Source organism: Mirounga angustirostris, unplaced genomic scaffold (genome assembly GCF_029215605.1).
Source record: "Mirounga angustirostris isolate CCGP_5_RB_7025 unplaced genomic scaffold, mMirAng1.0.hap1 SCAF_15, whole genome shotgun sequence".
NCBI classification, from domain to species: domain Eukaryota; kingdom Metazoa; phylum Chordata; class Mammalia; order Carnivora; family Phocidae; genus Mirounga; species Mirounga angustirostris.
Window position 1 is genome coordinate 31,143,578 of NW_026991723.1, and position 72,089 is coordinate 31,215,666.

The 72,089-nt window shown below is 38.4% G+C and overlaps 1 protein-coding gene across 1 annotated transcript; it reads left to right on the forward strand.

Moving 5' to 3' along the window:
• The first annotated feature begins 25,105 nt into the window (after positions 1-25,105).
• Positions 25,106-58,376, forward strand: ZNF658 (zinc finger protein 658). The gene is made up of 5 exons (XM_064579950.1): positions 25,106-25,283; positions 27,497-27,555; positions 33,386-33,512; positions 33,809-33,904; positions 46,543-58,376. The coding sequence occupies exons 2-5, from the start codon at positions 27,541-27,543 to the stop codon at positions 49,497-49,499; spliced, it is 3,195 nt and encodes a 1,064-aa protein (XP_064436020.1). The 5' UTR covers positions 25,106-25,283; positions 27,497-27,540; the 3' UTR covers positions 49,500-58,376.
• Positions 58,377-72,089: the final 13,713 nt, after the last annotated feature.

The window sequence follows — 72,089 nt, forward strand, 5'->3', positions numbered from 1 at the left end:
TCTCTTTTTTAAATTAATATATTTGTAGAATACAATTAGTAATCTTCTCTTGAAAAGAAAATTGATCATCTTTCAGCTTTGGGGTTTAAGTGTTCCCACAAAAACAGGAGGCGCAGCACTTCCACAGAAAGCTAAATTATATGTGCAATGACAGTGCACCCTGATGCAGATAACTGAGAATTATCAATAGAAATCTGTTCACCCCAGTCAGTGCCTGCAGTAATGGTCCTGGCAACCCCAGTGGGTGACAGCTACAGCTCAGCTGGGGCTGGAGCAGGAAATGGCTCTTTGTATGAACAAAACAGGCTTAACTGTACTCCGCATTAAAAAAGTCTGCTGGGAAAATACTCATATTCACTGACAGGAGCTGGTGGGCATGTTTGCAGGATTACTAAGGCCTTTCCACACTCCCCAATGGTCCACACATCAAGAGAGTGTCTGGAGAAGAGGTTGGAGTATAGATTCTGGAGCCTCACAGGTCACATGGTCCTGCCACTCCCCAGTTGGGTGACTCAGGACAAGTCACTTACCCAACAATTCTGGCAGTTTCCACACCTGTATTATGGGGAAATTAATTCATGTTAAAAAGGATACTGGTCTGGCTATTTAGTAAAGCTGATCCCTCATTATTATTACCTCAGTCCCTGGCTCACTGTCATTAAACGACGGTTATTGATGGTGTGAATCAGAGCCCCCAGGTGTGTTACAGTGAAAAAGAGTTTAGTGTCACTGCAATAGTGCCTCTATCATTTCAGAACTCAGTCTCTATGAATGCCTTGAGGAGCAATGATGGAGTGCTCCCAAACTTGATGTGCAGAAGTCTTTATGCCCACAGTAAAGGCACATGAAAAGGGGAGGGTCCCCATGTGCATAAATTCAGATTATCCCCAAAGGAGACAGTGTGCTCTGAACTCTAATGCTTTTAGCAGTTAAGAGCTTTTCCAGAACCAAAGGATTCAGTAGGTCTGTAGGCCACTCTCTCCAGAAAGGATCTCTAAAGCTGTGATTGATTGCTCACCTTATCAGAAACAAAAGACACACAGATAGATGGTAGATGATGATCGATAGGTAATTATATGAACCATGCTACAATATACATAATACAATAATACATTGTGAGGTTTATTAAACATGTATAAAAATAAATACTAAAATAATAGATAAAAACAGAAAGCATTGTTTAATATTTCACTAATCATTCTGGCTGGATAACATCTCAGTGCACAATAGACACTTAGGATAAGATTAATTGTTCTTAATCCATATTTTAGGTCTTCCTGACTAATTTGGGTGGCTGAATTTTGTTAGGTCAGATTAGTTTGTCCTTGGTAATTACCAGAAAAATGACAAATAGAGTTTACAAGTAATTAGAATCTGCCAACTAAATATTCTCTCTGTTGTTCCCTATGCTTGTATTAATAGGACCTTCAATCTGCAGGTTCTTTGAAGGAATCTTTTTTAAGCTATTTGCCCATTTTATGAGAGTTATTTGGTCAAAACTAGATGATGTAATCAGTAAATCCACATAGAGGAGCACCTATAGTCTATACTATGTTACCATATGCTGAGAGTGAACCAGCAAGAAACCCCACCATCAGCTTTTCTGTGTTGGGGACAGCCCTCTATCAAGAACTATGCAAGGCCTAGGAATTTATTGAACTTGCAAACTAGCAGATAAGCTTATTACTGTTCCATGGATGCTGCAGAAGACACCACTTGGGTGAGAGACAACAGACTTCACTATTCATGACAAAAGCAATAGCAAGGGTTAAATGTCTCCAGCAGTTCCCCAAGTCCCTCAACTACCACAGGCATGATGCAGAGGGTCTACAATGGATGTCTGCACATGCCATAGGTTGCAATATAGTAGAGATATAGGGGAGCTGGGAAGATTCACCTTTTTACAGTGAACAGTAGTAAATCTCTTTTTCTGTGGGAAAATAGTATTTCACCTCTCAAGGTTGCTTGCTGTATGTACAGCCCTGAGAAATGCTTGCATAAAGAATAGTCAAGGCCTTGTATTCTTGTTATATCTAGACAGAATGTGCAGGGATGCTCAGGGTTCTTGGCAGATTGATTCTCCCAATACTTTTCTCTCAGGAGACTTCCTGAATCCCATGTAATAGAAAGCATCTGATAAGGACCATGGGCGGGAACCTGGCTGTTCTGCCTGTTAAAGATGAGTAAAGTATGCGTTCTTCTACTGAAATAAAGATGAATATTTAAAGGTAGGTTCTGATAGTTTCTTCCCACACCCAAATTGACTTTTTGTGTAATTCTTGGGGCACATATTTATCCCATTGGAGACCACTGCCTTGGAGGAATGATCTCAAAGTTTCTATTTATTTGACCAGTATACGAACAGAGCTCTTGGTGCACCAGAATTAAGACTTAATTAATACTTTTCTTTCTTTCTTTTTTTTTCAAATGAAGAATAAAAAATATCTAACATGATTTACATTTCTTCAAGAAAGACAACTTTAATATTATTCAAAGAAAGAACACTTAAAGCATTCATAATTTCAGAATTATATGCAGTTCTTTCTAATTGAACAAGTTAGTTTTAAGAGAAATTTATCATATTATCCTTACTGTTTTAATTGTCCTATGAACCTGGATGTCTGCTCGTTCTTGAACTGACATCTTGGAATTACTGTGTTCATAGTGCATAGCAAAGAAGTCCAGGAGACAGCTGCAAGTGTGTCCTGTGTCATGTTACTCATTCATTCTCTTCACTAATGCATTTTAAGGTCTTCAAAAGGTGCTTGCAAATTGATTGAGGAATGGGAGACCCTGAGGGGATAAAACCTACCAGTGTGAGAAGTGAGGCAGAGGTACTGCCTTTGGCAACTTCAGAAAGGAATGACCCAGAATCATTAATGGACACCACGTGCCGTATATTGGTTTGGAGGGACCTAGTGACTTAGAATTGAGGGTGGAGATCCTGACTGCAAATATCAAAGTAGATTTCAGAGAAAAGAATATTATAGAGGATATAGAGAGTCAATTATAATGATGAAAGGGTCAATTTACCAAGCAGACACAAACTGCTAAATTGTGTACATGCCTAATATCGTAGTTTCAAAATACCTCAAGAGGAAACGGATAGAATTTCAGGGAAAAATAGAAAAATCAACAATTATAGGGGTGCCTGGGTGGCTCAGTTGGTTGAGGGTCCGACTCTTGATTTCTGCTCAGGTCATGATCTTAGGGTCATGGGATCAAGCCCTACATTGGGCTCTGTGCTCAGTGGGGAGTCTGCTTGAAATTTTCTCCCTCTCCCTCTCACCTCGCCCCTCCCCCTCTTCATGCTCTCTCTCTCTCAAATAAATAAATAAATCTTAAAAAAAAAGTATGCAGAGTAAAGTAAGGTAAAAATATCAGTGTGGAGGGCCCCTGGGTGGCTCAGTCATTTAAGTGTCTGCCTTCTGCTCAGGTCATGATCCCAGAGTCCCAGGATCGAGCCCTGCATTGGGCTTCCTGCTCAGTGGGGAATCTGCTTCTCCCTCTGCCCCCTTCACTCCACTCATGCTCTCTCTCTCTCTCAAATAAATAAAACCTTAAAAAAATCAATGTGGAAATCAAAAAAATAGCAAACACCAAAAAATTACAAAACTTTAATAAAACCAACTCAACAACAGTAAAGCAAGTAATTTGATTGAAAAATGAGAAGTCTCAAATAGACATTTTCCAAAAAAAGATATACAAGTGACTAACAAATACATGAGAAGATGCTAAACTACTAATCACTGGGGAAATGCAAGTCAAAAACCACAGTAAGATGAGAAATAACAAGTGTTGGCAAGGATGTGGAGAAAGGGCACCCTCATACACTATTGGTGGGAATGTAAATTAGTACAGAGTTATGGAAAATAGTATGGAGGTTCCTCAAAAAGTTAAAAATAGAAATACAATAGAATTCAGTAATTCCACTGCTGGTTATTGGAAAACAAAAACATTTAACTCAAAAAGATATATACACCCTTATGTTTATTGCAACATTATTTACAATAGCCAATAAATGGAGGCAACCTAAGTGCCCATTAGTAGGTGAATGGATAAAGATGTGGTATATATACATAATGGAATATTATTCAGCCATAAAAAAGAATGAAATCTTGCCATTTTCGACAACATGGATGCACTGGGAGGGTATTATGTTAAGTGAAATAAGTCAGACAGAGAGATATAAATATCTTATGATTTCACTTATATGTGGAATCTAAAAAGCAAAATAAATCAGCAACTTACAAACAAAAAACAGAAACAGATTTATAAATACAGAGAACAAACTGATGTTTTGTCAGAGTGAAGGGGGCTTGGAGGAATGACAAAAAAGGTAAAGGAAATTAAAAAGTACAAACTTCCAGTTGTAAAATGAATAAGTCACTGGGATGAAAAGTACAGCATAAGGAATATAGTCAATAGCATGGTGACAGATGGTAACCACACTTATTGTGGTGGACATTGCATAATGTATAGATTGTCAAATCACTATGTAGTACACCTGAAAATAATATAACATTTTATGTCAACTACAGTTCAATAAAAAATAATTATTATGAAACTAAAATCTTATTCTTTGAGAAATTCTATAGTATTCACAACAATCTATTCTGGCTGATCAGGAATTTAATAAATGTTTGTGGAATAACTGATATAAACAAAACATCTTGGTCTCTATGTGTATATACATTTAGTTTTCTTCATGTAACTTGAAGATCTTAAAAATAGTAAAGTGGACAATGTCTGAATGATAGACCAGTGTTTTCTTGGGAACTGGTATTTATAATGGACACCTCTGGGATAATTCACAAAAGCTGCCTTTCTAAGAGTTCATAGAAAAAACAAGAACTTCACTTAAATTTTATATCAGTACAGTATCATTCTAGAAATAGATGGCCCATACAAAGTGGTTTTCTGAAGGACATGTAATAAAGGGGATGCTTAGAGAGCTGTGGGAGGGGTGAAGGGTCTAGCAAGAGATGGCAGCCAGAGACTAGTAACAGTAGGAAGAATATTCCACCTCCAGACCTGAAGGGGCAGAAGAGAAAACATATTAGTGAAGCTTAGCTAGAGCAAAGTTGTGGAACAGGGTAAATATAAAATATTTTTTAAATAATTACTTAAATCTCTTTAAAAGATTGTCGGCTGATATGGTATAATAACATGTCAAATGTGTGAGAATAGCACAAAAGCCAAGAAGGGAGAAACGGAAATATACAAATGTAAATATTCTATATTGTACAGTAAGTGATATAATGTCTCTTTTTTTTTAAGATTTTTTATTTATTTATTTGACAGAGAGAGACACAGCAAGAAAGGGAACACAAGCAGGGGGAGTGGGAGAGGAACAAGCAGGCTTCCTGCTGAGCAGGGAGCCCAATGCAGGGCTCAATCCCAGGACCCCGGGATCATGACCTGAGCCGAAGGCAGACGCTTAATGACTGAGCCACTCAGGCACCCCGATATAATGTCTCTTGAAAGTAAACTGTGGTAAGTTAAAGATGTATACTATAAACCTGAAACAAACAATCAACACAGCTAATAATCCAACAAAGGAGATTGAATGGAATAACAAACAAAACAAAACAAAAAAACCTCAACCTAACAGAAGGCAGAAAAAGACGAAACAATTGAAAACACATAATAAGGTGATATATTTAAACCTAATTACATAAATAATAAAACTAGATGTGAAAGTTCAACAATGTGATTAAATAATTGGTTATCTATACTCAAAAAATTTAACTTCAATCCATACCTCCTATCAAAAAATAATTAAAGCATTTCATTAAAAAAGGGGAAATCCTATCTTTTGTGACAACATGGATAAATCTGGGAGACATTACGCTAAATGAAATAATCCAGACAGTGAAAGACAGATACTGCATGGTATCAGTTACATGTGGAGTCCAAGGGAAAAAAAAAAGTCAAACTCAGAAGCAGAGTAGGAACATGGTTGCCAAGGTCTGGGGGGTGAAGGAAAAAGAAGAGGTTGGTAAAAGGGTACAAACTTTCAGGATTTAGTGTATGACATGGTGACTATAGTTGATAACATTGTATTGTACAACTGAAATTTACTAAGATAGTAGAATTTAAATATTCACACACACACACATACACACACAAAAGTAAATATGTGAAGTGATCAATGTGTTAATTAACTGAATGGGTGTAATCCCTCCACAATGTATACATATATCAAATCATGTTGTACCCTTTAAATATATTACAATTTCATTTGTTAATTAAACCTCAAAAACCTGGAAAAAATTAAAACACACTGTTGGTAAGAATTTCCCCTGGAAGAGGGAAAAAGACTGAACACACCAAGTGCTGGCAAAAATGTGGAGCAACTGTAACACTGGAGGGAAAGTAAAAATGATTTTGTAGTTCCATAACAAGGCAAACATACCATATGGCCAGCCATTCCAATCTTTGATACTTATGTAGAGAAATAAAGCATATGTCTGTACAAAGACTTGTCCAGGATATTTATAGAAGCTTTATATTTAATAACCAAAAACTAGAAACAATGCAAATGTCAACACATGCAATATATATGAGTCTAAATTTTGTTTTCTGAATGAAAGTTGACAAGATAGTATACCCTATTTAAATCTACTTATGTAAAATTCTAGAAAATAAAAACTAAAGTCTAGTAACAAAAGCAAATCAGGCATTGCCTGAGATTTAGGGGGAAATGGAGTGGGATAGCAAAGAGGGATTCCAAAGGACTATGAGGAAATTTTTAGGGTGATTGATATGTTCATTATCTTGGAAGTGATGATGATTTCATGGGTGTGATCATATGTCAACACTTACCAAACCTAAACTTAATGGATGTATAGTTTATTGTATGTCAATTATATCTCAATAATGTTGTTTAAATAAGGAATTTGTAAATGTCTTCCTTAGTGCAGTCCACTAAAATTAATGGGCACAAAGGCATAGAAATATTCTCCAAACCACACACTTACTCAGTGTCAACATTTCATAACTCAAGCCAAATGCTCTTCTTGTAATTCCAAACAATGTACTTGAAAGAATAACTTCACTGATAATTCAGTTGATAGATATCCCTAGAATAAAAGCTTTCCAGTATCACCAGAGCAAGGAAAATATTATGATGTCATAACTTCAATATGCAAATGTAAAAACAACACACTATACAGGTTAAGTCACTTTATTTTTTAAGTAAAATATCTCAGAGTACAGAAAATATTCTTGATAACATTTTATTTATAAGGTATATAATGTCACATGAGGGCAACTTGACTTTATTAACTTTCATGAAATAGTAATGCAGTATGATGTGTTTTACTTCTGGTGTTAGTTTTCTATTCCTCTATAACAAATTATTATAATTTTGTGGCTTAGAAAAATCCCCCATAATTTATGATCTCAGTTTCCATGAGTCAGGAGTCAATGCACAAGTTAACTGGTTCCTTGTCTTAGGGTTTGACTGGGCTAAAATCAAGATGTCAGCCAGAGGTACTATCTTATCTGAGTTTTAGGTACTCAGCTCACTGTAGAATTCAGTTCCTTGGGGCTGTAGGACTGCCTGCTGTTCCTTGCTACAGGGCTTTCTCCATAGCTTTATAGTTTGTTTTTTAAAGGTGAACAGAAAATTGTCGCTGCTGCTTCAAATTTTTCTTCAGGAAGGACCCAGTCCCTTTTAAGAGCTCACCAAATCAGATCAGGCCCACCCAGGATAATCTCCCTTTTTATTAACTAAGTCAACTCATTTCAGATTTTAATTACATCTTTAAATCCCTTCACCTTTATAATCTAATCACAGCTGTGAAATCCATCATCTTCACAGTCCTACCCATTCTCTAATATAAAGTATGTACCCCAGTGGGTAGGAATCTTGGGAATTACCTCAAAATTCAGAGTTCTATCCATCTCTTTAGATAAACTTCATTATGAAAAGTATATTTTTCTCAATGTTGCTACTAAAATTCAGGGTAATCATTACAGATTCTGAGAGAAGGGAGCACTTAAACATCAAAATTATACCAAATCCAGTTCTGGGAAATGCCTTCCCTCCTTTGTTCCCTTCCATCACAAGCTTGCCTTATATGTAGGTAAGCTTCACTGACAGTGGTGGCCCCAATATAGTATTCAGAAAAGGTGAGTGAACAAGACAGAATGCTGGAATATAGAAAGAAAATATCAAAACTTTTATTTATTTATTTATTTATTTATTTATTTATTTATTTATTTATTTATTTATTTATATTATGTTATGTTATATTATGTTAATCACCATACACTGCATCATTAGTTTTTGATGTAGTGTTCCATGATTCAGTGTTTGCGTATAACACCCAGTGCTCCATTCAGTACGTGCCTTCTTTAATACCCATCACCAGGCTAACCCATCTAGAACCCTCCCCTCTAGAACCCTGTTTGTTTCTCAGAGTCCATAGTCTCTCATGGTTTGTCTCCCGCTCCGATCTCCCCCCTTCATTTTTATTTTATCTCTTCCTTTTATTTTTGCTTTTTCTTTTTTTAATTTTTAATTTATTTATTTTTATTAACATATAATGTATTATTTGTTTCAGAGGTACAGGTCTGTGATTCATCAGTCTTACACAATTCACAGCACTCACCATAGCACAAACCTTCCCCAATGTCCATCACCCAGCCTCCCATCCCTCCCACCCACCACTCCAGCAACAGTCAGTTTGTTTCCTGAAATTAAGAATTCCTCGTATCAGTGAGATCATATGATACATGTCTTTCTCTGATTGACTTATTTCGCTTAGCATAATACCCTCTAGTTCCATCCATGTCGTTGCAAATGGCAAGATTTCACTTTTTGATGGCTGCATAATATTCCATTGTGTATATACACCACATCTTTATCCATTCATCTGTTGATGGACATCTAGGCTCTTTCCATAGTTTGGCTATTGTGGACATTGCTGCTATAAACATTGGGGTGCACCTGCCCTTTTGGATCACTATATTTGTATCTTTGGGATAAATACCCAGTAGTGCAATTGCTGGGTGTATTTTCAACTCTATTTTCAGCTCTATTTTCAACTTTTTTTTTTTTCAAGATTTTATTTATTTATTTGACAGAGAGAGACACAGTGAGAGAGGGAACACAAGCAGGGGGAGTGGGAAAGGGAGAAGCAGGCTTCCCGCGGAGCAGGGAGCCCGATGCGGGGCTCGATCCCAGGACCCTGGGATCATGACCTGAGCCGAAGGCAGACGCTTAATGACTGAGCCACCCAGGCGCCCTCTATTTTCAACTTTTTGAGGAAAATCCATACTGTTTTCCAGAGTGGCTGCACCAGCTTGCATTCCCACTAATGGTGTAGGAGTGTTCCCCCTTCTCCGCATCCTTGTCAACATCTGCCATTTCCTGTTTTGTTAATTTTAGCCATTCTGCCTGGTATGAGGTGATATCTCATTGAGGTTTTGATTTGGATTTCCCTGCTGCCGAGTGATGTTGAGCACTTTTTCATGTGTCTGTTGGCCATTTGAATGTCTTCTTTGCGGAAATGTCTGTTCATGACTTCTGCCCATTTCTGGGGCAGAAGATGGGATCATTTGTTCTTTGGGTGTTGAATTTGATAAGTTCTTTATAGATTTTGGATATTAGCCCTTTATCTGAATTGTCATTTGCAAATATCTTCTCCCATTCTGTTGGTTGTCTTTGGTTTTGTTGACTGTTTCCTTTGCTGAGCAAAAGTTTTTTATCTTGATGAAGTCCCAATAGTTCATTTTTGCCCTTGCTTCCCTTGCCTTTGGTGACATGTCTAGGAAGAAGTTGCTACAGCTAAGGTTGAAGAGGTTGCTGCCTGTGTTCTCCTTTAGGATTTTGATGGACTCCTGTCTCACATTTAGGTCTTTCAACCATTTTGAGTCTATTTTTATGTGTGGTGTAAGGAAATGGTCCAGTTTCATTCTTCTGCATGTGGCTGTCCAGTTTTCCAAGCACCATTTCTTGAAGAGACTGTCTTTTTTCCATTGGATAGTCTTTCCTGATTTATTGAAGATTAGTTGACCATAGAGTTGAGGATCCATTTCTGGGGTTTCTATTCTGTTCCATTGATCTATGTGTCTGTTTTTGTGCCAGTACCATACTGTCTTAATGATGACAGCTTTGTAATAGAGCTTGAAGTCAGGCTTTTGCTTTTCTTTTTCAACACTCCTCTGGGTATGCGGGGTCTTTTCTGGTTCCATACAAATTTTAGGATTATTTGTTCCATTTCTTTGAAAAAAGTTGATGGTATTTTGATAAGGATTGCATTAAATGTGTAGATTGCTCTAAGTAGCATAGACATTTTCATGAGCATGGAACGTTTTTCCATTTCTTTGTGTCTTCCTCAATTTCTTTCCTGAGAATTCTATAGTTTTCTGAGTACAGATTCTTTGCTTCTTTGGTTAAATTTATCCCTAGGTATCTTATGGTTTTGGGTGCAATTGTAAATGGGATCGACTCCTTAATTTCTCTTTCTTCTGTCTTGTTGGTGTATAGAAATGCAACTGATTTCTGTGCATTGATTTTATATCCTGCCACTTTACTGAATTCCTGTATGAGTTCTAGCAGTTTTGGGGGTGGAGTACTTTGGGTTTTCCACATAAAGTATCATATCATCTGCGAAGAGTGAGACTTTGACTTCTTTGCCAATTTGAAAGCCATTTATTTCTTTTTGTTGTCTGATTGCTGAGGGTAGGACTTCTAGTACTTTGTTGAATAGCAGTGGCAATAATGGACATCCCTGCCATGTTCCTGGCCTCAGGGGAAAAAGCTCTGAGTTTTTCCCCATTGAGAATGATATTCACTGTGGGTTTTTCATAGATGGCTTTTATGATATTGAGGTATGTACCCTCTATCCCGGTGCAGAGTTTTAATCAAGAGAGGATGTTATAGGGGCGCTTCAGTGGCTTAGACATTAAGCGTCTGCCTTTAGCTCAGGTCATGATCCCAGGGTCCTGGGATCGAGCCCCGCATCGGGCTCCCTGCTCTGCAGGAAGCCTGCTTCTCCCTCTTCTACTCCCCCTGCTTGTGTTCCCTCTCTCCCTCTCTCTGTCTCTCTCTGTCAAATAAATAAATAAAATCTTTTTTAAAAAAAGAAAGAAAGAAAGGATGCTATACTTTGTCAAATGATTTTCCTGCATCTATTAAGAGGATCATATGGTTCTTGTTCTTTCTTTTATTAATGTATTGTAGCACATTGATTGATTTGCAAATGTTGAACCAACCTTGTAGCCCAGGAATAAATACCACTTGGTCCTGGTGAATAATCTTTTTAATGTACTGTTGGATCCTATTGGCTAGTATTTTGGTGAGGATTTTTGTATCCATGTTCATTAGGGATATTGTTCTGTAATTCTCCTTTTTGATAGGGTCTTTGTCTGGTTTGGGGATCAAGGTAATGCTGGCTTTATAAAATGAGTTTGGAAGTTCTCCTTCCATTTCTATTTTTAGGAACAGTTTCAGAAGAATAGGTGTTAATTCTTGAAATATTTGGTAGAATTCCCCTGGGAAGCCATCTGGCCCTGGGCTCTTGTTTGTTGGGAGATTTTTGATTACTGCTCCAATTTCCTTGCTGGTTATGGGTCTGATCAGGTTTTCTATTTCTTCCTGGTTCAGTTTTGGTAGTTTATATGTCTCTAGGAATGCATCCATTTCTTCCAGATTGTCTAATTTGTTGGCATATAGTTGCTCACAATATGTTCTTATAATTGTTTGTATTTCTTTGGTGTTGGTTGTGATCTCTCCTCTTTCATTCATGATTTTGTTGATTTGGGTCATTTCTCTTTTCTTTTTGATAAGTCTGGCCGGTGGTTTATCAATCTTGTTAATTCTTTCAAAGAAACAGCTCCTTGTTTCATTGATCTGTTTTACTGTTCTTTTGGTTTCTATTTCATTGATTTCTGCTCTGATCTTTATTATTTCTCTTGTCCTGCTGGGTTTTAGGCTATATTTGCTGTTCTTTCTCCAGCTTCTTTAAGTGTACAGTTAGGTTGTGTATTTGAGACCTTTCTTGTTTCTTGAGAAAAGCTTGTATTGCTGTATACTTTCCTCTTAGGACCACCTTTACTGCATCCCAAAGATTTTGAACAGTTGTGTTGTCATTTTCATTTTTTTCCATGATTTTTTTTTCAATTCTTCTTTAATTTCCTGGTTAACCCATTCATTCTTTAGTAGGATGCTCTTTAGCCTCCATGTATTTGAGTTCTTTCCAACTTTCCTCTTGTGTTTGAGTTCGAGTTTCAAAGCATTGTGGTCTTAAAATATGTAGGGAATGATCCCAATCTTTTGGTACCAGTTGAGACCTGATTTGTGACCCAGGATGTGATGTATTCTGGAGAATGTTCCATGTGCCGTACAGAAGAATGTGTGTTCTGTTGCTTTGGGATGGAATGGTCTGAATATATCTGTGAGGTCCATCTGGTCCACTGTGTCTTTTAAAGCCCTTATTTCTTGTTGATCTTTTGTTTAGATGATCTGTCCATTCCAGTGAGGGGGTGTTAAAGTCCCCTACCATTACTGTATTATTGTCAATATGTTTCTTTGATTTTGTTATTAATTGGCTTATATAATTGGCTGCTCCCATATTAGGGGCATAAATATTTACAATTGTTAGATCTTCTTGTTGGATAGACTGTTTAAGTATGATGTAGTGTCTTTACTCATCTCTTATTAGAGTCTTTGGTTTAAAATAGAATTTGTTTGATATGAGGATTACCACCCCAGCTTTCTTTTGATGTCCATTAGCATGGTAAATGGTTCTCCACCCCTTCACTTTAAATCTGGAGGTGTCTTTGGATCTAAAATGAGTCTCTTGCAGACAGCACATCAATAGGTCTTTTTTTTTTTTTTTTTATCCAATCTGATACCCTCTGTCTTTTGACTGGGGCATTTAGCCCAATTACATTCAGGGTAACTATTGAAAGATATAAATTTAGTGCCATTGTATTGCTTGTTAGGTGACTGTTACTGTATATTGTCTCTGCCAGTCTGGTCTGTGTTACTTTAGGTTCTCTCTTTGCTTAGAGGACCCCTTTCAATATTTCTTGAAGGGCTGGTTGTGTGTTTGCAAATTCCTTTAGTTTTTGTTTGTCCTGGAAGCTTTTTATCTCTCCTTCTATTTTCAATGACATCCTAGATGGATATGGTATTCTTGGCTGCCTGTTTTTCTCATTTATTGCCCTGAATATATCATGCCAGTCCTTTCTGGCCTGCCAGGTCTCTGTGGATAGGTCTGCTGCCAATCTAATGTTTCTACCATTGTAGGTCACAGACCTCTTGTCCCGAGCTGCTTTCAGGATTTTCTCTTTGTCTCTGAGACTTGTAAGTTTTACTATTAGATGTTGGGGTGTTGACCTATTTTTATTGACTTTGAGAGGGGTTCTCTGTGCCTCCTGGATTTTGATGCTTCTTTCCTTCCCCAAATTAGGGAAGTTCTCCCTATAATTTGCTCCAATATACCTTCTGCCCCTCTTTCTCTTTCTTCTTCTTCTGGGATCCCCATTATTCTAATATTGTTACACCTTATGGTATCCTTTATCTCTCGAATTCTCCCCTCATGATCCAGTAGTATTTATCTCTCTTTTTCTCAGCTTCTTTATTCTCCATCGTTTGGTCTTCTATATCATTAATTCCCTCTTCTGCCAAATTTATCCTAGTGGTTAGAGCCTCCATTTTTTATTGCACCTCATTAATAGCCTTTTTGATTGTGACTTGGTTGGATTTTATTTCTCCAGAAAGGGATTTTCTGGTATCTTCTATGCTTTTTTCAAGCTCAGCTAGTACCTTTATAACCATCATTCTGAACTATAGTTCTGACAATTTACTAATGTCCATGTTGATTAGATCCCTGGCAGTCAATACTACCTCTTGTTCTTTTTTTTGAGGTGAGTTTTTCCATTTTGTCATTTTGTCCAGAGAAGAATAGATGAATGAGAAAACAAAATGCTAAAAGGGTAACAACGACCCCAGAAAAATATACACTAAGCAAATCAGAAGAGACCCGAAACCAGGGTGTGGGGGGGGGAAGAAAAAAAGAAAAAGAATATGATCAGGCTGATGAATAGAACAGAGCCACACACTAGATTTTGGGTGTATTTTGGTCTGTTAGAAGAAACTGCCTCCCAAAATTTTAAAGAAAAACTTATATAAATTCAAAAATAAGGGTAAATAAAATGAAGGGATGAAATATGACTGTAAAAATGAAAATTAAAAAAAGATTTTAAAAAAGGAATTGATAAGAAGTTGGTTGAAAAAAGGAAGAAGTAAAATTTTAAAAAAAATTTAAAAGGAGAGCATGTGATCAGGCAGGTGAATAGAACAAAGCCACACACTGGATTTAGGGTGTATTTTGGTCTGTTAGAAGAAATTGCATCCCAAAATTTTAAAGAAAGAAAAACCTATATATATTCATACAAAAATAAAGTTAAACACAATGAAGGGATAGAAAATGACTGTAAAAATGAAAATTAAAAAAGATTTTAATAAAGGAATTGATAAGTTGGTTGAAAAAGGAAAGAAGAAAAATTCAAAAATATGAGACAAAGTAGAAAAAGAAAAAAAATAAAGAAAATTTAAAAAATTAACTTTGAAAGATTAAAGAATCATGGGGGGAAAAGACATGAATTCTATGTGCTGTATTCCCCTAGTGCTGGAATTTTGCAGTTCTCATTGATCAGTAAACTTGGTGTTCGCTGGATGTTCTTGCTGATCTTCTGGGGAAGGGACCTGTTGCAGTGATTCTCAAATGCCTTTGCCTGAGGCAGAATTGCACTGCCCTTGCCAGGGGCCAGGCTAAGTAATCTGCTCGGGTTTGCTCTCAGTAGTTTTTGTTCCCTGAAGGCTTTCCATACAGCTTTAGAGGACAAGAATGAAAATGGTGGCCTCCTAATCTCTGGCCCCAGAGGAGCTGAGAGCTCAGGGCCCCACTCCTCAGTATGCCCTCAGAGAAAAGCAATCAATCACTCCTGTCTCCCTGGTCTTCGGCCACACTGTGCTCACCCCGCCTGTGACCAAGTGTTTCTATCTCTGGCATAGGACCCCGTTTGGAGTCTCCAAACCCAGTAGATTCCTGTGGCACACTCCTGTGCTGCTCCTGCTGGGGGAGGAAGGGGGGTCTCCCTGGATCTGCCCCTTTTTGGGCCCCTGCTCAAAGAGCAGTGGTCTGACGGTGCTGTGGATCATGGTTTATGACAACCCTGAGCTGAGAGGCCACTCCTCGGCTCACTCTTTGCAGCCAGCTTCCCTGCTGCAATACTTGGGAGCTCTGCCACACTCAGGCACCCTCAGTCTTTCTGTGACCTCAAGGGTCCTGAGACCACACTCTCCCAGAGAGGTTTCCACCCCCAGCTTAGCCACTGGACCAACGTCCCTCAGTGGAGCAGACTTCTAAAAGTTCTGATTTTGTTCTCCACTGCTCTATCACTTGCTTGTAGCCTGCTGATGGAGGTTCCCTCCCCCTACAGTCTATCTTCCCGTATATTGCCTCAGATTCACTTCTGTGCATGTCCTACCTTCCAGAAAGTGGTCGCTTTTCTGTTCATAGAGTTGCTGCTATTCTTTTCTTTGATCTGTTGAGTTCATAGATGTTCAGAATGGTTTGATAACTATCTAGCTGAATTCCTGGGGCCAGATGAAATTTAGGTCTCCTACTCTGCAATCTTGCTAGCCCTTTTTATCTCTTCCTTTTAAGGCATTTATATTTGTGTAATATTTATAACATAAAATTATAGAAAATTATTGTAGCCATGCAACTTACAAATAAATGAATACACATAATTGGAGATGTATGCTCAAAAACCGTCTTCTTATGGGAAGAGTAATGCAAATGATGGAGTACACTGATGGATCCAGATTCCACATCTTATTGATGGATTGATTGATTGATTGATTGATTGGCTGATTTATAAATTCAATTAGTTAACATATAGTGCAATATTGGTTTCTGAAATAGAATTCAGTGATTCATCACTTACATACAACACAGGTCTTTTTAAAGGAATACACCCAGAATCCACCATAACCATGGATCCTGGATTCCTTCACCAGGAAAATCACATGTGGGACTTTTATCAAGAGAGAGTGAGGTCACAAATAAAACCTGAAAGAGCTGTTTCATCAAACTCTGAAATTCAGTAGCTCCCTCAGCCCACTTCTGCATTACATTCCAGTTTGTGAATCATTTTCCTTCACTCTGCTGCAGAGACCACACAGATCAAAGGGACCTTAAATTAATTGCAATGGTTGTGTCAGATAAGACAGAAAGATCAGCTTCAGAAAGGAGATAGAACGGAGCAATTACAAAGCCTGTCATGGCTGCAGAGCTACAAGGGTAAAAAATCCTCAACAGGATTACAGGGCAGCCTCCTGTTTGAGATGTTGACCACCAACATGCATTAGACCTCTTGGAGCAGGTGCAGGGAGCAGCAATGTAGGCAGAACAGGTTGGATAGTGTGCAAAATTTGTAGGGAAAGCCAACCTACAGTTGTACATGTGGTAGTTATCAATAAAGATTAATATTACAGTGACCTAATATGTTCACATGAATTAATATTCAGGTTATAAATATCAGGGCTTGACTTCAGAAGCCATCAGGGGACATAGCTAGAAAAATGTTGCTATGACATTATTGCTTAAGCTCTCCTCTAGGATTTTTATGGTTTTAGGATTTACATTTATGTCTTTAGTCCATTTTGAGTTTATTTTTGGGTATGGTATAGAAAGTGGTCCAGTTCCATTCTTTTACATGTAGAGACCAGTTTTTCCAACACCATAGGTAGAAGATAATGTCCTTTTCCTATTGGATATCCTTTCCTATAATTTACTATAGTTTTTAAAGCATGTATTTTAAAGATTTCAGTAAAATTGATTATCTAATATAAAGTAGAAACATCTGTATTTGAGTCAGGAATGTCATAGTTTCCAAGTTTATTTTTCTTTATGTTTAATACTTTTATTGATGATGTAAATTGTGACACAGCTTGTATTCAGACCTTTCTATTTCATGAGTGTATATATCCAAACATTATTAAATGTTTAAACAAAAAAATATGAAGAAGCTTTTTTTTCCAATTACAAATTAATCATATAGAAAAAGTATACAAGATGTAATTCTGAGACAAGTAGGTGCCATTTCTTGGCATTTTAGTCTCTTCTGGTTACCTGTTAAAAAACTTTTAAAATTTACTTAAAGAAGACCAAGTAGCCAATCTTTCAGCCTCAATTCATGTTTTAGCTTATATTTGAAGACGAATCCCTTATTTTTGCTTTTGTCATTTTGTTGCATGGGTATTTTTCTGTTTGCTGGTTCTAGGGTATCATTCTTAATTCTAAGACATTATCATTAGCATAAAACAAGATGAAGTATTTAATCATTTCCCCCCTCCTAACAACCACAGAGCTATCTACACCAAAATATCAGAAATGATAAAACACTTTGTACTATTTTTTAAAAACATGGGAAGCTAAGAAAAGATACCCTGAGAATTACATTAACACTTGTGAAGTAAGCACAGAGCATCATTTGTAAAGTCTGATTAACTAAACTTTAAATGATATGTTCATATAACTTAACAGCAATTCAAAACACAATAAATAAAAATAAACTGATTTCTGACATGTAAAGAGCTTGGCAGTCATCACTTGCAACTTCACAATAAGAATAAAGCTGAACAAACTGAAATCCAACAACTCTTCTTATTCATCAGAGATTTGAGATCATAAGACAAACTATTGTCCTGGAAACTGAAGAAACGGGCAGTTATAGAGAATTACAACTTAACCAGGAACAGAAGCCCATAGCTTAAGTTAGTATATTTAAAGTATAATCGATGAATTTCTGGAGTCTCTGTGTGGACTAGGTTTTGATCTTAAAACGTGGAAGGAGCACACTCTTGAGGAAGTCCCTACACTTTCCATAGTTCTTCTTGAAATAACCCCACCAGTTTTTTACTATGAGTATCAGAGAAAAATCCTGTAGTGCTTCCCACAAGCAAAGAAGAAAACCATTTTCAAAAAATTAGGTTTCTTCCCCTTAACAAGAGCTTTCTTCCCCTTAACAAGGCCTGCCCTCAAGGAAATTATTTTACCATAGCCTAACATAAGAGGATTTTACCAAAACCCAACCAGTCTCAGGAAGGAAACACCAAAGTCCAGCCCTCCTTAGATTTTGACAAAAGAAGGAAAATACATAATTCAGGCCCACTAAAAGACTAAAACTTAATTATAGGTCTGCAAAAGGCTTGCTCTCCTCCCATGCATTATCACCACATTAATAGTGCTCCAGAATAATAGCAGGGGATTATAGCTGAAAGAATTGAAAGCCTCAGACCATATTTATGGTGTGTATGGATAACCAAAGACAACAGGGAAGACTAAAACAAGGACAGTAGAGGAAATTTTAGCCTCTAACATCACAGCTACAGCAAATAGTAAACACAGGCTAACTCTTAGCCAGATAAATATAAAAGCTTACACTAAAAACCAATCCACCTAAGCATCTTTCACCTACTATAAAAATAATAATTACATATATTTTTACTGTTAAAAAATTACAGGCAAAAACAGTCTGAAGAAACAAAGTAACCATCTGAACTAGACTCAAAATTGACAGAGATTTTGGAATTATCAGACTTTGAGTTTGGTTAATATACTAATGACTTTAATGGAAGAAATGGATAACATGCAAGAACAGATGGGTAAGGTAAGCAGAGACATGGAAACTCTAAGAATGAATCAAGAGAAAATGTTAGAAATCAAAAATACTGTAACAGAAATGAAGAATGTGTTGATGAGCTCAATAGACTAGACAAATAAGTGAAGTTGATCATAGGCCAATAGAAACTTCCAGAAGTTAAATGTAAAGACATTAATGAATAAAAACAATGGAATAAAATATACAAGAACTGTGGAATAATTACAAAAGGTATAACATACACATAATGAGGATTTTTTTTTAAAGATTTTATTTATTTATTTGAGAGAGAGAGAATGAGAGAGAGCAAGCACATGAGAGGGGGGAGGGTCAGAGGGAGAAGCAGACTCCCTGCCGAGCAGGGAGCCCGATGCGGGACTCGATCCAGGGACTCTAGGATCATGACCTGAGCCGAAGGCAGTCGCTTATCAACTGAGCCACCCAGGCGCCCCCATAATGAGGATATTAAAGGTAGAAGCAAGAGAGAACACAAATACTTGAAGTAATAATGGCTCAGAATTCTCTAAATAACAGACACTATAGATCTGAAAAGCTCAGAAAACATCAATTATGAAACATTCAGAGAATGTACACCTAGGCATATCATATTCAAACTTCAGAAAATCAGAGGCAAAGAAAATATCTTGAAAGAAGTCAGTGGTAGTGATAGTGGATGTGAAACCTTAGATATAGAGAAACAGGACAAGAATTACTTTGGACTTCTATTCAGAAACCATTTAAGCAAGAATAAAGTGATGTGAAATATTTAATGTTGAAAAAAAAACCTCACCAACATATAGATTTTGTGTATGATATACAACTTTATGCCTAAAAATTTGATAACCTAGATAAAATGAACCAATTTCTTAAGAGATGCATTCATTAAACACACAAAGATAAATATATAATCTTAATAGGCCAATATCTATTACATAAATTTAATAAATAATTAATAATCTTTCCAAAAAATGCTCCAGGCCAATATGGTTTCACTGGTGAATTCTACAAAAAAATTAAGGTGGAAATGATACCAATTCTATACAATTCATTCATAAAATACAGAAGAGAAAACAATTCCTAACTTGTTCTCTGAGGCCAACATTAGCCAACTCAAGTCAGGCAGACATTATAATTCAGAAAAAGTACAGAATACGTGAATGTAAATGCATTACCCCTTAACAAAATACTAGCAAATTGAGTCCAAAAATGTATAAAAGCAATTATGTACCATAACCAAGTGGGATTTATCCCTAGTATGCAAGGCCATTTCAATATTGAAAATCAATTAATGAAATCAATGATATCAACAGGCTAAAAGAAGAAAAGCATACAATCATATCAATAGAAACATAAAATGCATTTGACAAAACCCAACATGGATTCACACACAAAAAACTCTCTCAGGAAATAAGGTATAGAGGCAACTTCTCAACTTAATAAAGAACATCTATAGAAAACTGGCAGCTAACTTCCCACTTAATGCTGAAACTAAATGATTTTTCCCAAGATAAAGAACACGAGAAAGATGTCCCCTTTCATTACTCCCACTCAACATAGTACTGGAAATCCCAGCTCATGCATCAGAATGAATGAATGAATGAATGAATGAATAAATAAATAAATAAATAAATAAATAAATAAATAGCATATAATTGGGAAGGAAGAAATAAAGTATCTTTGTTCACAGATGTTATTATTTTCTGCGTCCAATAAAAAACATCTGGAACTAAAAAGTGAATATAGCAAGATTGTAGGATGAAGTTGTTATTACATAAAACTCAATTATCTTCTTAAACCAGCAATGCACAACTGGAATTTGAAATGAAAAACACAGGGGTGCCTGGGTAACTCGGTCAGTTAAGTGTCTGACTCTTGATTTCAGCTCAGGGTCATGAGATTGAGCCCCACGTTGGGCTCCACTTGAGATTCTCTCTTTCCCTCTCCCTCTGCCCTTCTACAGCGCCCCCCCAAAACAAAAAACAAAAACACACATACTGTTTACAACAAAATACTTAGGAATAAATTTAACAAAATATGTACAAAATCTATATGAGGAAACTATGAAATAAATCAAAGAACTAAATAGATGGAGACATTCCATATTAATGAATATAATTCTCAATATTGTTAAGATGTCATTTCCTGGGCGCCTGGGTGGCTCAGTCGGTTGGGCGACTGCCTTCAGCTCAGGTCATGATCCTGGAGTCCCGGGATCGAGTCCCGCATCAGGCTCCCTGCTCGGCGGGGAGTCTGCTTCTCCCTCTGACCCTCCTCCCTCTCGTGCTCTCTGTCTCTCATTCTCTCTCTCGCAAATAAATAAATAAAATCTTAAAAAAAAAAAAGATGTCATTTCCAACTAATTTGATCAATAGATTCACTCAGTCTCAATCAAAATCACAGAAAGTTATTTTGTAGATACCATCAAATTGATTCTAAAATTTATATGGAAATGCAAAATGTCCAGAATAGTCAACCCAATATTGAAGAACTAAGTCAGAAGACTGACACTATCTAATGCCAAAAATTGCTACAATGCTACAGTGATCAAACCAGTGTGGTGTTGGAGAAAGAATCAACCAAAAAATTAATGGAATAGCATACAGAGCCCGGAAATAGACTCACACAAATATTGTCAACTGATTCTTGACCATGGAGCAAAGATAATTCAATGAAGAAAAGATAGTTTTTTCAACAATGGCAATAGAACATTTGGACATCCACATGCAAAATACATTATGTATGTGTATATATACACACACATACACAGACCTAACACATCTCACAAACAACTCAAAATGGATCATAATTCTAAAAACAAAATGCAAAACTTTATATAAAACTTCTATATTATAAAATGAAAGAAGATCTAGGTGACTTTGAGTTTGGTTATGAATTTTTAGGTAACATCAAAGCACAATCCATGAATGAACAAATTGTTCAGTTTGGCATCATTAAAATTAAAAACTTCTGCTATGTGAAAGAATGTCAGGAGAATGAAAAGATAAGCCACAGACTGAGAGAAAATATTGCAAAGATCATATCTAGTAAAGGAGTTTTATCTAAAATAAACCAGAACTCTTAAAACTCAACAATAAGAAAATGAACAACCCAATAAAAAAATGGATGAAAGAGTTGAACAGATACCTCACAAAATAAGATATACTTATGACAAATAGGCATATGAAAAGAAGCCCAGCATCACATGTTATTACAGAATTGCAAATTATGAGATACCACTACACACCTATGCGAATGGCCAAAATCCAATGCACCAACTACACCTAATGCTGGTGAGGATTTGGAGCAAGGGAACCTGTCAGTCATTGCTGATAAGAATGCAAAATGATACATTCACTTTTGGAAGACAGTTTGGCAGTTTCTTATAAATTTAAACACGGTTTCCACTATACAATCCAACAATTGCTCTCCTTGCTATTTACTCAATTGATTTCAAATCTTATGTTACATACAAAAGCCTACACACACACACACACACACACACACATTTTATTTTGTGATTGTAAACACTTGAAAGCAACCAAGATGCTTTTCGATAGAAGAGTGTATAAACAAACTGTGTTCATCCACATAATGGAATTTTATTCAGCAATAAAAAAGAAATGAGGTATTAAGCCATAAAAAGACAGGGAGAAAGCTTAAATGCATATTCTAACTGAAAGAAGCCAGTCTAAAAAGACTACTTACTATATGATTTTAACTATATGACATTCTGGAAAAGGCAAAACTATTGAGACAATAAAAAGATAAATGGATGCTAGGAGTAGATACCACCTCACACCAGTCAGAATGGCTAAAATTAACAAGTCAGGAAACGACAGATGTTGGTGGGGATGCAGAGAAAGGGGAACCCTCCTACACTGTTGGTGGGAATGCAAGTTGGTGCAACCACTCTGGAAAACAGTATGGAGGTTCCTCAAAAAGTTGAAAATAGAGCTACCATATGATCCAGCAATTGCACTACTGGGTATTTACCCCAAAGATACAAAAGTAGGGATCTGAAAGGGTACGTGCACCCCGATGTTTATAGCAGCAATGTCCACAACAGCCAAACTGTGGAAAGAGCCAAGATGTCCATCGACAGATGAATGGATAAAGAAGAAGTGGTATATATATACAATGGAATATTAGGCAGCCATCAAAAGGAATGAGATCTTGCCATTTGCAACAACGTGGATGGAACTGGAGGGTATTATGTTGAGCGAAATAAGTCAAACAAAGAAAGACATGTATCATATGATCTCACTGATATGAGGAATTCTTAATCTCAGGAAACAAACTGAGGGTTGCTGGAGTGGGGGATGGGGTGGGAGGGATGGGGTGACTGGGTGATAGACACTGGGGAGGGTATGTGCTCTGGTAAGCGCTGTGAATTGTGCAAGACTGTTGAATCTCAGATCTGTACCTCTGAAACAAATAATGCAATATATGTTAAGAAAAAAAAAAAAAGAAGAAGAAGGTAGCAGGAGGGGAAGAAAGAAGCGGAGGAAATCAGAGGGGTAGACGAACCATGAGGGACGATGGACTCTGAAAAACAAACTGAGGGTTCTAGAGGGGAGGGGGGTGGGAGGATGGGTTAGCCTGGTGGTGGGTATTGAGGAGGGCACATTCTGCATGGAGCACTGGGTGTTATGCACAAACAATGAATCATGGAACACTACATCTAAAACTAATGATGTAATGTATGGGGATTAACATAAGAATAAAAAAAAATTAAAAAAAAAATGGATGCCAGGAGTTCAGGAAGGGAAATCCAGAGGGAAGAAGTTGAGTAGACACAGTACAGATTCTTAGGGCAGTAAAACTGTTCTTTATGTTTTAGGGCTATGAGACTGCTATGATAATGTAATAGTGGGTATTACAGTGGATGACATTATTTATTTGGCAAAACCCATAGAACTGTACAACACAAAAAGTGACTGTTGATGTCAACTGTGGACTTTAGGTAGTAATACTGTATCATTCATTAATTGTAGAAAATGTACTACACTAATGTAAGATGTTAATAATAGAGGGTACAGTGTGTGGAGTGATGAGAGGGGATACATAGGAACTCTACTTTCTGCTCAATTATTTTATAAGCCTAAAACTACTCTTAAAAAGTCTACCGGAAATTTCTTTTCGTGTCCTTAGGTCTCAAATTTGTTAAAAAACGTCTGAGGTGTGCATGCATTAATTTTGAAAGAAAATTTACTTGTGGAACTGCAAAACTGATAATAATAATTTTCTTATTTTGGGTTATATGTATTTTCATGTATTACTTGTGTAATTTTGAGCAGCTAACTTACCCCACCTCTACTCCCCAGGTAAACCCTGCCAAGATATGACTCTTATGTTAATGCTTGCTCCATTTTCTAGTATTTGTTATATTGCACAAGCAGTATTCACAAGAGATACTTGTGTGTACCCAGGAAACTTGATTTTAAAAGGTATACTTCTGGAAGGGCAGTAAACTCTTCCTAACCCTCTTCCCACCACCACCACCACCACCAGTTGCTCCCATTTTTACTATGTGTTAAAAATAAAGTCAAACATTCGGAATACTAGTAAAATGAACATCATATACGTATTACAGTTTTTAACAATTCTTACCTTAGCCATATTTTCTTTTTCTAATTGTTATGCTGAATTTTAGAAAGTAAATTATATATGATTTAATAATCGAGTATTTCTTTTTCTTAATGTTTTAAGTTTTTATTTAAATTTCAGTTAGTCAACATATAGTGCAATACCAGTTTGAGGAGTAGAATCTAGTAACTCATCACCCACCCACACCCACCCCGCTCCCACACACACACGACACCCAGTGCTCATCACATCAAGCGCCCTCCCTAACACCATCACCCATCCCGGCCATGTCCAGCCCACCTCGCCCTCCCCTCAGCAATTCCCAATCTGCTCTCCACACTCAAGAGTCTCCTGTGGTCTGCCCCCTCTCCCTTCTTTTTTTTCTCCTTCCCCTATGGTCATCTGTGCTGCCCCTCAAATTCCATATGATATTTCTGTATGTATCTTTAAAAATAAGAACAATTTCCTCCATCCTCTAAATATTAATCACACTAACCAAAGTAATGGTAATTCTCTTTTGTATTTCTAATATCTAGTCTATATTCGTTTCTCCAATTGTAGTCTCTTGCAACTGTTGTTTTTTTCCAACTAGGATCCAATCGAGAACCATGCTTTGCAACATGTTGTCATGCCATAAAGTTAAAGTCTAATCCACAATACCTGGGGATTCAGATAAAGTTTCCAAAGGTCAGATCCAATTGTGACGTCTCACCTCACTACTTGAGGAGGAAACGCTTCTAAAATTACTTCCTGCGGTCTCAAAGTTTTATGGGAAATGTAGTCTTAAATGTTATGCGCCTACCGCGCAGCACGCTGGGAACGGGTTTGGGGGCTCCTTCTGCGCAAGTGCACATCCAGCCTTGGCCTCTTTTCCGCCCGCCTTCTGTGGTTGAAAAAGGACACGAACTCGGCTCCTTTGGGTATCTGCGGGAGCAGAGCCTTTGCGCTGGGGGTGAGAGCACTGGGGACACGGCTCCGGGAGGCCTGGGGCCCTGCCAGATCCGGTAGGTTTGTGTGCAGTGTTCCCGGGAATTTTCCGGCGGGTCCTCCCCTCCCCCAGTCCCTGTGTGCTTGCGGCGTTTGCTCCCGCCTGCTTCCGGTGGCGCAAGTGGGGCTGCGTCCCCTATCTGGAGAAGGTGCCCTTTGCGGGCGCCGAGTGAGGGGACTGCAGGCAGTGGGAAGGGAATCCACCTCTATAATGTTTTCGATGAACATGAGGCTACTAACAGTAGCTTGTGGAATTACTCTGAGAAATAAGGTGTCATCTGCAAAGCTTTTTGTCAAGTGCTTGTAATAATGGGTGTGTAAGTTGCTATCACAAGACACTTTGTTTCCTTTGGTATTTCATTTAAGCCTCACAGTTGCCCTTATAATTAGGCCATTTAAAAAAGTGAAAGGAATTTACTGGACGCCAAATGATACACCCTAGGGCACAAGCTGGTAGGTGGGAGAGGTTGGATGTAAATACAAGTAGATTTTACTCCCTACCTCTTGCTCTTCCCAGCATCCTTTCTGCCCCAAACCAAGAGTTGCAACCTTTGGAGCTCTTAGCAGAGTAGCCTGTCCCCAGATTTCCAGACATATGATTGTGAAGTGAATATGGACAGAATCTCACAATGTGGTAATATATATCCTGGGATTTGTGGATTCTTTTTAGAGCCCCTGGTCAAGAGACTCTTGAACTTACCTGCACCATCTAAGCTATCTCCATCCTCAAAGGCACAATCTGATAATCTAATGCAGTGCTGGCCAATAGAAAGATAATGGAAACCAAATATGGAGTTTTTCAGTAGCAACAATAAAAAGAAAGAGATGAAATTAGTTCTACTGATACGTTTAACTCAGTATATCTGAATTATTATTAACCACACTTCAGGTGTAGTAGTTGCATGCAGCTAATGGCTACATTACTGGATAGTACACTTGTAGTGGATTCCAAAGTCCGGTTTAGAGTGTTAAATGGAGGTTTCAGTTACAGTGAATTTGTTTCTCAGGCCCAGATCCCAGCCCCTCTGTAGTAAAGTAACTTAAGACTGGAGAAAGAGAGCCCTAGGAACAACTGTCATTTAGAAGAAGAGCTCTTCTGACAGATTCCTCATTGGAGCTTCAGAGCAGGGGCAGAGGTTTCAAGAAAGGCACAGGTCCTGACTTGCTCCACCAGAAGCAGTTCTTGATCCCTATATAGCATGAGTCAGACTTAGTGACTGTACGCAGAAGCCATCACAGACTGTGTGACAGTGGCACTGGACCAGCTTGCAGAAGGTGGTTGAGAGGGATGGGTGACTGTCAGGCTGTACAGGAAAAGGCACTTCACTGGGTGGTTGGTAGGACATGATGCCCAGGGAAGGTATAACCAGCCAGAACTAATGAAATCCTAAATAGCACCCGGTGTCCTTCATTCCCCCTCATTCTTTCCAGATTCTGAGCTGCCCTCCTACCATCTCCATCACCACATGTGGCATCTAGAGTTATGCTGATGCTCCTCCCTCTTTCCTGAGTGTAGGGAATGACGAAAGGATAGTAGAAGAAAATTTTTCTATATTAGACACTTTTGGAAGCTCAAAATATTGGGCCTGAAATGAATGATTTTTGAAAAGACGCCCAGGGCAGAATTAAGAACTTAAGCACAGTGCTGTTTACTTACACAGGTAAGTACTATAGGCATCTTACTAAGAAATCTGTTTCAGAATTTGCAACCAAGTAAGAACAAAAAGTTAGAAAAAGTATTTCTTGCATAAAGCGTCCCATCTGTATTTTGAAGTTTTCTGGGGAAGCTCTAACTCAAGGTGTAAAGACAACACAAATTTGATTAACAATCCCATCTAAGTAGGTTTTTTAAACAACATTAGTTTAAATGAAGGTAGAAGGTTTTACCTTTGTATACCTGAATTTGTTTAACCAATATCCTCTTGTTTTATTTTGTGTTTTTTGTTGTTGTTCTTACTTAGAAGGGGACATAAATTGTTAATTCATCGACTTCTGAGTTTCACAGCAGTGAAAATGCAAGGTTAAGCCTATGTCATCATATTGCAGATGCATTTGTTCAGGTACTACCTCTGCGTGGTCCTTCTTGTTCCCTCTCAAGAATGTCAAAAGGATATTCTTCTATAGGGAAACCTTTTTTCCAGCTGATGTTAATGAGATTTTTAGGGAAATAAAAATAGTTGTAAGGCAGACCAGGTTTCTCATGACCCTATTTCTCCTTCCTCTTTCCCAGCTGAACCTTTTCATTTCTTCACATTCTTCAAGGAGCTGCAGAAAATGAACATAGTGCAGGTAATTTCTATTTTTAATAATCTGTTTGTTTTATAGTGGATTTTATAAGGGCTTAAGAGTCTATTAACATGAAAAAGTAGAAATAGAAATGGATCAGATGCATTCAGAGATGGAAAGACAGATGAGTAGCAGAGCAAAGGTGGCATGTGGATATGAAATTGGAGCTCCGAATTTATTTCTGAGTGTTGATAGCCATGTCAGAGTGTCAGACAAACTGTACTGCTTTAAAGGTTGTGGTTGGTGAGAAGATTAAGCAAACTGATACCTCATAGAATGTTAAAACATTTTTTTTTTTAAGATTTTATTTATTTGAGAGAGAGAGTGCATGCACACAAGCGGGGGGGGGAGGGGCAGAGGGAGAGAGAGAAGCAGACTCCCTGATGAGCAGGGAGCCCAATGCGGGACTCCATCCCAGGACCCTGGGATCATGACCTGAGCTGAAGGCAAGAGACTTAACCAACTGAGCCACCCAGGTGCCCAGAACGTTAAAACATTTGAAGGTAAAAATGATCTTTATTTTTCGAGTAGGTGATTTAGTTAACAACTTTTCAGTAATTACTCTAAAATAATATAGAACGTTGTCTCTACTTGTTCTTCAATAAAAGTAGAAGATATAATGCTAAATGTGAACTTGGTCTGTTCTGTTTTCCAGAAACTCAAACACAGGGGTTGAATTAGACATTCTTTTCTGTTGAATCAGCTGAATTAAAATTACTTTCCATAAATATTTTGAGTACCCAAGATATTCAGGTTGCTCAGCAGTTTAAAATTGTGTTCTCTTTCAAACGTTTCAACACTTTCTATCCACACTTCAAACCTCTGCATGATGCTTTGGCTTCTCTCCCCACTTGCCTGTCATATCTGGTGACCAGAGACTTGATTATAATCAAATCCATTGGGTCTTGTCTAATTCTTTTCTTACTTGACTTTTCTGTAGCATTTGCCTCTACTGCCTCTGTCCTTCTGGAAAGTTTCTTTGTTACTGTCCATGACACCCTCCACTGGCCCCATCTTTACAGTGCTGATATCTTTTTGGAGTCATCTTCTTTCACTTGTCCTTTCACATGGTTCATTCCCAGCTTCCGACCCTGGCCCTTTTAATCTGCTCTATTAATCTTAGAATGATTTCATTCTCTCTCTCTCTTTTTTTTTTTAAGCTTTACTGAGATTCAGTTCACATACCATGCCATTCACCCATTTAAGTGTAGAATTCAGTGATGTTTTAGTATACCCACAGATTGGTGCAAATATCACCACAGTCAATTTTAGAACAGTTTCTTCATCTTAAAAAGCAACTCTGCATTTTATCCCCTTTCATCTGCTCATTTCCCCCAAACCCCAAGCAACCACTAATCTATTTTCTGTCTGTATAGATTTGCTGAACCACTCCCTGTATTATTTCTTGTAGGGCAGTTCTGCCTGTGACAAATTTTGTTTTTGTTTATCTGGGAAGGTTTTAATTTTTCTATTTTTGCTGGGTATATAATTCTTGGTTGACAACTTTTTTCTTTCAGCACTTACTTGTCATGTATCATTTCACTGCCTTATGTCTTCCATGGTTTCTGATTAGTAATCTGCTTTTAATACTATTGTACATGATGAGTCACTTCTTTCTTGCTGCTTTCAATATTGTCTCTTTGTCTCTATTGCTTGATGCTATCCCATATTTCATTTTTTGTCATTATTTTTCTTTGTTTCCTCACAGTATATAATTTCAATGGGCATATTGTCCAGTCTATTCATTCTTTCATCTCCTCAAATCTGCTATAGAATCCCTCTGGTGAAATTTTGATTTAGTTATTAAAGTTTTCAACTCTTGAGTTTCTGTATGATTTCTCTTTGTTAAAATTTCTATCTCTTTATTGATATTCTTGATTTAGTGAAATATCTTTCTTTATTTTCCTTTAGTCCTTGAACATTGTTTTTTTCTAGGTATTTGACCATATTTAATATGGCTGATTTAAGGTTATTGTCTAGTAAGTTCAACGTTTGCTTCTTTAAGAGCAGTTTCTATTGATTATACTTTTTCTGCATATGAACCTTACTTTCCTGTTTCTTTCCTTGTTTACTAAACTTTTTTGTTGAAAATAGGACATTTTAAATAGAAGAATGTGCCAGTTCTAGAAATCAGAATTTCTCCCCTCCTTCGGGGTCATTGTTGAAATTTATTTGTTCAGTGAGTTTTTAAAAAATTCTGTAGAGCCTGTGTTTCTTTGATCTGAGGCAGTTGAAGTGTCTGCAGAAATTTCTTTAAATGCCTAGACCCAGTAAGTCTCCCAGTCTTTGCTAAGGGCTCTGTGCATGTCAGGGAATTCTTCAACAGTTAGACAGATGGTTTATAACTCTGCATTAGCTTAGACTTCTTTCTAATGCCAAACCTTAAGGTCACCTAGAGGTGACAGCTCAGGGCCTTCTCATATCTTTCCTGAGTATGCTCACAGCCTTAGGCATATGCACAGCCCTTTGCAAGTTTGCGGCCTCCTTGATTCTCAGGAATGTATCAGAGGTTTTCAGAAACATTTATGGACATCTCATTGTCCAACTTTTCCTTTCAAGCTTCTTCGTTAAGCCATTGTTTGTCTCAGCTGTTATCTGCCACCTCAGGTAGCCATTAAGTTAAACAAATGCCTTTAATTTTTGATAAACGATGAGTGAATAAGGCTTTTCACACTGAGCTGTGAGTTAGCTCAAATAAAGGCATCCTTGTAAGTGGGGTCTTTCAGGAAACCACCAAACTGGCCAAATAATGACCGTTTTCTATGAGTGAGGTTTCAGTGGATCTCCAACCCAGTTCTGCTCTTGTGGTTGCCAGGCTGTTGGTTGTAGACCATTGGTTGTCAAACTATTGCAGAGTTGGGAAGGGAAGGATGGGAACAGGGTATAAGTTAAAAGGTCACAGTATCACCATTCTACTATGATTAAGCTGTTTTGTTTTTGTTTTGTTTTTTTGTTGTTGTTGTTGTTTTTTTTTTTTAAAGATTTTTATTTATTTATTTGAGAGAGAGAGACTGAGAGAGAGTGCACATGAGAGGGGGGAGGGTCGGGAGGGGCAGAGGGAGAAGCAGACTCCCTGCCAAGCAGGGAGCCCGATGCGGGACTCGATCCAGGGACTCCAGGATCATGACCTGAGCCGAAGGCAGTCGCTTAACCAACTGAGCCACCCAGGCGCCCGTTTTTGTTTTTTATAAATGTTTTGAAGATAGCCTTTGTTAATTTTTATAATTTTTGCTAGTTTTTTTAAAAAATTTATTTATTGAGAAAGCAAGAGACTGTGAGTGGCAGAGGGGGAGAGAGAGAGAGAATCTCATGCAGACTCTGTGCTGAGCATGGAGCCTGACATGGGGCTTGATCCCACAACCCCTAGATCATGACCTGAGCCAAAATCAAGAGTTGGATGCTTAACCAACTGAGCTACCCAGGCACCTCAGTTTTTGCCAGTTTTTTCCTAGTTTTATGAAGGAGAGAATTTTTTGGATCCTTACTTAACCATTTTTATTTATGTCACTTGTTAGCTTATTTTTTTTAATCCACGTGATCTAATTAAGTCAGATATTAAAGAGATTCGCAAAAATGAAAGCAGTGCCACTTTTCTCACTAATTTTTTCGCTTTGGAGAATATAATTACCTTTTCTTTTTTTCTTTTTTAGATTAAATTTTGAGAGGTATTCCTGTCCTTTTATTTATTTGTTTTAGTTACCAGCTACTACTACTGAGTTTCACATGCAGGAGGTACTCACTTAGGAATACTGAAGACATAAATGAACAAATAATTGGATACATAACACTGAGGGGGAAAAAAGAAACTTGTTTCTGCCCTGTTATCTCTTAGTTTTCTTCCCTTTCTTTTCTGCTTTTAATTGTGATAAGAACACTTAACATGAGATCTACCCTTAGCACATTTTTATATGTGTGATACTATATTGTTAACTATAGGGATGATGTTGTACAGCAGATCTCTGGAACTTAATGATTTTGCATAACTGAAGTTTTATGTCTGTTGAACAGCAACTCTCCAGTTCCCCCTCCTCCCAGCCCGTTGGTGAAGTCTTTTGTTGTGGAAATTTTCCCTTTTTGCATTTTCCAAGATTCTACCTTTTCCAGACTCTTTTTTTTTTATTATTAATTTTGTTTTATTATGTTAGTCACCATACAGTACATCATTAGTTTTTGATGTAGTGTATGCAATTTAGGTGGTAACTAAAATTTTAAGAGGAAATCAGACAGCAACGTGAGCTATATGCTATACATCCTACATGGGACTGAGGAAAGAAAAATACCAAATAGCATTTGAGAGAGACGGTTTGTCTCTCTCTCTGGTTTCATCTTGTTTCATTTTTTCCTCCCTTCTCCTATGAGCCTCTGTCTTATTTCTCAAATTCCTCATATCATGAAATAATATACTTTCTCTGATTGACTTATTTTGTTTAGCATAATACCCTCTAGTTCCATCCATGTCGTTGCAAATGGCAAGATTTCATTCCTTATGATGGCTGCATAATATTCCATTGTATATATAGACCACATCTTATTTATCCATTCCTCTGTCGATGGACATCTTGGCTCTTTCCAAACTTTGGCTATTGTGGACATTGCCGCTATAAACATCGGGGTGCACGTACCCCTTCGGATCACTACATTTGTATCTTTGGGGTAAATACCCAGTAGTGCAATTGCTTGGTCGTATGGTAGCTCTATTTTCAACTTTTTGAGGAACCTTACATACTGTTTTCCAGAGTGGCTGCACCAGCTTGCATTCCCACCAACAGTGTAGGAGGGTTCCCCTTTCTCTGCATCCTCGCCAACATCCTTTCCTGACTCTTACTACTTTTCAGAAAGCTTTTTCTTTGGCTTTTTGGACTTTATTTTTTCTGCCAGTCTCTTTAATATTCATGCTTCCCTAAATGCTATTTGGTATTTTTCTTTCCTCAGTTCCATATAGGATGTATAGCATATAGCTCACGTTGCTGTCTGATTGCCTCTTAAAATTTTAGTTACCACCTAAATTGCTAGTAACTCCTAAATGCTTGTCTTCATCCTTACACCTCCCTTCTACATTCTAAAACCATGTGTATATTAGTTTAAGGGATAGTTCCACCTTTATGTTCACAGACCCTTCAGGAGCAACATGAACAGATCTATCTCACTAAAACTTCTGACACATTTTTTTTTTCCTTTTGTTTCCTAAATGTCAGTGTTTGGCACTAACATTCCAGAAGCTGCTCATTTAGTTAGCCTGGGCGGTTGTGCAAGAAAGTAATTATCAGATTGGTTGCTGCTGCTACCCTGAGATTATGTCCCTGTCCTTATATTCATTGCTGTTACTTCAGCGTAAATAATCACTTATACTGGTCTCTATGATTCCAAATCCTTGGTAAGTTGTTCTTTGCTCTTCATGAGCGCTAGATTTATATATTTTTATATATGTATTTATACATAAGTTTGATCATGTAAAATATCTCCACAGCTTGCATGTATCTTCTTTGTCTCCCACTGTTTACAATGACGATGTCTAAGGAGGGAATGAACATCTTAGAATTCTCTAGAATGCCCACAGTAACTTGGGATGAAGAGGAAGAGTTGTAGGAAATCTCTTTACATTGAATTTTTTTGTCTTAAAAAATCTGTAATTCATAAATAGATATAAATGAATTATAGGAAGTTAAAAACCTTCTTAACTGAGCAACTCCACAGCTACAGACAAAATTATGTCAGAAATAGGTGTCTTTGATAACCATGTCTTTTAGAGCTTAAGAGTAAGCAGGAAAAGTGGTAATTATCAAAGATATGTGTCACATAATTCTGAATCTTTGAACAAAATGTGTTGTTACAGGGATCCATGTCATTCGAAGATGTGATTGTTGAATTTACCCAGGATGAATGGCAGTACATGAGTCCTGCTCAAAGGATCCTGTACCGAGATGTGATGCTAGAGAACTACAGCCACCTCATTTCAGTGGGTAAGCAGACTTTATTGTGTATCTTCGTCTAAATTAAATTTCCTTTTTTTAAAAGTTATCAAAACACATGTACTCCTTGTAGAGATTAATGTTGTACTGGCTTTTGAGTAAGAGGTCTAAGGTACCTGAAGCTTTTAGGAAGCAGACAAAATGTTTATGTTATTACTTTCCCATGGGATACTTCAAATGAGCACATTTATTTTGCTGCTCTTGTTGCTGTATCTTGCTCCACCTTTGAAAGCCAAAAAGCCCATGGATCTGGTATATGTATATACCTTCAATTGTCACGTTTACAGGGTATTGCACCACCAAACCTGAGATGATCTTCAAGTTGGAGCAAGGAGAAGAGCCCTGGTCCTTAGAGGAAGAATTCCTAAACCAGAGGTACCCAGGTGGGTGAGCACTGACAGAAGGAAACACTTGGGATAGTTAAACTTTTAGGGGAATACCTTTGAAAGTTTTGTTTGTTGGTTGGTTGGTTGTTTTACCCTTTTAAACAGCTCTGTTGAAATACTATTTACATATCATAGAATCCACCCATTTAACGGGTACAATTTAGTGGCTTTTCACATATTCACGGATATGTGTAAATATCACCACAGTTCATTTTCATTACCTCAAAAAGAAACCTCATACCCTTTAGTTATTACCTCCCTATCCTCCTATACCCTACAGCCCCAGCAATCACTAATCTACTTTCTGTCTTTATAGATGTGCCTATTGCAGACATTTCATGTAAATGCAGTCACACATTATGTGGTCTTTTATGACTGGTTTCTTTCACATAGGATTACAAGATTCATATGTATCAGTACTTCATCCTTTGTATGGAAAATAATGTCTCATTGTATGTATTTGCCACATTTGTTTGTCCATTCTTCATTCAATTAACATTTAGGATTCTACCTTTTGGCTATTGAATAATGCTGATAGAAACATTGATTTACAAGTTTTTGCATGGATTTTTTTTTTTTTTGGACATAATGCTTTTTTTCCTCTTACTGAGTTACACTTGATTCAAATTGCTGGGTTATGTGGTAACTGTTTCAAGAATTTCCAGACTATTTTCCACAGTGCCTGCCTATTTCTCATTCCTAATGACAGCATATGAGGGTTCTAATTCTTCCACATCTTCACCAACACTTGTTATTATCTTTTTTATCCTAGCCATCCTAGTAGATGTGAAGTGGTATATCATTGAAGTTTTGATGTGCATTTCTGTACTAGTCATTTGGCCTGGCATGATAAATACCATAGTCTGGGTGGCCTAAGTAGCAGATATTTATTTCTCATAGTTCTGGAAGCTGAAAGCCCAACATCAGGGTGCCAACATGATTAATTTCTGGTGAGGCTTCTTTCTGGCTTGCAGATGACTGCCTTCTCACTGTGCCCTCATATGGCCTTTCCTCTGTGCTTTCATGGAGAGAGAGCTGTGATGTCTCTTCCTATTCTTTCAAAGATACCAAGCCTATAAGAATTTGAGCCACACCCTTATGAACTCATTTACCCTTAATTTCCCCAAAGGCCTTACCACCAAATATAGTAACATTGAGGGTCAGGGCTTCAACATACGAATTTAGGGGGAGATATAATTCAGTCCATAACAATTTACTTGGTCACTAATGATGTCAAGTATTTTTTCATGTGCTTATTGGTATTTTTGTGTAAACTGGTAAATTCAGGAACTTCAAAAATTACAGTTTCAGTATAATTCTTAGAGCAAAAGAGTAAAATCATCCTAAGTGTGTTTACTAAAGTTTTGGTTGTGAAGCTGTTCAACCAGACAGCAAAATTTTTAGATTAAGCATATTTTCCAGTCATTAGATGTAAATGATTTGATCGTATTGGTTGGCTAAAAAAGATACCCCAAAATAAGTATGTTTGAAAGATTGCAATAAAAAAATAGTAAAGTTATTAAGTAAAAAACTAAATAATTTAGAGTTTCATGTCATTCAGGCTTGAATTTAGGCAATAAATGCAGTAACTTAGGGGTGCCTGGATGGCTCATCGGTTATGTGTCTGCCTTCAGCTCAGGTCATCATCTCAGGGTCCTGGGATTGAACCCTGTGCCAGGATCTCTGATCAGTGGGGAGCCTGCTTCTCCCTCTCCCTCTGCCCCACACCTCGCTCATGCTTTCTCACTCTCTCTCAAATAAATAAAATCTTTATAAATAAATAAATGCATTAACTTAAAAGAAGGCCCTCATTTTAAGAGCACAGGTTAAAGTAAACCCTTAAGCATTTGAATGACTGCACCAAACAGTATCATACCAGCTATCATAAAACACAAAATAATGGGGTTCTAAGAAGTTAAAATTCACCAGGATTAGGAGATAATAACATACCTCATCTGATTAAAGTAAAGATACTATGAACATTAAATAAGTATGCCTATATGGGATGTAAATGATATTTATATTAGAGTAAACCAGGGGCGCCTGGGTGGCTTAGTCAGTTAAGCATCTGCCTCTGGCTTAGGTCATGATCTTAGGGTCCTGGGATGGAGCTCTGTGTTGGGCTCCCTGCTCAGCAGGGAGTGTGCTTCTCCTTCTCCCTCTGTTCCTCCCCCGTGCTCCTTCTCTCCCTCTTGCAAATAAATAAAATCTTAAAAAAAAAAAAGTGAACCATATATATGTATCTGTATCCTGAGATCAAAGAACAAGCCTTTTCATGTATTGCATGGAGCACTGGGTGTTACACACAATGAATCATGGAACTCTACATCAAAAACTAATGTACTATATGGTGACTAACATAACATTAAAAAAAAAATAAAAGAAGCCTTTCAAGTTCCCATAGATTAATCATAAGATAGTGAAAATATGGGGCGCCTGGGTGGCTCAGATGGTTAAGCGTCTGCCTTCAGCTCAGGTCATGATCTCAGGGTCCTGGGATCAAGCCCCACATCGGGCTCCTGGCTCAGTGAGGAGCCTGCTTCTCCTCTCCCTCTGCCTCTCTCCCTGCTCATGCTTTCTTTCTCTCTCTCTGTATCTGTGTCTCGAATAAATAAAATCTTTAAAAATATATATATAAAATAAAATGTTAATCTAGAAAGAAAACCAGTAAGTCCAACAAATTAGACCATAAATAATATTTTCAACATATTTTGATAAATATAGAAATTAATGAGTAAACAAAAAACTCTTAACATGGATATTTTAAAAAATTCTCTTTTAAACAATGTATAAAAAAGGATATCAAGTCCAAAATTGTGTGACATTTATAAAATAAATGTGCATATTATAAACCTTAGGGTATAGTAGATTAGTGAACAGAGGTAAATTGGTAGTCTAGTAATAAATTAAGTAAAAACAATAACAAAAATATACTAAAAAAGCAGAATTTAAAAGTGATATTAACTGGAATACAGAAATTATAGAATGTTTTTTAGAATAAAAAAAAAGTAAAATGGATGAAATTTTAGCTAATCCTAACAAAGACAAAAGAAGCACTTATACACAATTATAAATATTTAATGCAGTATCAAAGAAAATCTCATTTATACGAGTGTTGTGGTAGGATTTGCTCTATCACATATGTAAAACTCTGAGAGTTAAGTAGTATGGAACTGGAAGTGGGATAGTTTAATAAATGAGTGAAACAGAAAAGAAAGCTCAAGAAAAAAACATATACTTCATAGATAATTGGTCTTGATAGATGGCACTAGCCCCACAAAACAGTGGAGAAAGAATACCAAAGTAACCTCATTGATCTAAACAAAAAATGGGATTCAGGTGGCTTAAAGGCCTGATTTTTTTCAAAGTAAAACTAGAGATATTCTATGGGATAATAAGGAGAATGTGTTTGTGACTCTGCTTGGGGAAGGAGTAAGATATAAAAGTATTAACCAGGGGAAAGGTGGAATAAATGTATTCTATTTTACTCTCCACTAATTGCAGCTAAATATATATATGTCTGTGTATCTGTACATATATGTATATCTATATATATGTATATGTGTGTATATACGTATCAATATACATATGGTAAATATACATAGAATAAATGTAATATTCTGAAAGATTACACAACAATGAAGGTGAGCTAGGGACCATGGCACCTGATGGTGGTTAGTGTTAGGAGAAGGCTGGTGGGGACCCTGACATCTCACCCCTCCTCACTGTTAATGTGGTAGCCTACTGCTCCAACTCCCAAAGATGTCAGTGGAGGTTTAGGGGGGAACATGGACTTCTGTCCACACTTGGCAGTAGTGAAGCTGCATTCCACTTCTTTTGTTGGCATGATTTCAGAGGAGGTTGGCTAAAATTGAATGTAAAAATTCAGTTTATTAATTTTCTCATAAAGATCATGCATTTATTGTTCTGTCTAGAAATATCCAAACTCAGAGTAAGACAGATTTATTCATATGCTTTCTTCTAGAAAAGTTTTAAATTTCACATTTTACATTTTGTAATTCATTTGGTGTTAGTTCTCATAGACAGGATGGGATAAGTGTCAGGTTTAAATTTTTGAAAAGGAGAGTCCAGTAATTCTAACACCATTAATTGAAAAGATTATCCTTTCTCTACTGAATAGCATTTCCATTGTTCTTAGAAAATGGATAAATGTGTATTTTGTATATGGTACATAAGCTTATGTGTGTGTGTGTGTGTGTATTTGTACTTATATTCTGTACATTTAAGACTGTATTTCTGTGGTATCTATATTTTTTTATTCATCTATATATCCATCCTTATGTCAATACCACATTAATATTTTAGGTTCTTAATTAGACCTTGAAATCAGTTAATGTGAGTCCAAAAACGTTCTTTATAAATTTTAAAATGAGCTTTTTAAAAATTTTTTAAAATTTTTTTATGTTAATCACCATACATTACATCATTAGTTTTTGATGTAGTGTTCCATGATTCATTGTTTGCATAGAACACCCAGTGCTCCATTCAGTACGTGCCCTCTTTAATACCCTCACCAGGCTAACACATCCCTCCACCCTCCTTCCCTCTAGAACCCTCAGTTTGTTTCTCAGAGTCCATAGTCTCTCATGGTTCATCTCCCCCTCCCGATTCCCCCCCTTCATTTTTCCCTTCCTACTATCTTCTTCTTTTTTTTTTAACATGTAATGTATTATTTGTTTCAGAGGTACAGATCTGTGATTCAACAGTCCTACACAATTCACAGCTCTCACCATAGCACATACCTTCCCCAATGTCCCAGCCATCCCATCCCTCCCACCCCCCACCACTCCAGCAACACTCAGTTTGTTTCCTGAGATTAAGAATTCCTCATATCAGTGAGATCATACGATACATGTCTTTCTCTGATTGACTTATTTATCGCTCGGCATAATACCCTCTAGTTCCATCCACATCATTGCAAATGGCAAGATTTCATTCCTTTTGATGACTGCATAATATTCCATTGTGTGTGTGTTTATCTTCTTTATCCATTCATCTGTCGATGGACATCTTGGCTCTTTCCACAGTTTGGCTATTGTGGACATTGCTGCTATAAACATCGGGGTGCACGTACCCCTTTAGATCCCTACATTTGTATCTTTGGGGTAAATACCCACTAGTGCAATTGCTGGGTCGTATGGTAGCTCTATTTTCAACTTCTTGAAAACCTCCATACTGTTTTCCAGAGTGGTTGCACCACCTTGCATTCCCACCAACAGTGTAGAAGGGTTCCCATTTCTCCGCATCCCCACCAACATGTCGTTTCCTGACTTGTTAATTTTAGCCATTCTGACTGGTGTGAGGTGGTATCTCATTGAGGTTTTGATTTGGATTTCCCTGATGCCGAGTGATGTTGAGCACATTTTCATATGTTTGTTGGCCATCTGCATGTCTTTGGAAAAATGTCTGTTCATCTCTTCTGCCCATTTCTTGATTGGATTCTTTGTTCTTTGGGTGTTGAGTTTGATAAGTTCTTTATAGATTTTGGATACTAGCCCTTTATCTGATATGTCATTTGCAAATATCTTCTCCCATTCTGTCAGTTGTCTTTTGGTTTTGTTGACTGTTTCTTTTGCTGTGCAAAAGCTTTTTATCTTGATGAAGTCCCAATAGTTCATTTTTGCCTTAGCTTCCCTTGCTTTGGCATTGTTTCTAGGAAGAAGTTGCTGAGGTTGAAGAGTTTGCTGCCTGTGTGCTCCTTTAGGATTTTGATGGACTCCTGTCTCACATTGAGGTCTTTCAACCATTTGGAGTCTATTTTTGTGTGTGGTGTAAGGAAATGGTCCAGTTTCATTCTTCTGCATGTGGCTGTCCAATTTTCCCAACGCCATTTGTTGAAGAGACTGTCTTTTTCCCGTTGGACATTCTTTCCTGCTTTGTCAAAGATTAGTTGACCATAGAGTTGAGGGTCCATTTCTGGGCTCTCTATTCTGTTCCATTGATCTATGTGTCTGTTTTTGTGCCAGTACCATGCTGTCTTGATGATGACAGCTTTGTAATAGAGCTTGAAGTCCGGAATTGTGATGCCACCAGCTTTGCTTTTCTTTTTCAACATTCCTCTGGCTATGCGGGGTCTTTTCTGGTTCCATACAAATTTTAGGATGATTTGTTCCATTTCTTTGAAAAAAGTGGATGGTATTTTGATAGGGATTGCATTAAATGTGTAGATTGCTCTAGGTAGCATTGACATCTTCACAATATTTGTTCTTCCAATCCATGAGCGTGGAACGTTTTTCCATTTCTTCATGTCTTCCTCCATTTCTTTCATGAGTATTTTATAGTTTTCTGAGTACAGATTCTTTGCCTCTTTGGTTAGATTTATTCCTAGGTATCTGATGGTTTTGGGTGCAATTGTAAATGGGATCGACTCCTTAATTTCTCTTTCTCCTGTCTTGTTAGTGTATAGGAATGCCACCGATTTTTGTGCATTGATTTTATATCCTGCCACTTTACTGAATTCCTCTATGAGTTCTAGCAGTTTCGGGGTGGAGAGTCTTTTGGGTTTTCCACATAAGGTATATCATCTGCAAAGAGTGAGAGTTTGACTTCTTCTTTGCTGATTCGAATGCCTTTTATTTCTTTTAGTTGTCTGATTGCCGTGGCTAGGACTTCTAGTACTGTGTTGAATAGCAGTGGTGATAGTGGACATCCCTGCCGTTTCCTGACCTTAGGGGGAAAGCTCTCAGTTTTTCCCCATTGAGAATGATATTCGCTGTAGGTTTTTCATAGATGGCTTTTGTGATATTGAAGTATATACCCTGTATCCCAATACTCTGAAGAGTTTTGATCAAGAAAGGATGCTGTACTTTGTCAAAAGCTTTTTCTGCATCTATTGAGAGGATCATATGGTTCTTGTTCTTTTCTTTTATTAATGTATCACATTGATTTGCGGATGTTGAACCAACCTTGCAGCCCAGGGATAAATCCCACTTGGTCGTGGTGAATAATCCTTTTAGTGTACTGTTGGATCCTATTGGCTAGTATTTTGGTGAGAATTTTTGCATCCGTGTTCATCAAGGATATTGGTCTGTAATTCTCCTTTTTGATGGGGTCTTTGTTTGGTTTTGGGATCAAGGTAATGCTGGCCTCATAAAACGACTTTGGAAGTTTTCCTTCCATTTCTATTTTTTGGAACAGTTTCAGAAGAATAGGTATTAAGTCTTTAAATGTTTGGTAGAATTCCTCTGGGAAGCCATCTGGCCTTGGGCTCTTGTTTCTTGGGAGATTTTTGATTACTGCTTCAATTTCCTTAGTGGTTATAAGTTTGTTCAGGTTTTCTATTTATTCCTGGTTCAGTTTTGGTAGTTGATACATCTCTAGGAATGCATCCATTTCTTTCAGATTATCTAATTTGCTGGCATATAGTTGCTCATAATATGTTCTTATAGTTGTTTGTATTTCTTTGGTGTTGGTTGTGATCTCTCCTCTTTCATTCATGATTTTATTTGGATCCTTTCTCTTTTGTTTTGGTAAGTCTGGCCAGGGGTTTATCAATCTTGTTAATTCTTTCAAAGAACCAGCTCCTAGTTTCGTTGATCTGTTCTGCTGTTCTTTTGGTTTCTATTTCATTGATTTCTGTTCTGATCTTTATTATTTTTCTTCTCTTGCTGGGTTTAGGCTTTATTTGCTGTTCTTTCTCCAGCTCCTTTAGGTGTAGGGTTAGGTTGTATATTTGAGACCTTTCTTGTTTCTTGAGAAAGGCTTGTATTGGTATATACTTTGCCCTTAGGACCGCCTTTACTGCATCTCAAAGATTTTGAATAGTTGTGTTTTCATTTTCATTTCTTTCCATGAGTTTTAATTCTTCTCTAATTTCCTGGTTGACCCAGTCATTCTTTAGTAGGATGTTCTTTAGCCTCCATGTACTTGAGTTCTTTCCAACTCTCCTCTTGTGATTGAGTTCTAGTTTCAAAGCTTTGTGGTCTGAAAATATGCAGGGAATGATCCCCGTCTTTTGGTACCGGTACCTAGGATGTGTTCTATTCTGGAGAATGTTCCATGGGCACTGGAGAAGAAGTATATTCTTTTGCTTTGGGATGGAATGTTCTGAATATATCTGTGAAGTCCATTTGGTCCAGTGTGTCATTTAAAGTCTTTATTTCCTTATTGATCTTTTGCTTAGATGATCTGTCCATTTCAGTGAGGGGGTTGTTAAGGTCCCCTTACTATTGTTTCTTTGCTTTTGTTATTAATTGGCTTATATAATTGGCTGCTCCCATGTTAGGGGCATAGATGTTTACAATTGTTAGATCTTCTTGTTGGATAGACCCTTTAAGTATGATATAGTGTCCTTTCTCATCTCTTATTATAGTCTTTGGTTTAAAATCTAATTTGTCTGATACAAGGATTGCCACCCCAGCTTTCTTTTTGGTGTCCATTAGCATGGTAAATGGTTTTCCACCCCCTCACTTTCAATCTGGAGGTGTCTTTGGGTCTAAAATGAGTCTCTTGCAGACAGCATATCGATGGGTCTTGTTTTTTAATCCAATCTGATAGCCTGTGTCTTTTGATTGGGGCATGTAGCCCACTTACATTTAGGGTAACTATTGAAAGATAGGAATTTAGTGCCATTGTATTGCCTATAAGGTGACTGTTACTGTATATTGTCTGTTCCTTTCTGGTCTATGTTGCTTTTAGGCTCTCTCTTTGCTTAGAGGACCCCTTTCAAGATTTCTTGTAGGGCTGGTTTCATGTTTGCAAATTCCTTTAGTTTTTGTTTGTCCTGGAAGCTTTTAATCTCTCCTATTTTCAGTGACAGCCTAGCTGGATATAGTATTCTTGGCTGCCTATTTTTCTCATTTAGTGCTCTGAATATATCATGCCAGTCCCTTCTGGCCTGCCAGGTCTCTGTGGATAGGTCTTTTGCCAATCTTATGTTTCTACTATTGTAGGTTACAGATCCTTTATCCTGAGCTGCTTTCAGGATTTTGTCTTTGTCTCTGAGATTCATAAGTTTTACTATTACATGTTGGGGTGTTGACCTATTTTTATTGATTTTGGGGGGGTTCTCTTTGCCTGCTGGATTTTGATGCCTGTTTCCTTTCCCAAATTAGGGAAGTTCTCTGCTATAATTTGCTCCTCTCTCTCTTTCTTCTTCTGGGATCCCAATTATTCTAATATATTTTATTCTTATGGTATCACTTATCTCTCGAATTCTGTCCTCGTGATCCAGTAGTTGTCTCTCTCTTTTTGTCAGCTTCTTTATTTTCAATCATTTGGTTTTCTGTATCACTGATTCTCTCTTCTGCCTCATTTATCCTAGCAGTTAGAGCCTCCATTTTTTATTGCACCTCATTAATAGCCTTTTTGATTTCAACTTGGTTAGATTTTAGTTCTTTTATTCTCCAGAAATGGTTTCTCTAATATCTTCCATGCTTTTTTTAAGCCCAGCTAGTATCTTTATAATCGTCATTCTGAACTCTAGTTCTGACATCTTACTAATGTCCATATTGATTAGGTCCCTGGCAGTAGGTACTGCCTGTTGTTCTTTTTTTTGAAGTGATTTTTTCCGTCTTGTCATTTTGTCTAGAGAATAGATGAATGAGAGAACAAAATGCTAACAGGCTAACAACGACCGCAGAAATATATACGCTGAACAAATCAGAAGAGACCTTCCAGAAAGTCGTCGCTTTTCTGTTCAGAGAGTTGCTGCTATTCTTTTCTTCAATCTCCTCTTGAGTTCGTAGATGTTCAGAATGACTTGATCTCTGTCTAACTGAATTCCTGGGACCAGACGAAATTTAGGTCTCCTACTCCTCTGCCAATCTTGCTCCTCCTCTAAAGTGAGCTTTTTGATATTTAACAAAAAGCATGCCAGCTTTTCAACTGGGATTGTATTGAATCTATAGATCAAATTAAAGAGGTTTAACATCTTAAAATCCAATCCATAAAGAAATCCCATCTCCTTTTATTTATGATTTCTTTGATTCCTTTTATCAGTAGTTTTTGGAGTATAGGTACCAAGTATTTTGGGTTTTGTTTTTAGCATCATGGTAAATTATATTCTTTGATTTAAAATTCTAGTGATAATTGTTTGTATATGATTGGCTTTTGTATATCAGCTTTGTATTTTGCCCTTGCTGAAAACACTAGTTAAGGGGCTTTTTTTGAAGATCTTTGTGTGGTTCTCTCTGTAGATTTTGTACCTTTTCTTTCTATTCTTGCTGTACTGCATTGGTGGGAACTTCTAGCAGTCTCGAATAGAAGTGCTGAGGCTAGATACCTGTATTTTCCAATCCTAGGGTTTAAGTATTCAGTCTCTTAAGTATGATTATAGCTATAGGCTTTTTGTAGATTCCCTTTACAGTAGGCTAATGGATGGATTTTGAATTTTGTGAAATATTCTTTGCCTTAAATTATTTGATTGTGTGGTTTTAACATTTTAGATAATTAATATGATGGATTACATTGACTTTTAAATATCTCAACAGTTTGTTTTTTGGAATGTCATTTCTATATTGCTTTGGGGGGGTTTTTTATGCTTTTTTTTTTTTAGAATTTTTACATTTATGTCATGAGGGATATTGGTCTGTAGGTTTCTTGTATTTTCTAGAAGAGATTATGTAACATAGTTTTCTTTTCTTTTTTTTTTTTTTAACCTTTGGCAGAATTCACTATTTACTGCCTTCTAATACTGAAGCTGTTTCTTGGTACTACGTATTTGTTGACCACATATTCAACTTCTTAAATAGATACTGATCTATCCAAATTATGTCTTCTTGAGTGAATTTGGTAGTTTTTTTGTTTGTTTGTTTTTCAGTGAAATTTGTCCATTTCACTTAAATTGTCAAATTTATGGGCACAGAGTTTCCCCTAATATTCTTTTATTATCTTTTTAGTGTCTGTTGTATCAGTATTTATGTCTTTTCTTGCATTTTTTCTTATATTAATACTTTGTGTCCTCTCTTTTTTCTTCTTTGGTGTAAATCATTAAAAAAATCTTCAGTGAACTAAGCTTTGGCTTGATTGATTTTTCTCTGCTTTCCATTTTCAATTTTATTGTCTTCTCTAGTCTTTATTATTTTCTTCCTTTTGCTTTCTTTAGATTTAATTTTTTCTCTGTCAAATTTGTTAAAGTGGAACTGGGTAACTGGAATCTTTTGTAATATAAAAAGTTGTAAGCTTTAGGGCGCCTGGGTGGCTCAGTTGGTTAAGCAACTGCCTTCGGCTCAGGTCATGATCCTGGAGTCCCGGGATCGAGTCCCGCATCAGGCTCCCTGCCTGGCAGGGAGTCTGCTTCTCCCTCTGACCCTCCTCCCTCTCATGCTCTCTCTCATTCTCTCTCTCAAATAAATAAATAAAATCTTAATCAAAAAAAAGTTGTAAGCTACAAATTTATCTCTGAGCACTACTTTAGCTCCTTCCCACAAATTTCTATATGTTCTAAACATTATTGTTTTCATCCAATTCTAACTATCTTAGTTTCCTATGAAATTTTCTCTTTGACCAATGGGTTAATTAGAAGTGTATTAATTTACAAGTATTTTGTGTTTCTCCAGGTGACTTTGTGTTACTGATTTCTAGTATAATTTCTTGATGGCCTGAGATTATACTTTGATTTCTGTTTTTTATATTTGTGAAAAATTTTCTTGCAGTATAGAACGCAGTCTGCTGTGATGAATGTTTCCTGTGCATTTGACAATAATGTAAATTAAACTGTTTTTTAAATGTACTGTATTCTTGGGTTTTGAGAGCATGGTTATTACAAATGCTGTTCCATCCCTTCTAGCTGTAATATTGTAGTATTCCTGCCTCTTTTCCCTTCTTTCCTTCCCTACCTGCTGTGTTGCCATAAGTGCCCTAAAAACAGATTTATTGCTTTTGCTATTGCAGATTCCATAGAATAGATAAGAATGTGGTTCCAGGAAGAATTTTGGTAGTGGTTGCTGTTACCATCTCTGAATGTCCTGTGAATAGAACTTTCTTAGAATTCTTCATGATCTCTCTAGTGAGCTCTTAGTTTTGTCTCATGGAAAGAAATTTTCTTAAGAGTGTCCAGTCCTTTTTTATACCTGTGGCAGTGGAACTTTCATTCCCTGTTAAACCTATTTTTGTTTGGCTTGAGCAGGGTGGGTATTGTCAAAAAGATTTTCTGTTCTGTTAAACCACCTTTTTTTCAGACCTTTGGCTAGAAGGAACAGGCTTTTCTTATAGCTCTTTTTGTTATGTATATTGTTGACTTGGATTGAGGGCTTTTCCAACACTCCAGTGCCCTATGTAAGATATATGGGAAGCAGAAAGAACAGTCTTGGAATCCTCTGCTATGTCATTTCTTGAGTTCCAAAGTCCACATTCCATTTTGTAGCATCTTACTTACTGTTGATTTAGTTATTGATATATTTTTTTTGTCCAGGGATTTGTTAATTGTAAGAGGGAGGACTTAGGAAGAAAGGAGGTAGCTACTCAGTCTTGGCCAGCACTGAAAATAATACCTGTTTTCTTTAAACAACACCGATGAGGAAAAAGTGTATCTGTCTTTTCTCTATGTGCATGAATTACTGATATTTGGAAATGTGACCTGTAACAGAATACAATACATAACAAACATATGGCTGTAAGTTCCTCTCCATAAGAGATATAAGATATAAAGATATTTTCAATTTTTCTCATTTTAGGATATTTCAGTGTTGATATTCTCATTGAGGGAAACCAGGAAAAACAAGCGAAACCTCTGTGGCAAGTAATATTCACTGATAACAAAACACTGAGTAAAGAAGGGCAGAAAGTTTTAGAAAAACCATTTACTCTGGATAAAATTCCAAATTCTTTTGGAAAAATGCCCTGTAAATGTGACTCATGTAGAATGAATTTGCCAGTTGTTTCTGAATTAATTATTTGTGATAGAAACTATTCAAGAAAGAAGGCTGATTACATGAATGTATGCAAAAAGTTGCAGCTTGATATTAAACATGAGAAAACTCATACTACTGGAGAGAAATCTTATGGTTATAATAAAAACATGAAACCTCTCAATAATAGGAAAGAGCATCAGAAACTTCAAAGCCTGGAGCAGTCTTTTGAATGTAATGAATTTAGGAAAGTTTTACATGATAAGACTCACTGTGTTATAGGAGAGGAATCCTATAAGGATGATGAATTTAGGAAAAACTGTGATAAAGCAACTTTATTTAACTATGTGAGAACTGGCACAAGAGAGAAATGCTTTGATCTTAATGAATGTGGGAAATCCTGTGACAAAACCACCACTGTGAAATATGATAAAGTTCACATGGCTATGACAAACTCTGAATATAATGAAAATGGGAATAACTTCAGCAGGCTCTTACCTCTCACTCAGTCTCAGAGAACTGTTAAAGAACAGGGTGCTTTTGCAAGCAATAAATGTGAAGAAAAGTTGAGCCAGAGCTCAACCCATATAATACAAAAAAAGACACAAATTAGAGATGAATTTTGTGCATATAATGGATGTATAAATGCCTTCTACCAGAAATTAGACCTTATAGTATGTCAGAGAAGTCACACAGAAGAGGAACTCTACCAGTGTGATAAATATGGGAGGTCCTTCCATCAAAACTCAGCCCTCAGTGTACATCATCAGCAAAGTGAAACTGGAGAGAAGTCATTTGAATGTAATGAGTGCAGGAAATCCTTTTACCAGAAAGGACAACTCATTCATCATCTGAGGACCCACTCAGAGGAGAAACCTGAGGAATGTGAGGAATGCGGGGAATCTTTTTGTTCAAGTTCACACCCTATTCATTATCCTGGAACTGATATGAGGGTCAGTCTCTGTGAATGTAATAAATATGGGAAAACTTTCTGTCAAAAATCAAACATCCATGAAAATCTGACAATTCACACAAAGGATTATGATAACAGTGGATGTGGGAAATCTTACAGGAAGTCTGCGCTCACAGTACACCAGAGAACACACACAGGAATGAAACTCTATCAAAGTAACATATATGGGAAAACATTCTCCAAGATGGGACATCTCAAAGAACATCAGAGAATTCACACAGGGGAGAAATCCTACAAATGTATTGAATGTGGGAAAACTTTCTCTAAGACGTCACATCTCAGAGCACATCAGAGAATTCACACAGGCGAAAAACCCTACAAATGTACTGAATGTGGGAAAACTTTCTCTCACAAGACACACCTTAGTGCACATCAGAGAGTCCATACTGGCGAGAAACCCTATGAATGTAACAGATGTGGGAAAACTTTTGCTGATAATTCAACCCTCAGGGCACATCAGAGAATTCACACAGGGGAGAAACCTTATGAATGTAATGAATGTGGGAGGTCCTTTGCCCATATATCTGTTCTCCGAGCACATCAGAGAATTCATACAGGTGAGAAACCCTATGAATGTAATGACTGTGGGAGATCTTTTGCCCATAATTCAGCCCTTAGAGCACATCAGAGAATTCACACAGGGGAGAAACCCTATGAGTGTAGTGACTGTGAAAAAACCTTTGCCCATAATTCAGCTCTCAGAGTACATCAGAGAATTCATACAGGGGAGAAACCATATGAATGTAATGAATGTATGAAAACATTTGCCCATAATTCAGCTCTCAGAGCACATCAGAAAATTCATACAGGGGAGAAACTCTATGAATGTAACGAATGTAGGAAAACTTTTTCACAGAAGACACATCTCAGTACACATCAGAGAATTCACACAGGGGAGAAACCTTATGAATGTAGCGAGTGTGGGAAAACCTTCTCTCAGAAATCATACCTCAGTGGACATGAGAGAATTCACAAAGGGGAAAAACCTTATAAATGTAATGAATGTGGGAAAACGTTTGTCTATAAGGCAGCCCTCATAGTCCATCAAAGAATTCACACAGGTGAGAAACCCTATGAGTGTAGTGAATGTGGGAAAACTTTCTCCCAAAGAACACACCTCTGTGCACATCAGAGAATCCACACAGGGGAGAAACCTTATGAATGCAAGGAATGTGGGAAAACTTTTGCTGATAATTCAGCCCTCAGGGCACATCAGAGAATTCACACAGGGGAGAAACCCTATGAGTGTAATGAATGTGGGAAAACTTTCTCCAAGACATCACACCTCCGGGCACATCTGAGGACTCAAACAGGGGAGAAACCCTATGAATGTAATGAATGTGGGAAAACTTTCTCCCAGAAGTCGTATGTTATTGCACATAAGAGAATTCATACAGGGGAGAAACCCTATGAATGTAATATATGTGGGAAACCTTTTGCCCATAATTCAACCCTCAGAGTACATCAGAGAACTCACACAGGTGTAAAATCCTATGAATGTAATGAATGTGGGAAGACTTTCTCCCAGAAGTCACACCTTAGTGCACACCAGAGAATTCACACAGGGGAGAAACCTTATGAGTGTAATGAATGTGGGAAAGCTTTTGCACAAAATTCAACTCTCAGAGTACACCAGAGAATTCACACAGGAGAGAAACCCTATGAATGTAATGAATGCAGGAAAACTTTTATTCGTAAGGCAGCTCTTAGAGTACATCACTCCAGAATGCACACCAGAAAGGAAACCCTTGATGTGGTGAATTTGGGAAGTCCTGAAGGGACTCCTACCTTAATTGATAACACACAGTAAAAAAGCTCATGTCACAGACTGGCAGATTGTTTCCCTTAAACATTTCCTTTTCCACTAGGCACATAGTTTGTCTAATTTCCCAGTCTTTCATTTGAGTGATACTGGTCATGGAATATGACAGTATAACATTTAAGCTAAGTCTAGCCTTCAAAAGTCACCTTACATTCTTTCTGTCCTATGTTATGTTGGAATAGAGATATTGCCAGGGCAGACTTGGCATGTGTATTAAACATGGTAGAACACAAGGTGAAAGAAGCCAAAATCTGAATAACTGGGTGAAACAGTTCTCCACTAGTAGATCTTCACAAGTTGGCTTAAAAAACTGTACTCTGTTGAGCTCTTAAAGATTCTGTTCTGTTTGTTAAATGCACATAGTTTAGTTAACTCTGTTACAATGGGACAAAACCCTATGAATATCATGTCAGAAGACCTATAAAATTCAGCCTGTCATTGTACATCAGAGACTTCACATGAGGAAGAAAACTGTCAACATCCTGACTGATCAGAAGCTTTCATTAAAAATTAGAGAAATCTCAGGGAAAAACACAAAAGCCTTTACTACGTATTTAATAGCAGGTAATTAAGATTTGACCAAAATCTTATATTTTGATAAATGATATTTTTTAACAACTACTGAAAGTTTGCTCCAGGTAATTTTTTTTTCCTGAGGAAATACATGTTTCAGAATTGAAGATAAAATCTTCACCTAGAACTGATGTACCTAAATTTGTGGTTTATATGTAACATCAAGTTTTATAGAAAGTATATAATAAAATATTCTATACACGAACTCACCATGGAATGTAAAGTTTTAAAGATGGAAGAAGAATTTGAATTCTGTGGACAATACCAATAAATGTTTGTGGCTAGTCTCTGAGCTATGTGGTACATCTATATCAGTTTATGTAACAGAATTCATTACTGCTGATGAGTTCTAGTAGAAGGCAGCAGGCAAACCTGCTCTGGAACCTGTCCACTTTCCTTTTTTGAGTTACAGTTTACATTCTGTTGGCTTCCCTCAGCTTGATGCTGTTGATGCTATGACATTTTGGCCTGCCTGCTGTCTGCCTGGTAGTGTGGCCCTGCTTTCTAGGATATTGGAGATCCGTAAGATTTCCTAAGTTTCCTTGTGTGTATGTATGTGTATGTGGGTAGGTGGGCTGGATGATTCTTACATGTTTTTTGGCCTTCATTATATCCCACTAGTGCTTTATTTTGTACTGTGTAATTATAAAGGATATCATAGCTTCACTCCTCTAGTATGCATATAGCCTACGCATCTTGTGTAGGATCTTTTTCCAACCTCATAATGTGTGTTCACATTATGCAGTGTTGCAAACCATTGTTATTTTTATCCTGCTTGGACAGCAGGTTTTGGAATTGGAATGAAAAAGGCTACTTTCATATCATAAGTACCACATTAGTATTAAAAAGCAGACTAACTTCTGAGGGAACGATTTAGTGTTGTATAGTTTTAGCCAAGAAAATATTGGTTAGTCTGTCATCATTTGAGGCTACATGGTTTGGTCAGCACAGAGAAGAAAGTAAATGCAGTCCTCGTTTTTTAAAAACCTGAATCACAAAATTTCTCTCAACTCTGGGCACGTTGCTTTCTGCAAGTGTGATCTGGTAGATTGAGCATGAGGACAGTAAGTCAGTTGATACCCTGAGTAAGTTTTCTATTCCCAATCCCCTGCTGATACTATGTGAGGGGAAATGATGACATACCTTTAGTATTAATTGGAGAACAGGTACTTCTTTGACACTGGGTTGTTACCACTTTGCAGCATCACTGCCAAGGAAAAGAGCCTGTACTAAGAGCTCACCATTGGATGAAGGCTGTATCATCACACCACCAGGGCTGATACACCAGTTATTGAATCAGCATTCTTTGGGACAAGGAAGTTCTAGCAGATAAGTGCATCTCCTCAGTCTCTGACACCTTGATGCAACTTGAGTTTAGTGCACAGTGTTCAAAGGTAAATGATAGGGAAAAAATCTTTCTGCATTCCTGATTTTTCAGAAAACTATATATGAAAAGGAAATTATCAAACCTGGAGTACTGTTAAAAAATTAACTTCAGGGGCGCCTGGGTGGCTCAGATGGTTAAGTGTCTGCCTTCAGCTCAGGTCATGATCCCAGGGTCCTGGGATCGAGTCCCACATCGGGCTCCTGGCTCAGCAGGGAGTCTGCTTCTCCCTCTCCTACTGCTCATGCTCTCTCTCTCTCTGTATCTCTGTGTCTCAAGTGAATAAATAAAATCTTTAAAAAAAAATTAACTTCAGTTTAGAATAGTTTTAGATTTTAATAAAAACTAACAATACTATATACTTCTCACCCAGTTTCTCTTACTAACATCTTACTCTGGTATATTTGTCTTAAGTAAGTAATGACACTGATACATTATTAACTAAACATTTTTCAGATTGCACTGGTTTTTCCCTAATGTTTAAAAGATTTTATTTATTTGAGAGTGAGTGAGTAGTAGGGAGAGGGCAAGAATCTGAAGCAGGCTCTGCACTGAGTGCAGATCCTGACACAGGGCCCAATCCCACAGCTGCAAGATCATGACCTGAGCCAAAACCAAGAGTTGGATGCTTAACCGACTGAGCCACCCAGTCACCCCTTTCCCTAATATTTTTATATTTCGAGATCCTATTTTTATATTCCAAGATCCCATCCAGGACACCACATTACATTTAATGGGTCTGTGACAATTTCATAGACCTTCCATGTTTCAGTTTCCTTGACAGTTTTGAGGAGTACTTGTCAAGTATTTTATAGAATACCCCTCAATTTAGGTTTCTCATGTCTTTTTTTTAAAAAATGATTGCAATGGCATTACAGGTCTGTTTTGTTCTGTGTTTTGTGTTGTTTTGTAGGAAGACCACAGAAATAAAATGCTATTCTCATCATAGTATATGCTGTCAACGTGAGTAATCACTGACAGTGCTAAGCTTGATCACCTGGTTTAGTGTATCCCTCAAAAGCATGGATAGGGGAGCACTGTGCTACTTGGTAAAAATTTATGTTTAGTTTATCACAGTGTACATAATCTAAGAATCTTTTTTTTTTAAAAGATTTTACTTATTTGACAGAGACACAGCGAGAGAGGGAACACAAGCAGGGGGAGTGGGAGAGGGAGAGGCAGGCTTCCCGTGGAGCAGGGAGCCTGATGTGGGGCTTGATCCCAGGACCCTGGGATCATGACCTGAGCCGAAGGCAGACGCTTAACGACTGAGCCACCCAGGCGCCCCTAAGAATCCTTTTTTATATATTTCTGAATTTAATGTTGGAAACAGTATAAATGCAGATAGATTAAAAATTATAACACCCAGAATTTAAAAACTTCACACTGATCCAGCTCATAGTCCAAAATTTTTGTTTTTAGTGTTTGTTGGAATGTTAATGAGTCATTGCCCTTTGCCCCCAAGGATTTAGCTTCAGAATTTTATCTTCATACTTTATCATCATAGTCGTACCCAATTCTTATATTTTATTTAATTCATAGAGTTTGGACTTTGAGTAATAAAAGGACTGAAAGAAACTTTGTATTTCAGGAGCTAATCAACCCAGATCATTATATTAACCCAGATAACAATAGGAGATATGAAGAATGACCAATCATCATAACTAAAATCTATGATAATAGGAGAAATAAGTGAAACTTAGAAAGGTGGAATATTAAAAAGCTAAATGTTTGTATAGGGTTTTTTAAAAGCATGAATAAATTGGATGGTACTAGTCAAGATTTAAAAGGAATGGGTATGTTATCATTAGAAAGCTAAGTTTAGACATACAGGCTAAACCCATAGATAGATGACATACATAAAGATGTAGGAGCAGATGGTCACTCCTAGGTAATAGCTTAATAGCTAAACTATGAAAGGATTATTGGGAAGCAAGAGGTACTAGGGAAGCAAGAACACATGGGCGTGTTACTGCACACATACAAATCATGTCAGACATAAATGCGAGTGAAAATCTAAGGGGAACTCATAAAAGCAACACTTCTGGGAGAGAACTGTATTGATTGGAGTACATATGGAAAATAGTTTTGTTGATAAACTTGTTCTCAAAACAGTGTATGGCATACACCTCTGATAGAAGATGATAATGCAACAGCACAGATAGCATGTAATCATGTCCCTATTGAAATAACAGGAATAAGATACTTGTTAGACTACTCAGGAAACCAGAGAAGATTGTTGATGACCAGAGTGCAGTAAATCCAAGAGAAATAGATCAGAAACCAGCACGCACAGTGAAAAAGTCATTAGCACAGAAATAAGGGAACAAGAGACCATTGAATAAACTGAATATGGAAAAAGAGCTACATGCCGTATGGAGACACAACTCAAGAGAAAGAAAAAAAAATTACATATTGAGAAATGGACACAATGCCTAAAACTACAGAACTGTCACATTGCCAGAAAATGTGGTGTACTAACTTGACTTAAACAGGATTAAATTGCTAAAGAAGATTCATAGGACCCAAAATGACAATGCTGACATGTGTACAATTTATTAGGGGAAAAGGGTGCAATATCATTAAAGTAAGGATTTGCATACAGCCAAAGCCTGCTTCATACCATGGGGTTTGGATAAGAGCCAGGCATGAGCTCCCATTTTCCTCTGTTACATGAACATAGTTTCACTGTCAGATAAGAACCACTATGCACAGAATCACTCAGAAGCCCAAAATGGATTTACTGTTGGGATTTCTCATACCCTGCCAGATATGTGGGCATATTTTTACTATGTAACCAGCCCCAACAGCAGAGGACTCTAAAGGTTTCAGTAAAAACAGGTGTAAGTTATCAATCACACTGTTATTAATAAACACTGTTGATAAGCTGTTAACACCTGCCCCCAAACATCCTGGACTGCTGGTTATAAAGAAATACTATTAATATATTTCATTCCTTAACCAACAGATAATGATGTGCAGATACTTTAGCTCAAGCCTATGCCAGGTCTGAAGGACTTAACCCTCATAGCAAAGTCCACCCCCCCTCCCCGATTTTGGGTTAAAGCATTTTATAACAACAACAAAATTCACTCTTAGTTTGACAGCAGTCCTGTCCGACACGTGTCTTTCAACAGCATATATTCAAATAGACAATCAAAATGCATACACATATTTCAAAGAATTGTAATAACGAGTGAGGAATTATATCATTTAAACTATCCTATAATGCAGCACAAATGGTCTCATATTTTTATATTTTTGCTTTTTGTTTTTGCCTACCTAATCTGTACATTATGGTATACATCTTTTGAATAATTAAGAACGCTAGTCAATCTGTCATCATTTAAGTCTTTACGCCAATTCTATTTCACAGACTTAGTATTCTGTGAAATGAAAACCAGAAGAGACAGCCACATTAGTATTATTCCAAATAGTTATAGTCTGAGCTCTGATCTCTTCATTGATTAGGAGGACATAAAATAATCCTGGAAGTATGTTTATTAAGTTGGCCATTGTACAGCTGCCTCATTTCTTTAAAAGTGGAGGAATTTTGGCAGTCTTTTGCCCAAAGGGACATCTGAGTCTAAGCTAAAAGACCATATTATTCACTTGTTCTAAACCTCTCAAAAGGCACCAGAGTTATCTTAGATTTTCCCCCTATGTAACATCCAAATTTTGGCTCTTCTCCACTCAGCAACAATCTCACATTGCCCTCATTTGCCATTATTTTTTTTTTTGATGATATGTTAGTCATCATACAGTACATCATTAGTTTTTGATGTAGTGTTTCATGATTCATTGTTTGCTTATAACACCCAGTGTTCCATGCAACACGTACCCTCCTTAATACCCATCACCGGGCTACCCATCCCCCCACCCCCCTCCCCTCTAAAACCCTCAGTTGGTTTCTTGGAGTCCATAGACTCTCGTAGTTTGTCTCTCCCTCCGATTTCCCCCCCTTCATTTTTCCCTTCCTTCCTCTAATGTCCTCCATGCTATTCCTTATGTTTCATAAATAAGTGAAACCATATGATAATTGACTTTCTCTGCTTGATTTATTTCACTTAGCATAATCTCCTCCAGTCCCATCCGTGTTGATGTAAAAGTTGGGTATTCATCCTTTCTGATGGCTGAGTAATATTCCATTGTATATATGGACCACATCTTCTTTATCCATTCATCTGTTGAAGGGCATCTCGGCTCTTTCCACAGTTTGGCTATTGTGGACATTGCTGCTATGAACATTGGGGTGCATATGGCCCTTCTTTTCACTACATCTGTGTCTTTGGGGTAAACACCCAGTAGTGCAATTGCTGGGTCATAGGGTAGCTCTATTTTTAATTTTTTGAGGCACCTCCACACTGTTTTCCAAAGTGGCTGTACCAACTTGCATTCCCACCAACAGTGTAAGAGGGTTCCCCTTTCTCCACATCCTCTCCAATATTTGTTGTTCCCTGTCTTGTTATTTTTTGCTGTTCTAACTGGTGTAAGGTAGTATTTCCTTGTGGTTTTGATTTGAATTTCCCTGATGGCTAATGATGATGAACATTTCATGTGTCTGAGAGCCATTTGTATGTCTTCTTTTGAGAAGTATCTGTTCATGTTTTCTGCCCATTTTTTGACTTGATTATTTGTTTTTTGGGTGTTGAGTTTGAGACGTTCTTTATAGATCTTGGATATCAGCCCTTTGTAGTATCATTTGCAAATATCTTCTCCCATTCTGTGGGTTGCCTCTTTGTTTGTTGACTGTTTCCTTTGCTGTGCAGAAGCTTTTTATCTTGATAAAGTCCCAAAAGTTCATTTTTGCTTATATTTCCCTTGCCTTTGGAGACGTGTCTTGAAAGAAGTTGCTATGGCCAGTGTCGAAGAGGTTACTGTCTATGTTCTCCTCTAGGATTTTGATGGATTCCTGTCTCACATTGAGGTCTTTCGTCCATTTTGACTTTGTCTTTGTGTATGCTGTAAGAGAATGGTTGAGTTTCATTCTTCTGCATGTGGCTGTCCAATTTTTCCAGCACATTTTTTGAAGAGACTGTCTTTTTTCCATTGCATATTTTTTCCTGCTTTGTCGAAGATTATTTGACCATAGAGTTGAGAGTCCATATCTGGGCTCTCTATTCTGTTCCATTGGCTATGTGTCTGTTTTTGTGCCAGTACCATGCTGTCTTGGTGATCACAGCTTTGTAATATAGCTTGAAATCAGGCAACGTGATGCCCCCAGCTTTGTTTTGTTTTGTTTTGTTTTTTTCAACATTTCCTTGGTGACACAGGGTCTTCTCTCATTCCATACAAATTTTAGGATTGTTTGTTCCAGCACTTTGAAAAATGTCATTGGTATTTTGATTGGAATGGCATTGAAGGTATAGATTGCTTGCAGCATAGACATTTTAACAGTGTTTATTCTTCTGATCCATGAGCATGGAATGTTTTTCCATCTTTTTCTGTCTTCTTCAATTTCTTTCATGAGTGTTCTGTGATTCCTAGAGTATAGATCCTTTCTCTCTTTGGTTAGGTTTATTCCAAGGTATCTTACAGTTTTTGGTGCTGTTGTAAATGGAATTGATTCTCTAATTTCTCTTTCTACAGTTACATTGTTAGTATATAAGAAAGCAACTGATTTCTGTGCATTGATTTTGTATCCTGCCACATTACTGAATTGCTGTATGAGTTCTAGTAATTTGGGGGTGGAGTCTTTTGGGTTTTCACATAAAGTATGTCATCTGTTAAGAGAGATAGTTTGACTTCTTTGCCAATTTGAATACCTTTTATTTCTTTTGTGTGTGTGATTGCTGAGGCTAGGACTTCTAGTACTATGTTGAACAATAGTGGCAAGAGTGGGCATCCTTGTCATGTTTCTGATCTTAAGGGAAAGGCTCTCAGGCTTTCCCCATTGAGGATGATATTCGCTGTGGGTTTTTCATAGATGGATTTTTATGAAATTGAAGAATGTTCCCTCTATCCCTATACTCTGAAGAGTTTTAATCAGGAAAGGATGCTGTACTTTGTCAAATGCTTTTTCTGCATCAATTGAGAGGACCATATGGTTCTTCTCTCTCCTCTTAATGTGTTCTATCACATTGATTGATTTGTGAATGTTGAACCACCCTTGCATCCCAGGGATAAATCCCACTTGGTCATGGTGGGTGATCTGTTTAATGTATTGTTGGATCCTGTTAGCTAGAATTTTGTTGAGGATTTTGGAATCCATATTCCTCAGGGATATCAGTCTGAAATTCTCCTTTTTGATGGAGTCTTTGCCTGGTTTGGGGATTAACGTAATGCTGGCCTCATAGAATGACTCTGGAAGCTTTCCTTCTGTTTCTATTTTTTGAAACAGCTTCAGGAGAATAGGTATTATTTCTTCTTTGAATGTTTGGTAGAATTCCCCAGGGAATCCATCAGGCCCTGGACTCTGGTTTTTGGGGAGGTTTTTGATCACTGCTTCAATCTCGTTACTGGTTATTGGCCTAGTCAGGTTGTCAATTTCTTCCTTTCTCAGTCTTGGCAGTTTATAGTTTTCCAGGAAGGCCTCCATTTCATCCAGATTGCTCAGTTTATTGGCATACAGTTGTTGATAATAATTTCTAATAATTGTTTCTATTTCCTTGGTGTTAGTCATGATCTCTCCCCTTTCATTCATAATTTTATTAATTTGGGTCCTTTCTCTTTTCTTTTGGATAAGTCTGGCCAGTGGTTTATTGATCTTATTGATTCTTTCAACGAACCAGCTTCTAGTTTCGCTGATCTGATCTACTGTGTTTCTGGTTTCTAATTCCTTGATCTCTGCTTTAACCTTAATTATTTCTCTTCTAATGAGTGGCTTAGGCATCGTTTGTTGCTTTTTCTCTAGTTCTTTAACGTATAGAGTTAGTTGGTGTATTCGGGATTTTTCTATTTTTTTGAGTGAGGCTTGGATGGCTATGTATTTCCCCCTTAGGACCGCCTTTGCAGTATCCCATAGGTTTTGGACTGATATGTTTTCATTCTCATTGGTTTCCATGAATTGTTTAAGTTCTTCTTTGATTTCCTGGTTGACCCAAACATTCTTGAGCAGAGTGGTCTTTAGCTTCCAAGTGTTTGAATTTCTGCCAAATTTTTCTTGTGATTGAGTTCCAGTTTTAAAGCATTATGGTCTGAGAATATGCAGGGAATCATCTCAATCTTTTGGTATCCGTTGAGACCTGATTTGTGACCCAATATGTGGTCTATTCTGGAGACAGTTCCATGTGTGCTCGAGAAGAATGACTATTCTGTTGTTTTAGGGTGGAATCTTCTGTATATATCTATGAGGTCCATCTGGTCCAGTGTGTCATTCAAAGCTCTTGTTTCTTTATTGATTTTCTGCTTAGATGATCTGTCTATTGCTGAGAGTGGAGTATTGAGGTCTCCTACAATTAACGTATTGTTATCAATATGACTCTTTATTTTGGTTGACAGTTGGCTTATGTAGATGGCTGCTCCCATGTTGGGGGGGTACATATTTACAACTGTTAGATCTTCTTGTTGGATAGACCCTTTAAGAATGATATACTGTCCTTCTGTGTCTCTAACTACAGTCTTTAGTTTAAAATCTAATTTGTCTGATATAAGGATTGCTACCCCAGCTTTCTTTTGAGGTCCGCTGGCATGGAAGATGGATCTCCATGCCTTCACTTTCAGTGTGGATGTATCTTTAGGTTCAAAATGAGTCTCGTGTAGACAGCATATGGATGGGTCCTGTCTTTTTACCCAATCTACAACCCTGTGCCATTTTATGGGAACATTTAGGCTGTTCACGTTGAGAGTGATTATTGAAACATATGAATTTATTGCCATCATGATGCCTGTGAAGTCCTTGTTTTTATAGATTGTCCCTGTAAATTTCTGTTGTATATCACTCTTGGGGTCTTTCACCTTTTATAGAACCCCCCTTAATATTTCTGGCAGGGCCAGCTTGGTGGTCACATATTCTTTCAGTTTCTGCCGGTCTTGGAAGCTCTGCACCTCTCCATCCGTTCTAAATGATTGCCTTGCTGGATAAAGTATTCTTGCCTGCATGTTCTTCTCATTTAGTACCGTGAATATGTCTTGCCAGGCCTTTCTGGCTTGCCAGGTCTCTGTGGATAGGTCTGACATTATTCTAATATTCCTCCCTCTGTACGTAAGGAATCTCTTCCCCCTAACTGCCCTTAAGATGGTTTCCTTGGTTCTAAGATTTGCAAGTTTTACTATTACATGCCACGGCATTGGTCTGTTTTCCTTGATCTTGGGAGGGGTCCTCTCTGCATCTAGGACATGAATGCTTGTTTCATTCCCCAGATTAGGGAAGTTCTCAGCTACAATTTGCTCAAATATATCTTACAGTCCTCTCTCTCTCTCCACCCCCTCTGGGATCCCAATAATTCTGAGACTGGAACACTTCATGGTGTCACTTATTTCTCTGATTCTATTTTCATGGATTCTGAGTTGTTTTTCCCTGGCCTCCTCTTTTTCCCTTTTATCTATTAAATAGTCTTACAGGTCACTAATTCGTTCTTCTACCTCGCTTACCCTAGCTGTTAGATTATCTAGATTAGATTGGCTCTCATTGATAGCATTTTTCAGTTCTGCCAATTCAGCTTTCATTTCTGCCCTTAGAGACTCTATGTTGCCATTAATTGATTTCTCCATTCTAGCCATTGTCTTCACAATTGCTAGCCTGAATTCCATCTCCGACATCTTGGTTATATCTGAATCCATTTGTAAATCTGTGGCATAAGTCATAATTTCTGAGTCTTTCCTATTTTGGGGGTTCCTCCTCCTAGTCATTCTATTGATGGGTGGTTGAGGGAATGTATAGAGTCCAAATTATTGACCACAACCCAAGCAAGATGCACCTGTTTTCTAGGGACCTTAGGGTTGCTGGCCTCTTATTTTCCCAGCCTGTCTTCTTGGGGAGCGGCCTGCTGTGCTGTTATTCAGACAACCCTGTTTGGGCAGAGTTGCCCTACCCCCTGTGGTGGGGGATGGGCTCAGTGAAAACCGTTTTTTGTGGGGATTTTGTTCTCTGGTGGCTTTCCCTGGTGGCTTTCTGTGTCTCTTCCGAGCATCATAGCAGAAGAGACCATTTACAACCCTCTGCCTCAGAGCAGAGAGATCACAGTCTGTTCTTCAGTGAGTTCTCCAGGCCACACTATCTCTGTTTCTGTCTGTGCTACGATAAACTGCAACATCCTGGGTTGTGTGCCCCTCAGCAGCACTAGCTCCCAGTCCTCACCTCCAGGTTGGTGCACATCTCTGCCCTTTGTGCTTCTAAAACTGCCAGCTGCCCCCAGTTCGCAAGTGTGGCCCCACCATTCCGGTTTCCATCTGCGGGGCTGCCCTAAAGTCCTTTCCCTGCCACTCTGGTCTGTGAGTCTATGCCCTGTCCCCAGTGCAGGAGGCTATTGCTCACTAGTGGTGTAGGATCCCGACAGCCAGTCTCCCTCCCCCTGCCATTTATCCTCTGATATCTGCCCACAGAATCATGGCTCCCTCCTTCATACCTCAGAACCAACTGCCTGCGATATTCTGTTTGTAGAGATCCAGATCTATCTTCTTACATTTCAGGCTGATTTTGTGGGTAATCAGAGTGGTCTGGTAATTCCAGGGACCAGTTGGAATAGGGTCCCCTACTCCTCCGCCATCTTTTCATAAGCCCGTAGTTTCTGTTTTTGAAATGCTTATTGGACCTTAATTTTATCTCCCCTAAGGCCTTCCAGGTATGGCATTAAAAAAAAATTGTAAAGTAGAGATGAGTTGTATGTAAATTTCTTTTTCATACCCTATGCTGTGGACTGAATGTTTGTGTCCCCCCATCCTGAATCCATATTTTGAAGGCTTAATTCCCCCATTGTGATGGTATTTGAGGTCTGGAGCATTTAGGAGGTAATTAGATTTAGAAGAGGTCATGAGGATGGAGCCCCCATGATGAACTAATGTTCTTATAAGGTAAGGACACCAAATCTCTTGTTCTCTACTCCATATGAGGCAAGGAAGCTATCTGTAAACCAGGATGAGGACCTTTACCAAGAACCCCCACCATGCTGCCAAAATGATCTCAGACTTCCAGGCTCCAGAACTGTGAGAAATAGATATTTGTTATTTAAGCCACCACATCTGTGGTATTTTGGTATAGCAGTCTAAACTGACTAAGACTCCATATTTTATCTTCCCGATAACACCAATAAAACAGTGATTTATCTAATGAAGGCTCATCGTTAGGCTCCTCATGTTAAGTGGCAAAACAGCACTGAAGGTTTGTAGATTAGCACCTCTATCCTTTGTCATCCTCTATCTATTAAAGCAGGTATTTTAATAGCTAATTCCAATTGTTTATTAAAGGTTACTTTGATGTTAATAGAGAATATAATGTTTCTTTTCCCCAGTGAGTGCACTGCATGGGCAGTCAAGTGAGTACCTTCACCTGAAGGAGTGAAACTAGGAGGATAAAGTGATAGAATATATTCTCTACCAGCCCTTTGATAATATCAAAATCATTGGCTTTAGTCATTGGGCACTTGAAGACAAACCCAAAAATCTAACAAGTTATGTCAATATTCATTTGATTACATCCAGAGCCACTAATTCATGATGCTACTTACTGGACCTTCTGATGAATATTCAACTGCTAAACTTAAGTGGGCTCTCTTGTATGCAATAAATCACTTTCCTACACCACTTTCAAAATTTCTTCTTTGTTGTTAGCTTTCAACATTTTTACTCTGATGTATCTTTGTCTGGATCTCTGTGTACTTATACTATTGGATTTTATTGAGCTTTGTAAATGTATAGATTAGTATTTTGTTTTCCTCAAATTTGGGACATTTTCAGCCATTATTTCTTCAAATATTTTTTTTTTCTGCTCTTTTCTGTGTCATCATTTCTGTTACTCTATTATGCATTTCATAGTGTCCCAAGTATCTCTGAAGTTCATTTTTGTTCTTTGGATTACATAATTTTTATCAATTAATCTTTCAAGTTTGTGGATTAGTTTTTCTGCCAGTCCAAATCAGTTCAGCCATTCTAGTAAATTTCGTATTTCATTAAAGTATTTTTTAACTCCAGAATTTCCACTTTTTCTTTTTTTAAATCTCTTTATTGATATTCTCTATTTTGTGCAATATTGCAATATCTTCCTCTACTTCTTTAGGCATGGTTATCTTTAGTTCTCTGAACATATTTATTATAACTTCTTTGAAGTCTTTGTCTACTAGATCCCACATAGACCCTTCTCACGGGCAGTTTCTATTACTTGCTTCTGTTTTTCCTCTATGAGTAATACTTTCTTCTTTGCATATCTTATAAATTTTTGTTGAAAATTGATATTTTAGATAATATATCATAGCATCTCTGGCTACTGATTCCCCCACCCATAGGGCTTATTTTTGTTGTTTGCTTTTTTGATGAGTGACTCGACTGGACTTTTTAGTGAAGTATATGTTTTCCCACGATGTCTGCTGTCATTCTGCTTTTACTCCTTGGAAAGCATAGCTTTAGGCATGTGCACAGTAACCCTGGGATACCAATGATTTCAGCAGGATTCCCTTTGACTGTCTCTTACCCAGATTTCTCTGTGAAGCTGTCTGCCTTTACTGATGTCATATCCACCAGTTGTTTGTTTCATTGCTTGTGACACTGTCCTAGGGCATAAATTGCTCTACAGCCTGATCCCCTTTTCAGGGATAGTTCTTAAAGCCAGCCCTTGAGGTTTGTTCTGACTCCAGGAAGACTCTTCTTAACTGTCTCTTTCCCTGGTCTTCTTTGTTAAATAAGCTGGACTGTAGTTTAGCTTGTTACAGTCATGGAACTACAAGCTTCCTCTAAATTATTTACCACCAGACTCTTCACTATTTTCAAGAGTCCCTTTAGGCTTCAGCTTTCCAAAACTATGTTACAAATTGAGTGAGGATGGTGGAGGGGGGCAAGATGGTGGCAGAGTAGGGACCTCGTTTCAGCTGGTCCCTTGAATGTAGCTGGATATCTATCAAACCATTCTGAACACACACAAATTCAATCTGGAATGTAAGAAGATTTATCTGGATCTCTACAAGCAGAAAAATGACTACTTTTTGCAAGGTAGGGGGTGTGGAACCTTGAATCTTCGGGGGAAATATTGGAAGATAAACAGAGGGGGGAGGGAGCCTCCATAAGCCAGCCACTGGAAAGTGATATAACACTGGAGCAAAAAATCAGGACCCTTGGAAATCTGCTCTAGTGAGAGACACCCCTTTCTGAAAAAGGCACAGGGGATGAATAGGGCAGAATTCTAGTGGATTATTGTGGTCTCAGGATCCCAGGAGACTCAGAGAAAATGGGGACGCCTGAACCAATAGAGTCCCCAAGCAGTGGAGTGGGGAGACTGGTTATGGTCAACGAGCACAGAAGGGACTCTCAGCTCTGGTCACCATAAAACATGACCCAAGCTGGTAGGGAGACTGCTGTCTGACTGACCACCCTGAAAAGGATTAGATGTTTAACATCCCAGGAGAGATATAAAATGGCTTGCACCCATGACAGAGCAACAGCTCTCAGGGCGGTGTGGCCAATGGAGGGACACTGGGGCAGCATCCAGCATGACCTGGGAGTTGCTGAAGGAGGTGTACGTGCGAGCCCTTGGCCACTAGCAGCTGATGTGTTACAAAGCACAGAGATGCTTGAAGGTCCCCATAATTCCCTTGGGAGAGGTGCAGTGGGTGGGAGCCCTGGGATTTGGTGGTTTGTCACTCAAAGAGGCCATGCCCATGATTGGGCAACAGCTCTCAGGGCCGTGTGACCCCCAGGAGGACACTGGGGCAGCAGCCAACATGACCTGAGAGCTGCAGAAGAGGGTGCACATGCTAGCCCATGGCCACTAGCAGTTGATGTGTTACAAAGCACGGAGATGCTCACAGGTCCCCATGACTCACCTGGGAGGTGAAGCAGGCACTAATAACATGAGTCTGTGGAGTTTGGTACACACAGAAGAGGAGAAAGTTTGACTTAGAGGATTTATTGAAAAAGAGACTGTGACATTGCAGCTCTGGGCCAGAGTTCCTGTATGGCCCTATTTGCTCTGACCCTCTAAAGAGGAGCAGAAAGACACCAGGGGGAAAAAGCCACACAGCCGACCAGCTCACATTAAGCCCATCCCCCTGACAAGGGGTGGGGCAACTCCACCAAAGCAAAAATGCCTAAGAAGCTGAGCAGCAAGCCCCTCCCCCAGAAGACAGACTGGAGGACAGGTGAATGATAAGCTTATTTCCCACAGTACTGCAAAACTCCAGTGCCAGGGAAAATAATATAGGGAGTTCCAGGTGTTCTCTCACAACTCATTTATACTTCAGGCTAAAATTTTAGATTTCTTTTTTGTTTCTTTTCTGATTCTTCTTTCTTTCTTTTTTTTTTTTTTAACACTGTTCCCATTTCAAATAGATTCTCATTTCCCAACTTACATTTTTAAGTCACTTTTTAACTTTCACTTTTTTCACATCTATGTTTCACATTTAGATTTATGCCCCATACTAGCCTGTTTTTCACTCTATTCAATTTTATCTTGATATATATGATTTCTTTGCAATTTGGGGATATAGTGTCTTCTAAGATACCAAAAATCAAGCAGGAACAGGCACATCACCCTGCTTTGTCTACTCTGAGAGATTATAATCTCTTTCCCCACCCCCACCCCTTTTTTTCTTTTTTATTGTTTTGGATCATCTTGGCTTTCGTTGCATATCTATGGTAGCTTTCAACCACTTCGGATTTTTTCTAGGGTGCATTTGGCTTGGGTCGTGGTTGATATTCTGAACTCTGTTCATTCGCTCAACCATCCCTTGACAGAATGACTAGGAGGAGGAACTCACAACAAAGAAAACAACCAGAGACAAGGTCCTCTGCCACAGCACTAATGGATATGGATATAAGCAAGTTGTCAGAGATAGAATTCAGGATAGCAATCATAAAGACAATAGCTAGGCTTGAAAAAAGCATTAGTGACAATATAGAATCTCTAATGGCAGAAATGAGATCTAATCAGGCAGAACTTCAGAATGCTATGAATGAGATGCAGTATAAACTGGATACTCCAACAGCCAGGGTAAATGAGGCAAGAGAGTGAATCAGTGATGTAGAAGCTAAGCTAATAGAAAGGAAGGAAGCTGAGGAAAATAGTGATAGGCAGCTAGCAGACCATGAAAATAGATTTAAAGAGATCAGTGATGCCATGAAACGTTCCAATGTTAGAATTATTGGGCTCCCTGAGGGGGTGGAGAGAGAGAGAAGACTAGAAGGCATATTTGATGAAATCATAGCTGAGAACTTCCCTAATCAGGGGACGAAAACAAGCATCCATGTTCAAAGGGCAGAGAGGACCCCTCTCAAAATCAATAAAAATAGAGCAACACCCCAACATATAATAGTGAAGCTTGCAAATCTTAGAGCCAAGGAAGCTATCCTGAGAGCAGCTAGGGGGATGAGATTTCTTATGTATGGAGGGAGGAAGGTCAGAATAACATGAGACCTATCCACAGAGACCTGGCAAGCCAGAAAGGGCTGGCAAGACACATTCAGGGTACTAAATGAGAAGAACATGGAGGCAAGAATACTTTATACAGCAAGGCTGTCATTCAGACCGGATGGAGAGATAAAGAGCTTCCAGGAGAGACAGAAACTGAAAGAATATGTTACCACCAAGCCAGGACTGCAAGAAATATTAAGGGGGATTTTATAAAAGAAGAAAGACCCCCACAGTAATATAGACCACAGATTAACAGAGACAATCTATAGAAACAGGACTTTAAAGGCAATATGGTGGCACTAAATTCCTATCTTTCAATAGTTACTCTCAACGTGAATGGGCTGAATGCTCCCATCAAAAGACACAGGGTTTCAGATTGGATAAAAAAGCAGGACCCATCCATATGCTGTCTACAAGAGACTCATTTTTAACCTAAAGACACCTCCAGATTGAAAGTGAGGGGATGGAGAACCATTTACCATGCCAGTGGACCTCAAAAGAAACCTGGGGTAGCAATTCTCATATCAGACAAATTAGATTTTATTTTATTTATTTATTTCATTTATTTATTTGAGAGAGAATGAGAGAGAGAGAGCACGAGAGAGGGAGAGGCAGACTCCCCACTGAGCAGGGAGCCCGACGTGGGACTCGATCCCGGGGCTCCAGGATCATGACCTGAGCCGAAGGCAGTCGCTTAACCAACTGAGCCACCCAGGCGCCCGACAAATTAGATTTTAAACCAAAGACTGTGGTAAGAGAAGTAGAGGAACACTATATCATACTTAAAGGGTCTATCCAACAAGAAGATCTAACAATTGTAAATATCTATGCCCCCAACATGGGAGCAGCCAACTACATAAACCAAGTAATAACCAAAATAAAGAATCATATTGATAATAATACATTAATAGTAGGAGACTTCAACACTCCACTCATGGCAATGGACAGATCATCTAAACAGATCAACAAAGGAACAAGAGCTTTGAAGGACACATTGGACCACATGGACTTTGTAGATATACACAGAACATTCCTTCCTGAAACAACAAAATACTCATTTTTCTTGAGTGCATCTGAAAATAATGATATGTTGGGTAATTAAATGTAAATTTAAGAAAAGGAACTATGTTAGGGGTTATAGACACAGGAAGATGGTAAGTGCAGGAAGAGGAAACAGTCATAGAGCTAGCTTATCTAAACGCACTGAATGTCTCCCTGGGTGCTTTCCAATGCTTTTGACAATTCAGGACAGTCTGTTTGAGACTCACTACCTTCAGAAACAAGACTCCTCTTCAACTTTTCCAGATCTCTCCTGATCTTGGGGCAAATCTCATGTGATCTGAATCCAAATCACGTGAGATTTGGGGCTCAGCCAGCAAGTTCTAGGTCCAAAACTCATGAGATATCTGGACAAAATGCCCAAGCCTCAGTAGGACCTGGCACACCCTAGGAGAGACTGCTTTGTGCTACTTAGTAGATAGGGACAGCACATTCCAGGATTTTATGGTTTATTTTAAACTGCTAATATTTGCAGTTTAATGAATACCCTCAGATGCAACCTACATGAAGACCAAGGTGTCTCATTCCTATATCCCTGGTGGGAAAAGTGGGGGTAACAAGGGAACACCGAGTTCAGGATTAATGGGCCCTGTGTGCTCTTATTCACATTAAAATTGGTGTAATAGGAAGGCAGTGGGAGAAGAGATCAGCAATTAGCCCACGAGTTGGACATCTGAGCACACAGGAGGCTTCTGGGGCTTTCCCGTCTTTTTTAAAAATTTACATTCAATTAGCCAATATATAGTATATCATTACTTTCAGGTGTAGAGTTCAATAATTCATCAGTTGTGTATAACACCTGGTGCTCATCACATTATGTGCTCTCCTTAATGCCCATCACCCAATTATCCCATCTCTCCAACCACTTCCCATCCAGCAACCCTCAGTTTGTTTCCTATAGTTATAAGTGGAATATAAGAAACAGCTTTCCCAGTCTTTCAACAAGTTAAGGTTGTCTGTGTGTGTGTCACCCTCATCCCCCCCCCCCCCACACACACAAATAAGCCTCCTCCTGCCTTAGCCAGATCTCACATAATCTTGGGTCAAATTTCTGGAATTCTCAGGCTACCACTCAGGAATCTTTGGACCAAATCTCACAAGATCTCTGGCCATATCTCAGGAGATCAAAGGTCACTGCTTGGAACTCCACCAAAATCTCCTGAAAAGTTGGGACTAATCTTACGAAATCTGTGGCCAAACCTTGAAAGAACAGGGGAAAAATCTCCCAGAAACTCTGCATGGCTGGGAACTCCCTAGCCTTGACTCCTGTGCTGCAATAGTGAGCACTGGGACATTACTTTTTTGGGGAACCATGGGAACACCTGGCATTCCACAAATGCCCACAGATGCCATTCTGATCTTGGGGTCAAAATGGAACACTGCAATAGGGATGCATGGCCTAGAGGTGATAGACACAGGAGGGCATTAGTCCAGGAAGAGGTAATGAGCCTGGATCCTGGCTATCTGAACACACAGGAAGGCTACCTGGATGCTTTCTCAGGCTTCAGCAATTCAAGGCAGTCTGTTTAAGACTTGCCACCCACAGAAACAAGCCACCTCTTGCCTGTGCCTGATCTCATGTCAACTTGGGGCAAATCTCATGTGATCTGAGTCCAACTCCTGTGAGAACTCATCCAAATCTGATGAGATCTTGCACCCAGCCAGTGAGATCTAGGGCCAAAAGTCATGAGATCTCTGCCCAAAGCTCCTGCACACTCAGAAGGACATAGCCTTCTTTGTGCAAGTTAAGTAGGTAGGGATGACACATTCCAGAGTTGGGCACAGCTGCCAATATTTACAGTTTCACAAATGCTCCCAGACAGGACAAGCACAAAGACACAAGGTTCTCCCTCCTATATGCCTGGTGTTTCAGCATCCTGGATAAAGTGAGGGAAACAAGATTGCACTGAATTCCAGATGAATGAGCCCTGCTTCCTCTTCTTTACACTTAAATGGGGGTAATAGAAACTGGAGGGCAGGGGAGAAGACAGAAGCAATATGCCCCCAAGCTGGATATCTGAGCACATAGGTTTCTGAGTGCATTCCCAGTCTTTCAACACCTTAAGGTTGTCTGTGTGCATCTCCCTATCCCCCAAATAAAGATAAACCTCCTTTTGCCTTAGCCAGATCTCATGTAATGGAGCACATCTCGCAAATTATCAAGCTACCTTTTGGGAATCCTCAGAACTAATAGCATGAGATCTCTGGACAAATCTCAGGTGATCAAAGGCCACTGCTTGGAACTAGGCCCAAGTCTCCTGACATGTCAGGCCTAAGCTCACAGGTTCTATGGCCAAATCATGCAAGACCTGGGGAGAAATCTCTGGGATTATTGGCAGGGGTGGGAACTTCCTAGGCATGACTCTGGTGCAGCATAATGGCTAGCATTGGGACATTCCTGGTTGGGGGAACCCTGGGAACACCTGGCATTCCACAAACTACCATTGATGCCATTTTGATGTTGGGGGTCAAAACAGAGCACTGAAATAGCAAGGAATGAATGGCCTCCAGGTCCTTTACTGACATTACCTTACAGGTGATACACACAGGAGGGCAGTAGGTGCAGGAAGAGGCAACGACCCTGGGAGCTGGCTCATCTAAAAACACAGGTTTCCTGTGTGATTTCCCAGGATTTTGACAATTTAGAACAGACTGTTTGAGACTTGGCACCCACAGAAAGAAGCCACCTCTTCTCTTTGCCAGATCTCACGTGATCCTTGAGCAAATCTCATGTGATCTCATGTGGACTCATGAGAGTCCAACTCTCATGATATCTTATCCAATTCTCGTGAGAGTTCAGCTCCAGCCATCAAAATTTAGGGCTAAACTCACGAGATATCAAATCTCTGACACCCTCAGGAGGACCTGGCACTACTTAGCAGAGACTGCTTTATGCTACTTAAGTAGGCAGGGATGGCACATGCCAGGATTGGGCACAACTTCCAATATTGCAGTTTCACAAATGCTCCCAGACACTACCTGCACAAAGACACAGGGAGTCCACTCCTATATCCCTAGTGTTTAAACATCCTGGGAAAAGTAAGGGTAACAGGGTAACACTGAATTCAGGATGAATGGGCTCTGTGCCCTCTTCCTCAAACTTAAATGGAGGTAATAGAAACAGGAGGGCTAGGGGAGGAGACAGAAGCAATATGTACCCAAGCTGGACATCTGAGCACACATGCAGGCTTCTGGAGGTTTTCTCAGTCTTTCAACACATTAAAGCTGTCTATGTATGTCTCGCCCACCCCCACCGCCCCATGCAAAATAAAGATAAACCTCCTTTTGCCTTAGCCAGCTCTCATGTAATCTTTGGGCAAATATACATTTTCAGGTTACCTCTCAGGAATCATCCGACTAAATCTCAGACCTCTGGACAAATCTACAGAGATCAAAGACCAAAACTTGGAACTAGGCCAAAATTCCCTAAAAAAAAAAAAAAAATTCTCGAGAGGTGGGGCCTAATCTCTTGAGATCTATGGACAAATCTCCTGAGTCCTGGGGAGAAATCTCCTGGAAAGTCAGCAGTGGTGGGTCCTCATAGCCTTGAGTCCTGTGCAGCATAATAGCTAACATTGGGACATTCCCGGTTTGGGGAACCCTGGGAACATCTAGCATTCCACAAATGAGCACAGAAGACATTCTGATGTTGGGGTCAACATGGAACACTGAAATAGGGATTAATCACATGCAGGTCCATACAGACATTACCTTAGTGGTGACAGAAACAGGAGAACACTGGGTGTTATATGCAACTAATGAATAGTTGAACACTACATCAAAAACTAATGATGCACTATATGGGGGCTAATTGAACATAATAAAAAATTAACTTAAAAATAATAATAAAATAGAAACAGGAGAACATTAGGTGCATGTACAGGCAACAAGCCTGGGAGCTGGCTTTCCAGCTTTTCCAGGTTTTCTGCTTTTCAGGACAATGCGTTTGAGACTCTCCGTCCACAGAAACAAGCCACCTCCTCCTCCCCTTGCCAGAACTCATGTGATCTTGAAGAATTTCTCACTCCTAAATTCCTGGTGTTGCACTGTCCTGGATAAAATGGGGGGAACAAGGTTGCACTGAATTCTGGATGAGTGTGTCCTGCTACCTCTTATTTACACTTAAATGGAGGTAATAGAAACAGGAGGTCCAGGGAGAAGACAGAAGCAATATGCCTCCGAGCTGGTATTTGAGTATACAGGCAGGCTCCCTCAGTGATTTCACAGGTTTTCAAAACATTAAGGCTCTCTGTGTGTGTCCCCCCCCCCCACCCCAAAGTAAAGATAAACCTCCTCTTGCCTTAGCCTGATCTCATGTAAACTTGGGGCAAATCTCTCAAACTCTCAGGCTACCTGTCAGGAATCCTCAGACCAAATCTCAGGAAATCTCTGGAGAAATCTCAGCAGATCAAAGGCCACTGCTTAGACCTAGACTAAAATCTCCTGAGAGGTTGGGCCTAATCTGGCAGGACATAAAGCCAAATCTCGCAAGACCTGGGGAGAAATCTCCTGGAAAATTATCAGGGGAGTGAACTCCCCAGATTTGACTCTTGTGTAGCATAATAGCTAGCATTGGGACATTCCTGGTTTGGGGAACCCTGGGAACACCTGGCATTCCACAAACTTTCACAGACACCGTTCTGATGTTGGGGTCAATATGGAGCCTGAAATAGTGATGAATTGCTTCCAGGTCCCTTACAGACATTATCTTAGAGGTGATAGACACAGGAGGGCATTAGATGAAGGAAGAGGCAAGGCTCCTGGGAGCTGACACATCTGAACACAGAGGATGATTCCCTGGATGTTTCCCAGGCGGTTGACACTCTAGGACCGTCTGTGTGAGAGTCGCCACCTGCAGGAATAAGCCACTTCCTGCCTTTGCCAGATCTCATTTGATCTTGTGGCAAATCTCAAGTGATCTCACTCAAAATCTAGCGAGATCTCATCCAAGTCTCAAGAGATCTCAGACACAGCAAGCAAGATCTAGGATCAAAACTCATGAGATCTCTGGCCAAAACTCTGGGGTCCTTTGGAGGAGCTGGCACTCCCTCACAAGCCTGCTTGGGCT

Excerpts from the sequence above, each read along its gene's own strand:
- ZNF658 (XM_064579950.1), top strand. Across the intron at positions 33,513-33,808 it reads CAGCCACCTCATTTCAGTGG|GGTATTGCACCACCAAACCT; the intron begins GTAAGCAGACTT and ends TCACGTTTACAG. Across the intron at positions 33,905-46,542 it reads CCTAAACCAGAGGTACCCAG|GATATTTCAGTGTTGATATT; the intron begins GTGGGTGAGCAC and ends TTCTCATTTTAG.